This window comes from Balaenoptera physalus (genome assembly GCF_965194825.1).
Source record: "Balaenoptera physalus genome assembly, chromosome: 12".
NCBI classification, from domain to species: Eukaryota; Metazoa; Chordata; class Mammalia; order Artiodactyla; family Balaenopteridae; genus Balaenoptera; species Balaenoptera physalus.
Window position 1 is genome coordinate 23,056,309 of NC_138897.1, and position 72,089 is coordinate 23,128,397.

Below are 72,089 nucleotides of genomic sequence, written 5' to 3' on the forward strand. Positions count from 1 at the left end.
ATTAGTAGGACCCTGAGAAAGATTAGCAGCTAAAAAAATGCATCAGAAACCAACTTGAACACCTGGTTTAAGACTATTGCACAGCCCAACCCCAGCTGAGTAAGGCAAGAGATGATGCCAAGCTGAGAAATGGAGGAGCAACTGAAAGGACCAGAATTCTTTCTAAAATCTCACAAGGGTAAATTAGAAATGGAATAAATACCAGCATTTCGAAAGGTACCATTTTGGTAAATACTAAACAGAGCTCAACTGAAAGAACAATTCAGAAGGACATTAGAATTCGTGAGATGACTCCAGTCAAAATTTAAGGCAAAGTATAATTTCACTATGGGCATACATATAACAATTATTCCAGAATATGCAAAAGATGCTTCTTAAAATGTATTATTACCCTTGTTTCTAAACAGTTGCTTTCTCATGTCAAATTATGTTTCATTTTCTTAATCTTCAAAAACAGTTATACTTTGTAGAACCTGCTCAGAGGATATAGAAATACGTATTTATACAAATATACATATACTCATATCTAAATGTATATGCACAGATATATGCATATCATGACTAACATGATTTAAACATTTTGGTGATTCATATAATGTTTAATCAGGTAATTTTAAGTGATCTTCAAAAAATATAATAATCACTATCTCATTTGATCTCTTAAGGAAATTTTGGAAGAGGAGACAGACAATGACAATGTAAGATGATTCTCATCTTACAGAAGAGGAAATAGGCCCAGAGAGCTTAAGAAACTTAGTCAAGCTCTTAGAGTCAGTTAGAAGAGCTTGCAACACAGTTAGGTTAATAAAACACATCCAGGCACATAAAACATCCTAAGAATAATTAGAAGCTTGTGATTTTCTGAATCAAATTCCCAAGCTCAAAAGATGTCCTCCCACCTAAAAGGAGGTCCACGCAAGCAAATCATCCTGGTCTGCCTAAGAAATACAATTGGTTCTTTTTGGAGGGTGAAAAACAAACTTGCCTTCTTCAAGCTGGCAGATGAAGTAGAAATACTGGTGCAAGACTTTTACAGTTCATTAACTATCATCCAGAGCATGGAAGATTTGTGGCTTGCTGAAGGGACTGTTAGGCAGGACTATGACAAACATGCCAGTAGGTTTAACTCTTTAGCAGCCGGCCATGTCAACAGACCAGGAGGCCCCCAGCGCCCAAACAAAGGCAATGAGGAGGTCAGCCACCCTCAGTGTAGGTTTCTTTGAGTCCTCAAATTTAAAAAAAATTCTTCTATGTGTTTAGAAGATTTTTATATGCTTTCTGATAGTTTCCATTTTAAAATCAATATTTCTAAGCCACTTCTGGAACACTTATACTACAGAATACCACTTCTTGGTATTCTGCCCGTAACAGGCTGTTTACTCCGAAATAAATTTCAAAAGAATTGTCGGATTTGGACCAAATTTGTAACCCTGAAGGGCATAAAAAACAAAAACAAAACTCTGCAATTTGATTTGGGGGGTCAATCAGTCATCTTGAAAACAAATGGTTGACAGGGACTTTTCGAATGGGCTAATCTTTTCTAATTGTGCCAAATAACTTTCCCGGTGACAGAGCCAGTGGTTTGGGCCACTGTGTTTGCTGTTTATTTGGGTGAAATAAAGTCTTCTCTGTCCATTTAAATAATTAGTACCTGATATTAATTAATACTGTGTTAGACTTATTCAAAATTAAATCAGGAGAGCTTGCTTTTCACAGAAGGGGTAGAAACAGTTGATATTTGTCCACACTGAAAACTGCAACCAAGGCATACGCTGTTATTTATGGTAACAAACAATTATCCTTCACAATACAACTAAAAACAGAAATTGGATTCATGAATATGCTCTTATTATTCTCCCTTGCTGTGGACATTATAGTCGTTTTCAGCCTGAAACAGATTGAGAAAGTGTTGAGTACATGCACATGAGTGGGTGTGTGGGTGTGTACGTGTGTAAGTGTAAATAGTCAATAAAATGTAACTCCACTCATTCTTTTTTACTAAACACCAAATAATAGCATGTAGTGTTTGGCAAATGAGTAGGACAGATGTTCTGAAAATTTTAATCTAGAGCTAAGCTTATTACTGACATAATCTTTTTAGATAACTAATATAATTAATCTTTCAATGAGTGATACACAAATCATTATGGCAATCTTTTGAGACCATTAAGTATGTTGTCAATGATCAACTATTAGACAGCTATGCATCTTGTATTTGAACTAGTATATAGGATGCTTGTGTTACTTTCAATAATGTAAGTATTTATATTATACCATATTTCACAGGTATTGACACCTGTATTTCAAAAATGATTTACATCTCTGATCTTAAAATTAATGGTAGAACTGTCAACCAGGTGGAAGTGGTAATGTAGGTGCCATTGCCCATTCATTCCTGAACTTGGTCATAGATCTTCTACTATTATTACTTCAATTAAATTAAAAAATTTGTTTAGGCCTGAAACAAAGGGCATTGTAGCAGGAGACCCAAAATGCCATGCAGAACTTTTTCCTTTAATTTTTTTAAAATTTATTTTATTTTATTTTATTTATTTATTTTTGGCTGTGTTGGGTCTTCATTGCTGCACGCGGGCTTTCTCTAGTTGCAGTGAGCGGGGGCTACTCTTTGTTGTGGTGCGCAGGCTTCTCATTACAGTGGCTTCTCTTGTTGCGCAGCACAGGCTCTAGGCGTGCGGGCTCCAGTAGTTGTGGCTCGCTGGCTCCAGAGAGCAGCCTCAGTAGTTGTGGCACATGGGCTTTTTTGCTCCGTGGCATGTGGGATCTTCCAGGGCTCGAACCCATGTCCCCTGCATTGGCAGGTGGATTCTTAACCACTGCGCCACCAGGGAAGCTCCCTTTAATTTTTATGTGGTCCAATTAACCAAACTGTTTTAGGACTTCATGAATATTGGATTACGATTAGAAAGATCTTCCCCAAGATAAGATTTTAAATGTTCCAACATTTTATTTTATATTTTTATGATTTTATCTCATATCCTTTAATTTTTGATCCCATTGGAGTTTATCTTAGTATTCTGTCATTTCCCTGACATGTTGTATCCTCTGTTTCCTCCTATTCACTTTAAGCTTTTTCTAGTTTCTCAATTATTTTCCTCTGGCCCATTCAACAATTCACGCACTGATAACCTATTATTTTAATCATTGGGACTCTAAAATGTTTCAATACAGGGCAAAACTATTTACACTTCATTTATCTTCTTTCTTCAGAGTTTTTCTGGCTATACTTGGTTTTCAGTTTCCCATATGAGATTTAAAACACCTTGTTTCAAAAACCATTTGGAATGTGGATTACGTTAACTTTAAAAATGAACATGGAAGAATTGATGTTTTTATAAAATATAGCCCGCCTATTCAAGGATATGAGTGTGTCAAAGATGGCTAGCTGTTCACCAAAATAGTTCAAGGGTTGCTCCTGAAAAGTGGTTGCCTAGTTAAGGACTACAGTTTCCAGCCACCATTATATCTAGGTGTGGTAATGTGAAGGTGAACCAGTTTGTTGTGTCACTTCCAGGCCAGGGCATTTAGGAAAGGTGTGTCTTTGCCATGCTCTTTTCCCTTTCTGCAAATTGGGGGGCAGATGACCAGGTGGTTCTAGCAGATAAGAAATCAGTAAGATGGAGGGAATGTGTCTCTATTACTTTCTTGAAAGTATAGAGATTTTTCTCTAAGACTTAGTTTAGGGCCAATTTTTGTGACTATTTTCTAGGAATATGAAAAAAACATGTATTCTTTAATTTCAGGGTATAGAGTATGAACTATATCCATCTCATCAACCTGTGAATCATACCATTTTGTTTTTCTCAATGTTTTTGTTCACTTGATCTATCAAAGAGGGAAAGAGGTGAGCAAAGATCCCTTACTATTCATGTTTCTCCTTTTCTTGTTATCTCTTGTAATTTCTGCTTTATAAATTTCGATACCATGACATTTGATGTGTAGATAAGCATAATTGTTAAAAATTCATGAGTTGGGGGTAAAATCGTTAAAGACAAGCAAAAGCTAAGAGAATTCAGCACCGCCAAACCAGCTTTACAACAAATGCTAAAGGAACTTCTCTAGGAAGGAAGCACAAGAGAAGGAAAAGACCTACAATAACAAACCCCAAACAATTGAGAAAATGGTAATAGGAACATACATATCAATAACGACCTTAAATGTAAATGGATTAAATGCTCCAACCAAAATACATAGACTGGCTGAATAGATACAAAAACAAGACCTGTATTTATGCTGTGTACAAGAGACCCACTTCAGACCTAGGGACACATACAGACTGAAAGTGAGGGGATGGAAAAAGATATTCCATGCAAATGGAAATCAAAAGAAAGCTGGAGTAGCAATTCTCATATCAGACAAAATAGACTTTAAAATAAAGACAATTACAAGAGACAAAGAAGGACGCTACATAATGATCAAGGGATCAATCCAAGAAGAAGATATAAAACGTGTAAATATTTATGCACCCAGCATAGGAGCACCTCAATACATAAGGTAAATCTTAACAGCCATAAAAGGGGAAATCAACAGTAACACAATCAAAGTAGGGGACTTTAAAACCCCACTTTCACCAATGGACAGATCATCCAACATGAAAATAAACAAGGAAACACAAGTTTTAAGTGACACATTAAACAAGATGGAATTAATTGATATTTAAAGGACATTCCATTCAAAACCAACAGAATACACTTTCTTCTCAAGTGCTCATTGAACATTCTCCAGGATAGATCATATCTTGGGTCACAAATCAAGCCACAGTAAATTTAAGAAAATTGAAATCGAATCAAGTATCTTTTCCGACGACAATGCTATGAGACTAGATAGGAATTACAGGAAAAAAATACAAACACATGGAGGCTAAACAATATGCTACTAAATAACCAAGAGATCACTGAAGAAATCAAAGAGGAAATCAAAAAATACCTAGAAATGAATGACAATCAAAACATGAGGACCCAAAACCTATGGCATGCAGCAAAAGCAGTTCTAAGAGGGAAGTATACAGGAATATAATCCTACCTCAAGAAACAACAAACATCTCAAATAAACAACCTAACCTTACACCTAAAGCAATTACAGAAAGAAGAACCAAAAAAATGTCAAAGTTAGCAGAAGGAAAGAAATCATAAAGATCAGATCAGAAATAAATGAAAAAGAAATGAAGGAAACAATAGCAAAGATCTATAAAACTAAAAGTTGGTTCTTTGAGAAGATAAACAAAATTGATAAACCATTAGCCAGATTCATCAAGAAAAAAAGGGAGAAGACTCAAATCAACAGAATTAGATATGAAAAAGGAGGAGTAACAACTGACACTGCAGAAATAAAAAGGATCATGAGAGATTACTACAAGCAACTATATGCCAATAAAATGGACAACCTGGAAGAAATGGACAAATTCTTAGAAATGCACAACCTTCCGAGACTGAACCAGGAAGAAACAGAAAATATGAACAGACCAATCACAAGCACTGAAATTGAAACTGTGATTAAAAATCTTCCAACAAACAAAAGCCCAAGAGCAGATGGCTTCACAGACGAATTCTATCAAACATTTAGAGAAGAGCTAACACCTATCCTTCTCAAACTCTTCCAAAATGTAGCAGAGGGAGGAACACTCCCAAACCATTCTACGAGGCCACCATCACCCTGATACCAAAACCAGACAAAGATGTCACAAAGAAAGAAAACTACAGGCCAATATCCCTGATGAACATAGATACAAAAATCCTCAACAAAATACTAGCAAACAGAATCCAGCAGCACATTAAAAGGATCATACACCATGATCAAGTGGGGATTATCCCAGGGATGCAAGGATTCCTCAATATACGCAAATCAATCAATGTGAGAAACCATATTAACAAACTGAAGGAGGAAAACCATATGATCATCTCAATACATGCAGAAAAAGCTTCTGACAAAATTCAACACCCATTTATGATAAAAGCCCTCCAGAAAGTAGGCATAGAGGGAACTTTCCTCAACATAATAAAGGCCATATATGACAAAACCAGAGCTAATGGGTGTTCTCAATGTTGAAAAACTGAAACCATTTCTTCTAAGATCAGGAACAAGACAAAGTTGTCCACTTTCACCACTATTATTCAACATAGTTTTGGAAGTTTTAGCCACAGTAATCAGAGAAGAAAAAGAAATAAAAGGAATGCAAATCATAAAAGAAGAAGTAAAGCTGTCACTGTTTGCAGATGACATGATACTATACGTAGAGGATCCTAAAGATGCTACCAGAAAACTACTAGAGCTAATCAATGAATTTGGTAAAGTAGCAGGATACAAAATTAATGCACAGAAATCTCTTGCATTCCTATACACTAATGACGAAAAATCTGAAAGTGAAATTAAGAAAACACTCCCATTTACCATTGCAACAAAAAGAATAAAATATCTAGGAATAAACTTACCTATGGAGACAAAAGACCTGTATGCAAAAAACTATAAGACACGGATGAAAGAAATTAAAGATGATACAAACAGATGGAGAAATACACCATGTTCTTGGATTGGAAGAATCAACATTGTGAAAATGACTCTACTACCCAAAGCAATCTACAGATTCAATGCAATCCCTATCAAACTACCAATGGCATTTTTCACAGAACTAGAACAAAAAAGTTCACAATTTGTATGGAAACACAAAAGACCCTGAATAGCCAAAGCAATCTTGAGAAAGAAAACGGAGCTGGAGGAATCAGGCTCCCTGACTTCAGACTATACTACAAAGCTACAGTAATCAAGACAGTATGTTACTGGCACAAAAATAGAAATGTAGATCAATGGAACATGATAGAAAGCCCAGAGATAAACCCACACACATATGGTCATCTTATTTTTGATAAAGGAGTCAAGAATATACAATGGAGAAAAGACAGCCTCTTCAATAAGTGGTGCTGGGAAAACTGGACAGCTACATGTAACAGAATGAAATTAGAACACTCCCTGGACTTCCCTGCTGGCACAGTGGTTAACAATCTGCCTGCCAATGCAGGGGACACAGGTTCGAGCCCTGGTCCGGGAAGATCCCACATGCCGCGGAGCAACTAAGCCCGTGTGCCACAACTACTGAGCCTGTGCTCTGGAGCCTGCGAGCCACAACTACTGAAGCCCATGCACCACAACGAAGAGTAGCCCCCACCCACCGCAACTATAGAAAGCCCGCGCACAGCAATGAAGACCCAACGCAGCCAAAAATAAATAATAAATAAAAAATAAATAAATTAAAAAAAAAAAAGAACACTCCCTAACACCATATGCAAAAATAAACTCAAAATGGATAAAGACCTAAATGTAAGGCCCGATACTACAAAACTCTTAGAGGAAAACATAGGCAGAACACTCTATGACATAAATCACAGCAAGATCCTTTTTGACCCACCTCCTAGAAAAATGGAAATAAAAACAAAAATAAACAAATGGGACCTAATGAAATTCAAAAGCTTTTGCACAGCAAAGGAAAACACAAACAAGACACAAAGACAACCCTCAGAATGGGAGAAAATATTTGCAAATGAAGCAACTGACAAAGGATTAATCTCCAAAATTTACAAGAAGCTCATGCAGCTCAATATCAAAAAAACAAACAACCCTATCCAAAAATGGGCAGAAGACCTAAATAGACATTTCTCCAAAGATATACAGATTGCCAACAAACACATGAAAGGATGTTCAACATCACTAATCATTAGAGAAATGCAAATCAAAACTACAGTGAGGTATCACCTCACACCAGTCAGAATGGCCATCATCAAAAAATCTACAAACAATAAATGCTGGGGAAGGTGTGGAGAAAAGGGAACCCTCTTGCACTGTTGGTGGGAATGTAAATGGATACAGCCACTATGGAGAACAGTATGGAGGTTCCTTAAAAAACTAAAAGTAGAAATACCATATGACCCAGCAATCCCACTACTGGGCATATACCCTGAGAAAACCATAATTCAAAAAGAGACATGTACCACAGTGTTCACTGTAGCTCTATTTACAGTAGCCAGGACAGGGAAGCAACCTAAGTGTCCATCGACAGATGAATGGATAAAGAAGATGTGGCACATATATACAATGGAATATTACTCATCCATAAAAAGAAACAAAACTGGGGCTTCCCCGGTGGTGCAGTGGTTAGGAATCCGCCTGCCAATGCAGGGGACACGGGTTCGTGCCCCGGTCCGGGAAGATCCCACATGCCACGGAGCAGCTAGGCCCGTGAGCCACAACTACTGAGCCTGCGCGTCTGGAGCCTGTGCTCCGCAACGGGAGAGGCCGTGGCAGTGAGAGGCCCGCGCACGGCGATGAAGAGTGGGCCCTGCTCGCTGCAACTGGAGAAAGCTCTTGCACAGAAACGAAGACCCAACACAGCCAAAAATAAATAAATAAATAAATAAATTTATTAAAAAAAAAAAAAAAAAAGAAACAAAACTGAGTTATTTGTAGTGAGGTGGATGGACCTAGAGTCTGTCATACAGAGTGAAGTAAGTCAGAAAGAGAAAAACAAACACTGTATGCTAACACATATATATGGAATCTAAGAAAAAAAAATTGGTTCTGAAGAACCTAGGAGCAGGACAGGAACAAAGACTCAGACATAGATAATGGACTTGAGGACACAGGGAGGGGGAATGGTAAGCTGGGACGAAGTGAGAGAGTGGCATGGACATATATACACACTACCAAATGTAAAATAGCTAGTGGGAAGCAGCCACATAGAACAGGGAGATCAACTCGGTGCTTTGTGACCACCTAGAGGGGAGGGAAAGGTAGGATGGGAGAGAGACACAAGAGGGAGGAGATATGGGGATATATGTATATGTATAGCTGATTCACTTTGTTATAATGCAGAAACTAACACACCACTGTAAAACAATTATACTCCAATAAAGATACTAAAAAAAAAAAAAACTTATGAGTTGAACACTACAGGATAAATCTGGCTTTATCTTATTTATTTCTTTGTTTTTGCCTGAATTCTAGTTTCTAATATTAAGATCATGACTGTTGCTGTTTACTTCCTTTTTTTAAAAATTAAATTTATTTATTTATTGTTTTTATTTTTGGCTGTGTTGGGTCTTTGTTGCTATGCACAAAGCAACAAAGCAAAACTAGGCTTTCTCTAGTTGCAGCGAGCGGGGGCTACTGTTCATTGCAGTGCACGGGCTTCTCATTGTCATGGCTTCTCTTATTGCAGAGCACCGGCTCTAGGTGCGCAGGCTTCAGTAGCTGTGGCTCGCAGGCTCTAGAGCGCAAGCTCAGTAGTTGTGGTGCACGGGCTTAGTTGCTCCGCAGCATGTGGTATCTTCCTGGGCCAGGGATCAAACCCATGTTCCCTGCATTGGCAGGCAGATTCTTAACCACTGTCATACAGAGTGGAGTAAGTCAGAAAGAGAAAAACAAATACTGTATGCTAACACACATATATGGAATCTAAGAAAAAAAAATGGTTCTGAAGAACCTAGGGGCAGGACAGGAATAAAGACTGACACCAGGGAATCCCTATTTCCTTTCTTTTTTTGGTTTTGGATGGTTTGTTTTTTGTTATGGGGCGGAAGGGTTGCTTTTTGGGGTTTTTTGCATTTCTTTACTATACCTCTGCTCACCTCTTATTTTCAACTTTACTGAATTACTTTGTTTTTGTATGTTTCCTATACACCATACAGTTTGTTTTTTTCTGATCCAGTCTAAAATTCTTTTGGTAAGTGATTTGAGCCCATTTACATTAATATGAGAACTATATTTTACTTTAGATCTGCCATTTTATTTTGTGTTCTCTCTCTGTCTCTGTCTCTGTCTCTTTAACTATGTGATATATTTTCTTTGCTTGGATTTTTGGTCTTATTTATTCTGATATATAAAAATTTTATTTATAATTGTATATAATCCCTGTAGTCCTTTGTTTCTTTACAGTACATGTTAATTCCTTATTCTGAGAAATGATAAAATTAGCACATTTCCTTTTCCCTGACCATGTAATTTTAGCTAATAATCTTATCTTTCTTACCTTTGTACACTTAATTATGCCAATTTTCTAATAGGCAGCTTTAATAATAACTGTTGACTATTATTTAGTAAGACAATCAGCAAAACTATTCCACTGCCCACCTTCTTTCAAACTTCCTCTAAATATTTGTTAGTTGTAACACTTCTATGTTGCCAGAACATGAGACTCACGTTATGATTCATTGTGCTAGTCTACAAGTGTGTACTAGTGTTAATTCTAGAGTGAAATATATTCAATGTGTCCTGCCTTTTGTTGTAATTTTCCTAGTTATCTCTTAACTAAGGTAAGTTTATCTTATAGAAGTTTCTTCAAAAAGGGCTCATAATTATTATGCTCCCTTAGTTTTTGCATATTTATAATTTTGTACACAACCTTTATACTTCAAAGACAGTTTGGCTGTATAGAAAATTCTTTACTTATACTTTCTTCCTTGGAGGTTTTTTTAAGTGTTGCATCATTATACTTTGACATGGCATTTTGCTATAGTCGAATTTGAGACCTGCCTAAATTTTATTCCCTTTTATTTCTTTGATCTTTTTGCCTGGATGCTCAGAGAATGTTTTGAAATCTTTACATCTAACAAATGTACTTGACCCTGTCTCAATATTGACCATTCTAGGTCAATGTTTCTTATTGCATGCTGTAAACTTTTGACTTAGGTGTTTGTCTTCTTTTATTTAAATAAAATTTTATTAAATTATGTGCTTTAAATAATTTTTCCATTTTTTTACTTTCATCTCAGAGACTCCAATTATGCAAATGTTGAATCCCTTTTGCCATTCCTCTCTATTTATAATGCTGTGCCTAAACCTGCATCTATTTTTTCAAGTTGCATTCATTTTTGTGATTTTTCTCCTTTCTTCCTCTGCGTCCGTTATCACGTTCTCCATGGGGCATGTTCTTCATCATGCTTCTTACAATGTTGTCTTCATTGCTGTGACGGCTGTTTGTCTGTTTCCTACTTCTCTCCTGGGATCTGATCCCTCATGTTTTGTCTTCTCTTACTATCTGGTCATCTCTCTCCCAAGTTCTCACACTTCTATTGAATTTTTGTTTGTAGAGGTGATTGCTTTGTGTGGCTTCTTTTTCCTTTTTTCAGTTGTAGTAAAATATTTGGTCACAATTTTCTTCTACTCTGTGGAAACATTTTTCTGGTAAATGTTTGTCATTTGTTAGTAAGTTTTGATGCTCTTTTTTTTTTTTATTCTTACAGTACCTTTGTATTGATCTAGTACTTGCTCATCTTTTCCTTAGTCATCACTGAATCCCTGGGCCAGCTATTTGTAGGAAGTACCTTTATTGGAGGGAGGAATGCCCTTATGATAATGGGGAGGGCTAGTGGGTATTCACAATGCAATCTATGACACCACAGAGACGACACATCCTGCAAATATGGCTGTTGGTTCAGTCCTTTTTGTTTTTGTTTTTTTTTTGGCCGTGCCATGTGGCATGCGGAATCCCAGTTCCCCTGCGGTGGAAGCACAGAGTCCTAAGCACTGGACCACCAGGGAATTCCCGGTTCAGTTCTTTATGAAGCTCCCATCCTCTGATTCTCTCTACCAAATCCTTTTTGTGAGAGCCTCTGCTCACATCTCTGATTTACCCAGTTCCCACAGCCACTGCTGTAAACAAAGGATATAATTTCTACGCTCAGGATGTATCCGTCCCCCTGAAGTGCTGGCGCTTTCTGACATAGCTGTTATCTCACTCTTCCCCATGCCTTGTCTCTTCATTTCATGCATCATTTCTCTCTGTTCTCAGCTACTTTGGTGACCCTTAACACATATTTTGGGATCTGTAAATTATACATGCCTCCAAATTTTACCAAAAATAATCTCCAGGGTTTTGTTTCTTTAATTTGGTTTTTGTCATACTGATAATTTCCAGAACAATAAGAGTAAACGCCAATTTATGAAGTCATATTCCTTCCATAGCTGAGAAGCCCTTCATTTCGCTCCTCTCCCCTGGCTAGTTCATCTTATATGTTGGTGTCAGGTGCTAATCTTTTGAAACACAGGCCTTTTTAAAGATCAATTTATCCATCTGCTCAAAAATATACAGTAACTTCCTGTTGAGTTCATATTCTTTAACCTGCCATGCAAGGCTGACTGGTGCAGGGCCCTACCCTCTATGTGTGTCTCCATTTAGTTCTTTCTTTCCAACCTCTTTCTTTTGTGTATGTCATTTCCTTCATGAAAATTACCCTTCCCCTTCTCTCATCTTTACATGAACTTCCCCCACCACTGAGCCCACAGCTGAAAATCATTTTGATTTTATTCTTAACTCCTCTAACATTTTTCTATACTTACCTTTGAGACTTTGTCTTTCTGACATTATAGTTATTATATGCACATTTCTTGTCTTACCTCCTAGCAGGAAGTCTCCAGAGAAAACAATCCTGCCTGTTATATCTTGGTTTCCCACAAAACATCCCACACAATAAAAATACTCCACAAATATGTGTTGAATGAATGATGTCACCCTCAATACTTAATAAGACTAGGAATAAATGCTGCTTTAAAGATGAATAATTTTGCTAGTTTGGGGACGCCATCATTCCATGTGGTAAGGCATTGGGAATTTACTGTGTTTTGGTCTTTTCATAAAATAGAATTTTTAAAGGAACCACTTATCTTTGAAGGCGCTGACTAATTGAGATCTAGCTCTCTGTGGCTTTACAGGTCTACATCTGAGCATCTCTGCAAGATTCTTCCTGTTTCCCAGGTGATGCCCTCTCCCACCTCCTCTATCACCTTAATCCTATCAAGGCCCACCTAGGCTGATCCTTCCCTGAAACTTCCCCAACCTCCCAGGACTCAGGGATGGGCTTTATGAATTCCTACAGCAAATTTGTTGACATGAAGCTCTTAGCAGAGATTATCTTACTCCAATAATACTATTGAAATGGCTACATTTCTTATCTCCCTAGGTAGACTGGATTCTTTGAGGACAGGGACAATATCTTACATCTTTTGTCCTAAACTCTAATAACTGAATCTTGCCCAATAATATTAATAGAGGCTTCCAAGAAACTTAGTCAGTGCAGTCCTAGAGACTGCTTCTCCAGAGAGAATGGCCGGATGAAATCCAGTCACATCATTCAGACATACAATTCTAATGTCCTTTCTCAAAGGCAAGTCTACCATCATCTTTTTCTCTCTGGCCTTTGATCTTTAAGACTCAGGGGTGAGCATTTATTGGAGGCTTTGTATCCAAGCCTTAACCACCAAGAAATGGACACAAATACTGAAAAGGTAATCTTGTGCAGGGTTCTGTAAACCAAAGTGTGCCAGCTGGTCACACCATTCTGACCGTGGAGAGGAACAGGGAGGGGCAGAGGGGCAGGAGATAAGGAAAACTGGAAAGGAAAAAAACATGGCAGGATTTATCCCTAGAGCAGTTGTGGGGTGTGTGTGTCTGTGTGTGATGATGATGAAATGACCCTTCCCACTCAGGTTATAATAGCTACCCCCTTACAGTGACCTTTGCCAAGGTCCCAGAGGGAAAGGATAAATTATAATTGTACAGAAAACAAAACATGACAATTCATGAAATCAGTACATGAATTGTGAAGCATAAGTCATGTGCCCCTCCACATTAGGGCAACGTTTTCCAGGGATAGAAACAAAAATAAAGCTAAACACTGAGTGCCACCTGGTGGAGAGATCTACCACCGCGCTAGGATCCTCCAAGGTGAGAGGCCAGGTGGAATGCAGACTGGATGTGACCATCTGCTCCTGTCCCCACCCCCATCTCATGGAGATCTCATGCCACTTCCCTAGCACATGGGGAGCTGGGGGAAGTTGCCCCAGGCCCTGCTCTCTGAGGATTCTTGTTATGAGTAAGGCAGTGACACGAGGGAGAGGGTTCTTGAGAGGGATGGGGTGATGCCATTAGCTGGCACAGTATAAACATCCGTACATACGCACGTACGATCCTAAATGACACCTTTCACCATCGCCTGCAAAGGGGGAGACTTTACACTCTTCCTTCTTATGACTTCATTGCCTTCAGGATTTCCCCTTGTCCTTGCAGTTCATTGTAAATGAACTTTGTAAATCCTGGGGTGGGTGCCTGTAATGCTAAGGCAGGGGGAATCCAGTGTGCTCAATCCTGGCAACTTTCTAAAGATCTCCCTGGAAAAGTTGTATTAGTCATGCATTTTACTTTCTATCCTAGCCTGTGACAGGGACTTAAATTTGCCGTGCGAGTTTGCCTTGCTCATCAAGACTGCCAGAAAGGCTGGCACTGGACTCCTGGGTTCAATCTTCAAAGTATTTCCATCTAGCAGCTGCCGTTTCGGACAAGCTCCTTGATGAGGGAATCAGGAAGGCAGCATTGTTCTTCCTGACAGAACGGCCCCCTAAGAGGTTGTTTGTTTTTGAGCTGGCACCACAGCTGAGCAAGATAGGACTTAGAGCCTGGCCCTGCCTCAGTGACTTTGCAAAGGGACAGTTTCCTCACCATACTGACCAAACTGAGGTCACTGATGGGTCAGGAGCATTGGGGTTCCAGGTCCCAGGGCCAGACAGAGGTCTCAGCAGAGGCCAGACTTGACAAAGCTGCTCCTGTGAGCTGCTGCCCTCCATCTGTACAGCTAGACAAGCAGGTGCTTATGTCAAGTGCAGCATCCAAGTCAGACAGACCCGGGTGGGATCCTGGCTCAGCCACTAACCAGCCCTATTTTCTTTGTTCACTTAACCTCTCTGGGTCTCATCGTTTTCATCTATCACATGGGGATAATACTGCTTTCCTCATGGGATTATTATAAGAACTCATGAATGTCAGTGTCTAGTACAGGTAAATATATTTTTGCCATTGGTATATTCCTCATTTTCTACAAAGCAGTCTTTTGTCCCCCCTTAGTAATAGAAACATTTATTAAGCAGTTAAATGTGTTTTAGTGGTCTGTGTTTCATGTATTTTCTAAATTTAGTTTCCACATTTGAGCAGAATTCACTGCTTACGGATCCACCATCACAGTCAATACGGAACAGATACATCAACCCCCCAAATTCCTTCCTGCTGTCCCTTTGTTGTAATGCCTTCCTCACTCTCGACTCTTTGGCAACCACTGGTCTATTCTCCACCCCTGTAGTTGTGCCTTTTCCAGAATATCGTATTAATAGAATCCTATATTATGAATCCTTTGGGGGGGGTGGCTTCTTTCACTTAACCGCTGCACTCCATCCATGCTATTACATGCATTAATACTTCATTCCTCTTCACTGCTAAGTAGTCATCAGAACTATTTTAAGGGACACACCTGTCAGTTCTCCTGCACCTTCTTTCCTAGCTTCATAGAGTAATGCAAACTGTCTAACAGAATCCTAAAGACAGTTATTTCCAGGCATGCCACGCTGAGGATCTTCAGGAGACAGAAACAAAAGAAGACGGTCCTCAAGGAAGTTATCATCTCATTGATTGGCTAGCATCAAACCAGCTACGTCACTCAAATAAGGATGCCAGGCTGTTTGTCATGAGTGAGGCAATGGACACAATAGTCAAAAAGTAACATCGGGGTTTGGAAAAAAAAGGAAGATCACTGGAGTTGTCAAGGGCTTGTTCATGGAGGAAATGAGCTTGGAGTGAACTTTGACGTAAGGAAGAGTTGGGCAAGTGAAAAGGACTCAGGAGTGAACAGGGCAGGAACTCATGCTTGGGGCAATATGGGATTTGGAATCTAGGGAAAGAAGGTAGTTAGCGTGGCTAGAGCACAATTAGTAAGGGGAGACTGGTACTAAATGAAATGAGGAAAGTGACCAGAGACCAGATTAAGAGGGACACCAGGCCACTGCAAGGACGTTAGATTTACTGTGAGTGTGGTGGAAGCTGCAGGAGAGGATCGGAAGAGGGACTCCGTCACACTTAGATATTAATAGGATTATCCTGGCTCCTTGGCAGTGAACATTCTGTCGAGTCAGGCGTGGAAGCACAGGACCAAGTAGGAGGCTTTTATTAACAATCCAGGTGATAAATGATAATGACTTTTGCCAGAATGGTAGGGTAGAGGTGGTGACACGTAGTCAGGAGCTGGACATGTTTTGAAGGTAGAGCTAACAGGTTTGCTGAAATAAGCCACCAGAAGGATGGAATTGTCATTCCTTGAGATGGGAAGATTGCAGGAAGAGCAAGTTTGGGGTACAAAGACCAGTAGTTTGGTTTTGAATGTGTTAGGGCGATGATGTCTCTTAGATGGCCCTTGTGGTGATGTTGATCTAACGCCAGAGCATTAAATGTATGAATCAATGGGGAGGTTGGGGGCTGGGAAGGTTAGGGTGTCTTTCATGCATAGGTGAGCAAACAGGGGTACATATAAGATGGGTCTAAGTGGACAGGGAGTGATGGGGGCAAGGCCTCGGGGAAGCCCCACCGTGATCCAGGCAAACTATGATGGGGATCTGGGAGTGGAATTGAAGGAAGAGAGACCCTTCGAGACTGTTTAAAGGATGACTGTCTGGCCTTGGGGATGAAGACAAATATTCCCTGTTAAAATCTTGGATGACTTCAAGACTGGTATTACCTTACTAGAAATAATGATTAATGGACCTTGTTTACGTTCTATTGCAGAAACATTTTTTACAACTGATGAAGGCACACGCTTTATATCATCAAAAAAGAATGAGTTCAATTTTTTTGGCCTCAGTAGAAAGAACTCCAAACTTCTGTTTTGTGATATTTTATCATCAAATGGTGGTGTCCACTCAACTCCAGTGCTTAAAAAGCTCCAATTCCTCCTGCTTTCCTTGGAAACATCTTATCTTGAACAGTCCAAATCTGTAAACAGTTTCAAAGTGGGCAACATGCAGAGCCGGAATGAATTCAAATACCTGAGTTCACTCTCCTGCTTTAAAGAAAATAATTGAATCTTTCAGCTTTGATAATGACTCACAAGCTTTAAGGTCATCACCCTAAATATCACTGGTCTTTGTGCCCCGTGGAGAGAGACAATGTCTAAAATGTGCTACCCCACTGAGCCTAGAATTTGTACTCACCGTTGTGGGCTGACTGTTCATATCTTTAAAAATTTCCTTTTCTTAATACAAGCCAATTCTGTTTTGTAATAGTTCCCTGAGGAATGTATATTCTTTCTCCTAAAGGAAGGCCTTTCTCAAGTTCCTCATCTCAGGGATGGTCCACTAACCATCCAGTCACCACATGTGAAGCCTGAGAACCATCCTCTGTCTCCCCCCAATATCTCAATCATCCCCCAGTTTTCCCTCCTCAGTGACCCTCTGGTTCATCCCTTCCTTTCCACCCCCCTTTGTCACCATTTTTGCTGAGCCTTTCCCACTTGGATGGCTGTCACTGCATCAAAACCAGTCCCCTGATTCTCATCTCCTGTCCTCTAATCCAGCCTCCACTACTGTCACAGTGGTCTTACAAACCCATACGATCTTCCTTCAAATCTGCAGCAATTTCCCATCACTTTAAGGACAAGGTCCCCACTCCTCAATATGGCATGCCTGGAACCTCCTGGTGTCATCCAGTTTTCTTCTCTAACCTTTTCTCCTGCCAGAATCCCTGTACGCTTCAGACCTCCCAGCCGCAGAACCCACCCCAGTTTCCCTAAGCAGGCTCGTTCCCTCTTGCTTCTGTGCCTTTTTACAAATGTTTCATCCGCTTTGACCACTCTCTTTCGTCTCCCTACAGAGATCTTCATCATCCTTCAAGATCCAACTCAAGCATCAGTTGCTTTGGCTCGTCTCCCCAGCCGTGCCCCTCCAGCACGGAGCTGGGTGCTTTTATTCTCCTCGCCCCATAACACTCTCACCTTCCTTGCATCCTAGCCGTCCTCCCACTGAGCCATAACTGTTGGACTAATGCCCTGTTAACACGTGTGTGCATTTGTGTGTGGTGGGGGAGGAGTATACAAACACTTACACACAGTTTGCTTTATCCCTGCGCCTAGAACAGTGTTGGCACCGAGTAAACATTCACAACTTTTTATTCCATGAATGAATGAAAGAACCAAAAATTTTAGCTTTAGTGGGCTCTGACAATTTGAGATGTTACCTTGAGGAGCTAAATGCATACAAAAATATATTTCATCTTTAAATCTTTAAAGGAATCATTCATTTCCCGCCCCCCCCCCACTAAAGCCCTTCAGTTAAAACTTTCCACATAAGAATAAAGCCAGAACACATGGCAAAGGTGGTTGAACTATGCCCATCACCAACCAATGGCATAAGCAGCTGCTTTTATGACGTCACTTTGGTCTCTAGGAATAAATCAACCTCAGTAGTCTTTAGAATCCAACCTGCTCATAAGTAAAGAAGTTTGTCTAGTATATACCTATACGGAAGTCTCACAGAGTAAGTGTTTTCCAAAAACCCTAATTTACCCCTGGGGACTATTGACGCACATGGGATACTAGTGCAGAGGAAATGGAACCACAGGGTCTAGTTCACTTTGGCACAGAGCCTGTTCTACCTGGAGCAGGGGTTGCCTTCTCAAAGCTTAGAAGGGATCTAAATCATATATGCAATAGGATTTGGAGAGACTCTAGGAAAGCCATCTTACCCCCCAAATGTCTTCCCATCTGACAGTCACAACCCTTGATCTCCATCAACAGAAATATCCCAACTGGATACATTAGCCAAGGATTCCTAGGACAGGCAGTATGGTCAGCTTCTACAACCCATGGCATGGATCGCGTTCTCCAGTACAAGAGGACCTTGGAGCATGAAGGGAGCTTTCACCAGAGAGGACAGACTCAGAAAGGGAAGCAGGGCACCAAAGTTACACTTGTCTTCCCTTCGCAACCATGCCTGTCCCTTTTGCTATTCATGGGTGTCCCCACATCGGGGACATTCTCTACAATAGCCTTTCCATGTCCTGCTAAGCAAAATGATGGAAGATTTTTTTGGATAGCCACAACTCTCCCGTGACTTCTGAAAGGCCCTGGCCAAAGTCTGGGTCTGAATAAGTTTTCAAAACCATGAGTCAAACCTGGCTGAGGACTTCACCAGCCTGGCTGAAATACATGCATCAAATGGCAAATACAACGGCCACATGATCTCTTTCAAAAGCATGATTGTTCTTGGCAGTTGCATGAAACTTTTTCCCCCCACAAGGCAGAGCAAGCCTGCTTTTCAGGAAATGATACTATGCAATGTATAAGTAACCAGGATTCTGCTGCAGTCTCTGGGGTTCCCAATAAAGCTGATTTTCACACTGATCTCCAGTAGTGCCCATGAATAACACATGAATAACGCACATTTCAAACATGTCCTGAATAACAATTTAAATAGAAAGAGATGGTGGTATGTCCTGTCTTCCAAGGGAAGGGTTCAAAGTGCACAGAAAACAAATTAAACAGATGAAGAAAGCAGGGCGGGGGGATCCCATCAAAGAAACGGGGCTTTAATAAAGGGATGTGCTCAGTGGGAACAGACTCAAGGTAGCTGAGGCAGTGGTTTTGTGAAAGGTTTTGACAAGAATAGGGTACTAAATGCATCAGTGTGAGAATTGATAAAGCCCACAAATGAAACAGGCAGTTCTAGACAAGGCAGGATCTGGGGGAGAGGGGAGCCAGGGAGGAGAGTGGAAGGCATCTGCTATATCAGAAAGGATAAGAGATGACCCCCAGGTGACTTTTGAGTCCTAGGAAAAACCTGCCAAGGGCCTAGCACAGTGGGATTTCTACCGACTGCTTGTAGAAGAAATGAAGCCTGCTGGGTAGCTTGGATTATCAAAATTGGTCCATTTGCTCTCTCTGGATGCACAATCCCTGCTTCGGGTGCAAGAAAAGTATGTCGAATCATCAGAATCACTAATGCCGAGTACCGTTCCTTAAGTACAGGCATTTGCCCTGTCAGTCATTGCCGTGGCTTCCCGCAAGCCCACCTCCAGCCCCCACGAGGGTTCAGCCACCTCTGCCTCAGCACTGACTTTCTTAAATGCCCCCCAGATGCTGTGTAAGAAGAGCAAAAAGAATAGGCAAAAGAAAAAAGTAATTAAAAAAATAATAAAGCAGAGACCCAAGTAGATGACGTCACTTTCCCTTTGGTTTTCTATATTGGAGGGTCTAGTGTTAAATAGTCACATGCGATCAGACAAAGGAGACAGGGCTGGGTGTCGAGTAGACACTAAGGGTCTACGTGTAAGCAAGCAGCCTCAGCCAGGTGTAGGGATGATACTCACATGCTCCAGCCAGGTCTCCTTCCCAGGAGTCCAGCAAAACTGAAAGGGAGGAGAACATAGGCAAGTACAAGGGTCAGATGTGTATTTCAAGCAAGGAATAGCAGACGGTAGTAGATGCTAACATAAGCCTCCGAGGAACCACATTCCCCCAAACCCCTAATGAAGCAGTGGGACTCCCTGCCATATACCAGAGTTCTGACACAGACCCCAAGAGAAGGCTGACGGCTCTCCTCCCTACTTGAGCTCCCTGCTTGAGGTGTTTTGGGACTCCTAGACAAAGGCAGACCCAGCAGGGCTCAGAGCTGGTGACCAGGGCCAGGCAGAGAAGCCATCCTCTGGAGAGCTCACGCTGAACCAGGTAGCAAGGGTTTCTGCCACGTGCTGTGGGCCAGCACTCTGCTCAGGGCTGGGGATGAAGCACTGTCCCCTAAGGCTTAAAAATAAGTGAAGGAGACACGAAAAAATGACACCGAGGGCGGCATTGTCTTAGCTGGGCTACTTGTATGAGCACCTCGGTTAGCCAGTCAAGACACAAGAGTTTTATTGCACATCTACCAGCAAGAGCTGCAGTACTCACTAAACCCCCCTGAATGTGGGTCCTGAGAAAGCGTTGCCATGATAATGGGTATTTGGACATCTCGAATGATGGTTGGCTCCCACACTGTGCCAGACCTTATTCGCAAATGCGAGTGGGTTGGCTTCTTATGTTCTGGTCGGGAGAGAGAGTGAGGAAGTGACTGATTCGTGACCATTATTCTTCCCCTGTTCAGCTCCTTGTGACGGTGCTGACCAACTGAAAAATATTATTTTCACTACCTCCTAATGATGTCACCCGCGTTTTATGTCACTGAATTTTTACAGCCCACTTATCTTGTTATGGCTGAGGTTTTAGTCAATTCTGCCTGAGGAGGTATCTCGCTACTCATACGTAAGACAAGAATAAGAGAAATTTAATAACATTCCAATAACATATATTAAATGTGGACACCGTTGGGCACAGCGCTAGGTATAGTCAGTTGTGAGCAAGACAGGTAATTGCTGACTGCTTGGAATTCACAGTCCAGAGGGAAAGGCAAGCGTGAAACAAGTCATATGAGTACAAGTGCTATGGAAGGAAAGCACAAGATGTATAGGTAGCATTTTGAATGATAAATAATATTAATCTATCTTTTGTCCCTTTTTTACCAGAAGAAAAAGAATAAAAGAAGGGAGTTGAAAGGAAGAGAAGAGGAAGGGAAGGAGGGAAGCAGGGAGGGAGGAAGGAAGAAAGGAAGAAGGAAAGAAGGAAAGAAAGAAAAAAGAAAGGAAGGAAGAAAAGAAAGAAGGAGAAAATAGAAATAAGCATAAGGGTAAGTGGCAGCTGGGACCCGGCCTTAGGAACAGGGAGGCAATAGGGAGTGGTGAGGACTGCAGTAAACTAGAGCTCACCCAGATCTACAGGCGATTGCCCAGATCTCCAGCTAACTGCTCCCAAGTGTAATTGCAAGGCCATTGTTTCCAAAGCTTCCACTTTTTAAAGTAAAGCAACAATTCTAATTTTTTTTAGGTGAACTGTCCTGATTTTTAAATGTTGACTCATATAAAAAACTAATAAATTCCAAACAGGCCAAATCAAACACCTCGGCAGGTGGGATTCAACCCTTGAGGAGCCAGTTTGCAGCCTCAGCCTTAAATGGTGTCATGGAAGGTTAAAGATCTCAGAGGGCAGGGCCAGACAGATCCCATTATACCAGACCCTGGGCTTCTTCTACAGCATGGCAAACGCCTCACAGCAATTTCACATTCCTTATATGTTTCTGCCTTATAAACTGACATAGCATTTTTACCTCCGTTTTTGCTAAGCTGAAGAGTTATCTTTTAAGGACATTGGACTAGGTGACTTCAAAGGTCGCTTCTGAATCTAATTGACAGCCCCCATCTTGAAATTATGAGACTAATAACAGCATGACAATGATGAAGGCAATGACGCATTAAATACTTCATTTCCCGTGAGTTCATCTGTGTTATCTGGTTTAAATTACTCAAAGTATTCAATCATCTCATTTAGGTAGGAAAAGTTATCACTGAATTACACACTATGGGTAAAATATAAGCCTGACCTGCTTATCTTTCCATCCATTTTTTGGGATGCTTGTGCTGGAGATTATAGACATGCCTAATAACTAGTGGCATTTTGCTTTACTGGCCATAAATGTTACCTTCAGGGCGAGCAGATGCAGAATGAGACAGGCTGTATGAAAAGATCACCATTTCTACTCTGTTTCACCAGATTAACTCAGGGTGGCTCTGAAGTGAGCATAGTTTCTCTAGAAACTGACAGTCTAGCCAGAGAGAGAAAGGATCTTTGCAATATTAGCGGTAAAGCAAGAGCTAATTTAGGGACAAATTCACAGGAAAAGAGATGAGAGGTGCCAGGGAGCTCGACTCTTTTTTGTAGCAGAGATGGATGGAGTCGGGCCCCTGGTGAGGTGAGTCATATTAGAAAATGCGGGCAGGAGGACAGAGGGTGAAAGTTCAATTCCCATCTTCGGGTTTCCAGGTTTTACCTCCATTTGGCAGCCTGGGACGTGTGTGGGGAAGACCATGAGGGGGCTGGGAGGGTAACCAGGACAACCCCGGTCTCTGACTTGTCTTCCGTCCCCACGTGGCCCTGGCACATTTTGCCTCCGGCCCAAACCACCGTGGCCAGCGTGCCAACCGCACAGTACCAGGCTGGCACATGGCAGTGTTCCGCGCACAGCACTAAGCGCCTCTGCTCTTTGTGTTGGTTTCCGCCGGATCCCATTTCTCAAAGAACAGCAGGTCGAGAGCAGGGCTTTGAAGACTCCCGCTCAGGGCACTGTCTGCAAGCCAGCCTGCTGGGCGCACTTGGCCGTAGGCAGGTCCAGGAGAGGAGGGGGAGTAGGCGGGGAGACCCCTCTTCCCATGTGCCTGAAGGTTTGAAACTCTCCTTTCTAAACCAATTCAGGCAAAACAATTCAAGTTGCCTGCAGGCAAGGAAGCGCTGTGGGGAGCCGAGAGTCCTGATGGGGAGGCAGGCGGGGTGGGAAGGAAGGGAAAGAGGGCGGGAGGGAGACCCCATTTGGAAAGAAGGAGAAGGCTTTGAACTTGCAGATCTCTCCAGCTGAGCCAAAATCCACACTAAAGCAGCCCCAGCTGGGTGCGCATGGGTCCATGAATAAGTGTTAGGGGGTGAGTGAGATGACAGTTCCCCGACCTTAATGCATTCACCCCAAGGTGCTGGCGGGCATCTGCTCCATAATTAACTCTAGGCTCTCCCCTCTATGCCTCCTCCTTCCCCGTGGTTGCTGAGACATTTGCCATAATTACTCCCCGCGTCTCTAGGAAGGAGTGTGCCCTTGGCTCGTTTGCTTCCTCCATCACTCCCATTCTGGGCTGGGGGACAGCCGTCTCTGGCTAGCTGGGGGCTGGGAGCTCCCGATTTCCAGGGGCCACTGTAGTATCCCGTCCTCCCCACCGCGGTTCATCCACACAACATCTGTTCTCCCGCCAGGAGACTCACTGGGGCATCAAGGATGGAGGAGCATCACAGGGTACCTGAAGGGACATTTTCCACCAACAGATCGACAATCTATATCATGTCTAATGGCGTGATCTGATGTGCCCGTGGGCTGAAAATCACTGCAGTAATGAAAACTGATGAGGCTACGTGGCACACAGAAAAGGTTGAGAACGTCTCTCCAACAATTATATCAATATTATTAATATTAATAATAGCAATAATAATATCATTTATTCTAGATGAAAGAACAAGGGAAGGTGTCCATCTGGCTTCTTATTTATTCTCAGAATCTGTCCCCATGTGTTGCACCTACCAGGCAGACAATATATATTTTTTGAAGAGACAGATCACTGCTTTGTCACATACTTTACAAAAGTTGTCTCCAAATATCACAGCACTCATGAGACGTAAGTACTATCATCTCTATTTTAAGGTGAAGAAAATTGAGGCACAGAGAGGTTGAGCAACTTGCCTAATGCCACACAGCAAGTAAGATTCAAAGTTGGGATTTGAATACAGACCTATGATGCCAAGACTGTGGTCCTTCTGTTTTGCCATGTTGCTGGGTCACTTCCCTGCATGAAACACTTTAGTAGCTCCCTGAAAGTGAGTTTCTTGTTCTTTCTGTTTATAATGTCCAATTTGACTCTCACTCATTGCTTGAGCTTAAAGACTCAGTGACAATGCCCATTAATTTGTGAATCTTTTATTAGCGTGAATCATATTTTCTTTAACTCTGTATCACTACTGCATTTCACAAATACCTAGCACAAGGTAGATATTCGATAAATATTTGTTGAATTTCTATTTTACAAAGAACAATCCTGAGATTCAGAGATGGAACTCTCTCACTAGAGGCTATATAGCCAGGAAATATAAGAACCACAATTTGAATTAGAGCTCTACTGTGAGTTCAGGGACCTTTCCACTAACCCATGTACCACTGAGCTCCATGGACATCATTTCATATTATACAACAACTGAAGTTCTATAATTGTGGTTATTTCCATTTTTTCTGACAGCATCTTAATATATATCACCAACTAATAATCCTAAACTTGAGTTATTTCAGTTTTTATTATAATGAGAGTAAAGCAAGCTTATTATGGAATATTAGAAGAAAACAAAGAAAAGAAATTAAATCAATAATCCCAAAACATTTAAAGTAAATATTTTCTTCCAATATGTTTATGCCTTTTTACATAATTTAGATTACAGTCTTTACATAACTTGGGATTCTAATTTTTTTAGCTTAATATTGTAATATAAACATTTCCCTGCTTACTTCAGTAATTTCAATAATTTCTCTTTACCATTTAAGTGACTTAAAATTATCATTTAATATGCTCAATAATCATTTTCAATGACTAAAAAATATCCATTGTATGGAGTACAGACTATCAATTAAACATTCTGCCCAATCCTAGATAATTTTTCACTATTAAAAATAATAGTACAGTGAACATCTTTTTTTAATTCTTTCTGAATTTCAGAACACTTTTTAGAGTAATTTTCTAGGAGACAAATTATCAAGTCCGTGGGTATGAACATTTTCAAGGCTCTTGACATAGATTGCAAACTGCTTTCCAAATGAGTTGTGCTATTTTTTTTTTCCCACTAACAGTGATTTGGATTTTACCATCCTTTTAAATTTGACAATTTCTTGAAAATATGCACATACAACCATCATGTTTTGAATTGTAATAGGAAAACAATGTTAGAGATGGGAGGCCCCCTTCCCCCTCTTATACATTAGGAAACTGAGGTCTGGCCAGTTCCAATGGCCTGCCCAAGGTCACAGCCATTTGAGGAGAATGAGCTGGGCTAGAGCCAGGTCCGCTGACCTCCACTTCCCCACAATGTCTCCCAGGGATCTAAAAACAATTTTACAATCTATTTATCTGTTCCACGGCAGTGTTGCACAGTTGCCATTACTTGACATCTTAATTTTGACTATGCCTTCAAGGGAAGCAGCTTTTGAAATATCTGGACCTGGCAAGTAACAAATTCTCTTCTATGGTGAGAAAAGGGTATTTCCTGATAACACTCTTCTACCTGCCAGGCTTCTGCAGGGAACCTTGTATCTACTTATCACTTCCTTCTCTTGGCTCAGGCTTCTGGAGTCCTGTGAGTATCTGCGGGTATTGAGGACTCTGTGAGTCCTGCTTGACACGCAGCTTGGCAACTTTCACTACCTCCTTCCCGTGGGCCTCTGCTTTCCTGTCCCTGCTCAGCACAAAGGCAGCCTACCTCATTTTCAACCTCAGGCCAAGCACACTGTAGCTCCTGCCCATCTGCCACATTGGCCAAATTTCCCTGATTGCTAAGTGATTCCAGGCTCTTCCCAGCAGGGCTGAGTGAGCTGCAGGTTAAGCCTCCCCTCCAAGGCTCTGCCTTGTTCGCAGACGCTGTAGGATCTGCAGTGGAGTCTTCAGATGCACTCTCTCCACCAGGGCCTGGACGGCACAACACTGGGCCCATTGCTCACTCAGTGGGTGGCCTGTACTCTGCCGCAGGGCAGAAAGTACCTCCCCAACAAAGTCTCCCAGGTGACATTTCAACACCCAGCCTCTTCCCTCCAGTTCATGTTACATACCGTGGCGATGCAAAGTGGTCTACAATACACCTCAACTTACCTCTCTGCTCAGAAACCTTCCTATGACCACAAGCTGAAAGCGGTTGGCTTGGCTTTCAAGCCCCTCCCTATATTATAACACCTGCCTTCCACCAGTTACTCAAGTTCATTGTATACCAGCCTAGCTAGGAGAGGCTTACAAAGGAAGGGGTGCAGAAGAAGGAGGCAAGTGAGTTAAGGGTAGAGTGAGTGATATGATTGAGATTGGGTGTAGAAAAAAAGCATGTCTGGGCTAGTAAGGGGCTTGTACTGTCTACTCTACTAGAATGTTCTTTCCTATTTTCTCCCTGATAGACCACTCATCCTTCATAGTCCATTCATAAGCCATGACCTGCCTTGCCTCTAAACTTTAATCTCTTTTCTCACTACTCCTAAGACACTTGGTCCACACCCCTACAATGCCATTTTTCACACTGAACTGACATATTTTTTAAATGTCTGACTCCCCACAACTAAATATCTATGCTGTTTTTCAAAAGGGCCTGTGTCTGTTCGTCTTTTTTATCTTCATTATCTAATACTTCTCGTGTACTTAGTGCATGACCAAAATCATGCAAGATTGAATACAAGGTGTAAGACAGAATTAAAGCTGGATAGAAGAACACATGAATGAATGAATCATGAACACGTAAGTGGAAAAGAGTTGTGTCATACCCTAGATGGCACAGATACACATTTGTAATACAAATTGGCACCTTTAACATAAGGATGTGGGCATGAAGTCATCTGATTGGGAGTTTTGCAGGACATTGAACACGGGAAATTATCAACAAATATTGATCAATAAATGAGCTTGATAGTTTTTCACAGAAGAGCCCCAGGACTAAAACTGTAAAAAGTAAGCTCTGTAGTCAGAATAATCCATGTACCCTTGGCCAGCCAGAATTCTACTCTTTTTTCCACAACAAAGCATACATCATGAGCCATAGTGGTCACTGCTAGGCACCTATGACATCCCCCTAACCGGTCTCATATCTATTAAGCAGAGGAAGGCTTGGGTGCCCAGCTAATCCATTTAGTAGACAAGAGGAAATTCAAAGCCTAAGATTCCACACATCTCTTGATCACCAACTAATACGTCAGCACTAAAAATATCCATGGAAGCATTATGTCTGGTTGGGCGTTTGAAGAAGACTTTGTGCTCTCTAATTTGAGGATATTGGGGGAAATGTGACCATGTCATTTACCTGCACTTCTTAAATAGGTGGGACGTTCTTGCCAAGTAGCCTAAGAGCTGCTGGTGGAACATGTCACTTTTTCTTTACCCTCCTCTTCTTCTACATGCATGTCTATCCTCTGTAATTGAATCTAAATATGGCTTTGGGGTATCTTTAAAATCTAGAGATTACAAATACGTATTGGAAGAGGCTGGTTTAGGGGTTGGGGGCTTGGCACCGGCAGCAGCTGTGGGGCTTGGAGACAATGGCAGGAGGAAGGCTGCCCAGAAGCAGAGGGAGTGTGGAAAAGGCCAGGTTTGGCTTAAGAGCCTTAGCATCAGCTGCTGTAACCTGGCAAATGGATAAGTAATTTTTTCACAGCCAGCAGTAAAATGAAACTTATGGAAACAATAATGTAAATGTTCTGCCTAGCCAGTGAGTTAAATTAGAGAAGAGGAGATGTTTCCAACCAGGCCTGAAAATCAGTGCAGTTTGGTGGTCTAAGGATAGCCAGGAAGTTAATGGTATTTCAAGTTTTGAGTCAATGATATACATCAGAGGTCAGTGAACTATGGCCCACGGCCCAAATCCAGCCCATTGCCTGTTTTTTAGGCTCACCAGAGAAGAATGGGCTTTACATTTGTAAATGGATGGGGAGAAAAATAATCAAAAGAAGACTATATCATGACACATGAAAATCATATGAAATGTGAATTTCAGTACCCATAAGTAAAGTTTTATTGGAACATAGCCACAAGTATTCATTGACATAGTGTCTACGGCTGCTTTCTTGCTACAGTGACAGAACAGAGTAGTTGCAAAAGAGACCACATAGCCTGCAAAGCCCAAAATATTTATTTGCTATCTATCACTTTCCAGAAATTTGTCAACCTCTAATATACATGGTCAGAGAAGATTAGTTCAGGGTCCATCCCTTATGAAGCAAGGCAACAAACATGTAACACAGTACAAGGCACAAGCTTGAAGTTCAAAGAGAATTTGGAAGACTCCTGGTCCAGCTTCCCACTCTGTAGAAAGTCCTGCAGGAGCTACCCAGGAGTGAGGACTCACAACTTCCAAAAAGCCCAACCCTTCATCAAACACTTCAACTCTACCTACTATGATTCTGATATTGAACTAAAGCCATCCTCACCCCCACCCATCTTATACAGATAAGTTATAAGCTTTCTTATCTATAAACTATTTCTACACTGAGAGAGCATTAACAAAAATCCTTTTTGATCAAAGAGGGGACTCCTACCACCTTCCATGGGTTAGCACTTTGTGCGTATTAAGGGGCTTTCACATACAATGTCCCATTTTGCCTTCATAACATCTCGCAGGGAATAGGCCCTCATGATTATTCCTGTTACAGGTGAGGAATCCAAGGTTTAAGGTTACGGACTGAATTGTGCCCCCCCCCCCCCAACTCCCTGCCAAAAGCATATGTTGAAGCCCTAACCCTCAGTGTGATTGTTTTTGGAGACAGGGCCTTTAGGGAGGTAATGAAGATTAAATGAGGTCATAAGGGTGGGGTCCTAACCCAAAAGGACTGGTATCCTTATAAGAGGAGAAAAAGACACCAGCGATCTCTCTCTCTATATATACACACAAAGAAAAGGCCATATGAGGACACAGCAAGAAGGTGGCCATCTGCATGCCAGGAAGAGAGCCCTCATCAGAAACCAACCCTGACTGCACCTTGATCTTAGACATCCAGCCTCCAGAACTATGAGAAAATAAATGTCTGTTGTTTAAGCCCCCTAGCCGGTAGTACTTTGTTATGGCAGCCCAAGGAGACTAGTTAATATGGTTAAATGACATGGTCAAAATGAGGCAGCTCACCAGGGTCAGAGCAGGGACCCATCACTCATTGTGCAAATATTTATTTAATTTTAAACACCTACTAAGTATAAGGATTCTTATGGAGGAGACAGGTTTTAGGCAAAAAGTCACACCAAAACAAATAAAACTATGACTATAATAAGTGCTACCACACAGATTATGTACTATGAGATGTAAATAAGATGAGCTAACTTACTCAAGGTGGTCAAAGGAGGCTACCTGGGGACACAGTTGGACTGACAGCTAAAAGGCAAAGAAGTGAAGGAGGAGACGGAAGATCCAGAGAGACAGCATGTACAAAGGCCCTGTGGTAACAGGAAGCATGTGATGATCAAGGAAATCAGAGAAGGCCAATCTGTCTGGACCAGAAAGAAAGGGGGAGTAACATGAGAGGAGGCTGAAGAGTCAAGAATTGGTCAGATTTCTCATGACCTTGTCAGCCATTTTAAGGAAGTGTGGCTTTATTTTAAGAGAATTTAAGAGCATTCACATGCTTTCAACATGAGAATGACTTTTAAAGGTTTCTAATTAGAAAGGATTACTCTGGCTGCAGGGTGCTAAACACTGGAGAAAGTCAAGGGAGCTGCAGGAAGCCTAGCTGAGAGATTGTTGCAGAAGACAAAATGAGAGCAGCTTGTTCCTATGCCCACAGAGGTTGCTTTGAAAACGTAGAGAAGGAACTGGTTAAGAGAGCTGTTGATGAGGTAAAATCATCAGCTTTTGTGATTGATGCAGTATGAGGTTGAGAGGGGGATGTCAAGTACGTCTTCATGATTCCTGTACATTTAATAGAATGAAGGAGACGAGGATGACATTGACTGAGATGTGAACTATTACAAGAGGATGTCGATGCTCTCCAGCCCCCAGAAACATACCTGCAATTGAACAAAGTTGGGTGTGCTAACTAACAAGGGAGAATGCACGACAGGGAATTGCAGAGCACCTCAGTGAGAGGGTGTTAGAGGGGACATATTATAGAATCTGGGCTTCTCTTAGCTCATTTGGGGATTATACAAGGAAATGGGGCTTTGCTCTGCCTTGGGTGCTGTTGGGAAGCGGAGGTGATTCTATGATTGTGTAACTTCATAATTCTTACCTAGAAGGCCATCAGGATGGAGTGATTGATAAAGCTGTGATTGATAAAGACAAATCAGGCTTATATTATCCGGGGTAAGTGATGTTTGATCATTTTTGTGGTAGGGACATTGTTTATCTTTTTGTCTGTGTTCAGTCATGATTATGGAATGATCTTGCTTTTGTCTTGTCTGAGTGGCCTTGCCTGATGCTGGTGTTCTTTGAACTTGTTTATGTCAAGCAGGAGAACACCACAGCTTAGCTATAAAGGACAGGAAGCTCCCAGCAACGCCACAGCCTCCCTGATGGTGCCAGGTGAGTTCCCGCTGGCGGAGCTGCTTTCTTTTCTCAGTCACCCCTTTTGGTCAAGGACAGATAAAGTCGGACTGCAGGACACTCATCTAAGATATTCCCATTGTCACCACTGCTGAGCTTTTACTGATTAGGAGGTTGAAGAGGATGTAGTCTGTAGTGGGACTAGGGTTTGTCACTGCATTTCCCTTTGTGGCAGGACAAGTTGCTTAACATCTGACAAGACAATGGCCGCACAGTAGCATTTATAACTCTGGACAGGATACATCAGCCCACTGCAACACAGATAATTACCAGAAACAGAAACAAAAACGGTAGTTAGTTCACACAATAGACCCTGAAGACAGGGACCTAGATTACCAAACCCAGGCAATGAAAACATGTCCCAAGTTCCAAATAGTGTCCTCTTGAGATCCAAATGGAGCCTAATTATAGATTTCTATTTAGGTGCAACAGAAAGTGTTTGCTGCAACATAAATTTAGCCAGCTAAGAAGAAATTAAGGGCGATGTGATTAGCCAACAAAATGTAGCTAATGAATTTAAATTTAAACTGGTTTGTTGGATCAGATCAGAATTTGTATCATTTATGATATCTGATAAGGTCAGAGATAAGTTTCAGACCACCTTTTCCACCTGTATTATCCCTACTCTGATTGTAGCTTGCATAGCTATGCAAGAAGAGGCAGTCATTTCTTCCTCTTGGGAGTTCTTCCAAGTAGCCTGTATTTGCCTCTTTGGGGAGGTGTCTGGGTATTCTTTTCAGGGAATCTCATAAATCCATTGCCTGGCACCACGTTTCCTTTGGCTGAGAAGGAGAACAGAGTGAGTGCAAGAAGGTAATTATCGGTGCCAAGAAGAGCAGTGACCCTCTTGTTGATGAAGGTCTGACTGAAGTTGTTTCAGTTTGGGGTGAATTTTGCTAAAATTATCTCCTTTGAAATTATATATTCGAGTTTAATGTTTCAAACTCCTGATTGATTGCTCAAGTTAGAGCTGTGATAACAGTGGTTGGTGTTCTTCAAGAGGCTGAAAATGCCAGCTCTTGGGAAAATGACAGTTCTCTGAGAAATAATCAGGTTCACTGCACATCTGTCTTCAACGGAAAGGTTATCACTGAGTGCACAAAACTAACTATGATGGTCTTTCCCCCCAGCACTGAAGGTCCTTTATTACTAACTAAAGATCCTATGAAAAAAGAGGAGACATTTCATTTTAACTTCCTGTTGATGTCCATTTTCCTTTCACTAGCCATCTCATCACACACACAAAATATTTTGCTTGAAAATAAAGTCCTTCTGTGTGGTTTGAACATTTCTTTTCTGAAAAGCAGAGGATGGAGTAGATGACATCCCTGTGCCCCCTGGCGTCATTGGAATTCTATGATTCCAGGATTCCTGGACTGGACATAGTGAAAAATATGTAATGTGATACAATTTCTGCCATATAGGAAATTAATCAATATCGATGATTAATAACCATACAGCAGGACTTCCCTGGTGGCGCAGTGGTTAAGAATATGCCTGCCAGGCTTCCCTGGTGGCTCAGTGGTTGGGAATCTGCCTGCCAATGCAGGGGACACGGGTTCGAGCCCTGGTCTGGGAAGATCCCACATGCCGCAGAGCAACTAGGCCCGTGAGCCACAATTGCTGAGCCTGCGCGTCTGAAGCCTGCGCTCCGCAACAAGAGAGGCCACGATGGTGAGAGGCCCGTGCACCACGATGAAGAGTGGCCCCCACTTGCCGCAACTAGAGAAAGCCCTGGCACAGAAGTGAAGACCCAACACAGCCATAAATAAATAAATAAATAAATAAATAAATAAATAAAAAAGAATACGCCTGCCAATGCAGGGGACACGGGTTTGAGCCCTGGTCCGGGAAGATCCCACATGCCGCGGAGCAACTAAGCCCGTGCGCCACAACTACTGAGCCTGTGCCACAACTACTGAAGCCTACACGCCTAGAGCTCATGCTCCGCAATGAGAAGCCACCGCAATGAGAAGCCCACGCACTGCAATGAAGAGTAGCCCCCGCTCGCTGCAACTAGAGAAAGCACACGTGCAGCAACGAAGACCCAGCGCAGCCAAAAATTAATTAATTAATTAATAATTTAAAAAATAACCATACAGCAGGATGGTGATGGCGATCATGAGGACACAGTTGCTGCTAACAGTGATTGTGAAGACTTCTACTTTGGTTGGGGGTGGGTAGAGGGTATAAGAATCATTTGAGTTAAATTTCCAAAGAATTTGATGAACTTTCCTCTTATTGGAAGTTGGAAATGAAACTCACAGATTCACAGAGGGAGGGAGCAGAGATGGCTTAACATAAAGGTGTCGGGGTTCAGTAGTTGTAAAATAAGGATTAGACCCAGGACCTCTAGGCCTAAGATAAGGATAATGTATTTGAAATCAGTTAAAGGATTGATAATTTTCAGTCTCCCCAAAGGTTCACCTTATCTTTAAGAAAATGATTTGCAGGAGCCTAAAAGCTCAGAAACATACCATTTTCCGTAGGAGAAGGTGAGCATTCACTTCCCCCAAATACAAGGGCTACATCCACGTAACTGAGTTGACAATTACACATGGGACCATCTGGCTATATTTATAATTGGTATAATGAACAGCTCCTTGTTTCAGATATTAAAAGCAAGATGATTTAGCACATGCTAAGTGAGCATGAAGATAGACCCTATCTAGTCAAATGACGGAAATGAATTTAAGAATAAAAACCCACCAGGAGAAGCAACTGCTCATGTGAATTTCAAGGAAACTCTTCCTGCTATCTGCTGTTGCTAGCATTTTATATCACCATATTTACCTGCTCTCTTCCAGAACCCAGTGCTGCTAAGCCCTTTGTACAGAATAAGTTACTAGGCAGGAGAACAGAGTGATTGAAGGGATGGGAGTGAATACAAAAGGCCCTTCACCATCTCCAGACTCAGTGTGCTATTTTTACCAGCCAGGTAGACACTAGCAGTATAGGAATCAATGCTGGAATTCTCCAGGAAAGCTTTCCTAATGAAGGACAAAAAGGGACTAAAGAAGTGGTGACTTGGGTGGGCTCAGAGATCACCAGGGCCATCAGGTAGAGCTGCTTGGCCACACCAGTATCCCGTTGCCCCCCTCCATGTCCCTCCTCCCCAGTACCCTGCAACATGAAACCCAGATGTAATCAGGTCTAAAGACTGCAACAAAGAAGATCTGCCCAGAGGAAGGACACGTGCCTGCAGGCGTTGTCAGCAAACACCCTGGAGCCACTTATAGATGTCCCAAAGCCTGGGACAGTGTAGGAGGTCAGTAGAAGGGAAACAGGACTCTCATAAATGGAGAATCAGGCATTGGTAGTGGTGGTGGTGGTGGTGGAGGGATGATATTGATATTTCTCTCTCAAGAGAAGAGCTTAGGAGACAAGGTACTTAAGTAATCATGGGTCCAGGTTGGTCCCACCTCACAAGCTTACAGCAGAGAAAGCAGAATTTAGGGGACTGTGAGTACAGGCAACAAGCAAGCTCTCCAACCACCCCCCAGGGATCCGATTTGTTTGCACTGTGTTCCCTGGTAAAGAGAAAGGGAAATCTTACCTTGATTTAAGCCCAGTGCCCGAGGGAGCTGCAGTGTGGCCAGATTCCCCAGAGAGAGAATAACCATGCCAACAGGGGGGCTCAGCCCTTCCCCAGGGTAGACGGCTTAGACTCCTGTGGAGATACTTTATGCATTTCTTGTGAAAAACAGAACACCTGACAGTGGACCTTGGCAAACAACTTTCAACCCAGAGAAGACCTGATAGACCGCCATCTTTGGGCACCTTGTAGGGTCCATACAGAAACCATAGCAGGGTTTCTCGAGACGTGCGCTCAGCAGGGGCACAAACTGATTGGAGAACAGCTGAAGAGAAGCCAGATAAGCCACATCTGCATGCTCTGCTCCTGTCTATGGCATGCAGCTGTGCCTGGCGAGGAAGAACCACCTGTTGGCAATAAAAACCAATGAGATTCTGGGGTGAGATCAGTCCCTGAGGGGATAACTAGTTGTTGACACGGCTCTATCAGGTTGGTTATTGGAGAAAGACCCTGAAGACTGGAGTGGAAAATAGCCTGGAGCTTGGAGATATAGTTCTTAACTTTTCTGTTTTGGTTTGGTTTGGTTTGGTTTTGGTGGGAGGGGGCAGTGGGAGAAAGGGTTCAAGAACATATGTAAAATGAAAGCTATAGGTCAAACTTCTCCCCCAAAGAAATGCATATACACATGACTTGACTTCAAATTCAGGGAACCCACAGGGTCGCTGAAGCCCAAGTATGCACCCAAGGTTAAGAACCCCTGCTTAGGAGGCATTTTTGAACAGAACAGGTGAGGAGTTTGTTTATAAGATATAATAACCTCACTGGCAATTTCTCAAAGTATGTTTCCTACAGCAGTTCCATCACAGTCACCTGGTGCCATCACCTAGTTCTTGCTGAAAATGCAGATTCCTGAGCCCTTTCTCAGAATTAAATAATCAGGATTGTTCACAATAGGGTTTTGGAGTTTGCATTTTTTAAAGCACTCAGGTAGTATTTATATATTATATAGATTAAGAACTCCTGAGAGTTAAGAATGACCCTATAAAAGGTCTTCGGGGTCCAACCAAAGACCAAGGCTGATACAATAAGATATCAGAAACTGATCACTAATTGACTGCCAATTGATTAAGGACCAAGAGGGTGGGTGGAGCTCAGATCGTCTGATAGAGAGGAGGGGGTCCACCAATACTAATTATGAGCCAACATTTGTCTAGCATCTGCTTTAGTCCAGACACTTGAGCATGTGGTTTATGCCATTTAATTCCTCTCAATCATTCTCATATTATAGATGAAATCAAGGTTCAGAGAGTTGAAAAAAATTACATTGGGTCATGGAGCAGAATAAAGGGAGGAGCCAGGCCTTAACACAGGCAACCTGACTCAATGTTTGTGTATTTAAAAAAATTACACCAAACAGTCTGCCTTTTATATGCCAAATTTGGAGGACACAAGAGAAAAATACTGAGCATACAGTGTCTCCAGTGATCAGGCAATACACTTCAGAGCAAAAGATTTAGTCAGATAAAACGGGAGAGAGAAATACAAAATCTGATGTAAATCCATTGGCAACAGATGAAGTCTGGGCCACACGTGCAGTTGGCAACAAGAAATGGGACTCACCCTACAATTCAGAGTCACTGGAGGGGCTGCTAGAGAAATAGTGCTTTGAATCAGCTCTAAAGAGTCCATATAATTTTGAATTCATTCCACCTTATGTAGAGCCTGAGTTTAAACAGACCAGAATCTCCCAAAAATCCACCTCATATATTCCTTTAGATAAACAAGAATATTTATGGGAGACAGAGAGAGGAATTCCTGAACAAAGATAAGTTTCTCGGTTTGTAATCCCCAATTCCTCGATAGACCTCAAAGGATAAAGCGAACTTTGCTGAGTGCTTACCGTGTGCCAGTCATGGTATTAACTCATTTAATCCTTATCCAAATATTTTAGGTGAGGTATTATTATTACTGTGCCCAGTTTTAAAACGACATAAGCTTGGCCAAGATGTAACAGGTAGGAAATAGTAGAGACAGGATTTAGACCCTGACAGTCCAGGGACAGCAAGCTCTCTCTAACCATCAGCTACACTGATCAGCTAGCCTAGGTGGAGATTTAGGGAATTTGTTGAGCCCATTACATTGGAAGAGAAAAGTTAGAAAGACCATATGTGACAAAAGACTTGGTATTCATTTGGGTGCATACATGACCATGTTTTGAAAGTAAACGGCATTAGGTTATCAGTTTTTGAGTCAACCTCCTGAGTAACTATGAGATTGAGGGAAGAGGGACAACTGTTTATCTGTCTCCCTCTGTCTGGCAAACAACCCCATTCCCTGAAGAGAGTTTCTCATACTTGAAAACATGTTTATTCCAACTCTGAGCAATGTTTTGTTCCCTTAGAGTCTAGGGAATAGTTCTGAAGGTCACTGACCTTGCTTTAAGTGCCTCTCCTCTTTGCAACTCTCCCTGATTTTAATCTCACAATATGAGGACCCATATTTTAAAAGCTGGATGGACTGACTGCCAAAAAACAAAAAGGGAGAGAAGGATTTATAGAGATGTATAACTGCCCACCCATGTGTCCACTGACAACCCATCAGGGAGAATGATTCACACCTCCAGTTTCCTAAGAGGGCAGGGGGCACTTGTAGAGCCCACTAGGATGAGGGCTCTAGTGATTCAGCAAGATACCTCCCAAAATTAATGTTCAAGTTTCAGCTGCCCTTACAAGCTAATCTCTTACAGCCTCATGACTCAGAAAACATTTCCTGCAAAAGTGTCCATATGTTTGCCAATGGAATGACATCAATCTCAGCTTTCTGTCAACATTTTTCAGTAACTTCCTTGTGTTCATTTCTGTAAACTTGTTGATCTCTAAGGGTTTCTCAGTTTTGCTTCAGATACTCTGGTTGACACAGGAATGCTGGTGCTTCTGGCTCTGTGTCCATCCAATGCCATCCTCAGTGTGATAATAATAAGACCTAACATTATTAAGTGCTGGCTATGTGCCAGGTGATGTTCTAAGCAATTACGTCTACTTACTCATTTAAATCTTTTTTAGTAAGTGCATGAATTAGAGCTGTTTTGTAGATAAAGAAATGAAAACACAGAATGTTCCAGCCATTTGCTCAAGATCACAAAGCTAATATGTGGCACAGCAGGACTCTGAGTCAGTTTGGCTTCAGAACCTGAGTGCTCAACCAGTATGCTATTTGTCACCAATATGTCTATACCTCAACCCTAATGTTACCTACTATAATTTTAACTTATTCACGCCACACTACAAACTCACATGCATATATTAGCACATATGCTGGAGCAAGAAAGATTACCAGAAGATCAAAAACATTATTCAGGCAGTAATAACAATGGCTAATGGCATTGTGCATTCTTTATGATTTTAAAAGCATCCTTGCAAAGCTGTATAATTGACCCAGCTTTTTAACCATCTGAATCAGACAAGTCAGGTAGATTGTTCAAGATCATCAGCAGGTCTCTGGACTTTTGAACTCAGATCTACCAAATTCAGAGGTCCCTGCCCTTTCAACTATGACATACAGCCTTCTTACTAACCGCTAGGCACAACCAACCTAGCATAGTGAAATGAACACTTGGATAAAGTGACTGTCATCATGGTAGAACTATTAACAGCCAAAGAAGGAAGGAAGCATTGGCCATAATTAGACATAAATTCTAGGCTTTAGGGAAAAAATCATTTGTAAAAGTTCAGAGAAAAGGTAGGTATGACTCCTTGGTGACACTATAAAAGTTAAAATGGCTAAAAGAGGAAAGGTTCACATAAAAGAATTCTATCAGAACAATCACTAACGTCTTAGTTTGTTTGAGCTGCTGTAACAAAGTACCATAGACTGGGTGGCTTATAAATGACAGAAACTTATTTCTCACAGTTCTGGAAGTCAGAGGTCTGGAAGTCATGGTCGGGTTCTGGTGAGAACCCTCATCAGAGTTGCTGACTGCCAACTTCTCATTGTATCCTCAAATGGCACAAAGAAGGTCATCTAGCTCCCTGACCTCTTCCTATAAGGGCACGAATCCCATTCATGAGGGCTCCACCCTCGGGACTTAGTCACCCCTTAAGAGCTCCATCTCCTAATACCATCACATTAAGAATTAGATTTCAGTATATGAGTTTTAGGGGACATAAATATTCAGTCCATAACAAAAAATGACATTGATCAAGAAGAAAAAGAAAAGTGTCTTTAAAAAAAGCAAACAAACAAAAACTATGAAGAGAGCTCTTGATCTCAGATTTTAAAAGAAATGCCTGAAATATGAAAAGAAGCACTTATAACCAAGGAATACTAACCAGTCTTAATGATATCCAGGAAAAACAGAGTTGAAATTGCCCTGAGGCTTAAAAAGACAGTGTCAGGGCACTGAAAGGGGGCTTTGAGATGAGTTCAGAGCAGGAAGAAGAAAGAGGAATGGAAGGGCCCCATGCTCAGGGGCAGATGGTGTCATGTTGAAAGCTAACAGAGAAAAACAGGACAGTTCAGCTTCTATCTTGCTTTCTCTATCGAGGAAAGTGATCTTCAAACTGGGAAGGCTTGAACAAATATGGTTTGTAGGAAACTGAAACCTGAGGTAGGCAAGGAGACAATAAGAAAACACCAAGCCCCTCAAATGAGTTCAAGTCCACAGGCCCAGCTGCAGTGAGTGCTGGAGAGTTTGGGAGGATTTAGAGAACAGATACATGCTCCAATTTTCAGAAACAAGCAACGGATGGATTACAGAAAGATGAAAAGTATCAAGACCTGGAAATATTTTTTACGGATATATAGACTTTTATCAGGGCAAGCATTTCCACAAGCATAAAGATCTCTTTAAGACAAATAGATGGCCCAAGTATCTTTGTTAAGTAGTGATCAAAAATGAAGTAAAATTTAGCAAAATTAATTCTAAATAAACACATTCAGCATATAAACCAAGTCTTTTGAAGTTCTTTAACACCAAGACCTAATCACATTGTTTTCCAAGTTAGAGCGACTGAAAATTAATGTGAAAACCATACTTAATAAGATGACACATATGATACTGTGCTTTTCCAAAGTGAAGAAATATATTTGATATAATATTTTTATGAATCACATTTGATATCACAAAATAAACTTTACTGGACAAAAAAAATTGTTAAAAAATCTCAGAAAAAACCAGACATAATGAAAAGATAGACATCGTGTACAAATAATGTTAAAATATTGTCACAGGTATGGAAATGTATCATTTGACTATAAAAAATGTTATAAAGCAAAAGGTTGTCAAAATACAGGAGAGTTATTTTGAAACATACGCAAAACCAAGATCATGAAGTAGTGGCAACTATTTCTAATGTATAACAGATACTGAAATGCCGTGGGGGAAATGAACAGAAGTATCTCCTGAAGTGGTAGTGACAAAGTACAGAGGTGGTTTTCAGAAGTTCAAGGGACATAGCTAATTAATTTACCACCTCCTTCAAATAAAAGTGAGACTCTCTTGGGAGAATCTAAGCCCATTAGCAGACACATCTTAGAGCAGTTAGTGAAACGCTTCATATTTCAGCAGAAAAAGTTTTCAACAGTGAAAGTGACATAGGAATCAGAAGCATACTTTGCTGTGGCACTTGGTAGTTGACATTTTCCCAGTGACCGCAAGTGTGAGATCTTCATGAGACTGATGTTCCCCAGCTGCATGAATATCTGCACTCTCATTCCACCAAAGAACATGAACTCTGCTGGGTGCTCTGTATTCTGGGTGGAGAACTCCAACCAATTCTGTGTCGCCTAAATCAACATGGGCATCCACCACCGTTTTAAGCTCATCACCCCACAGAGCTGGCCCAGCAGGCTTCATCTGGAAAATAACTGGCTCATAGACTCCTTTGGGTTTTTTTTTTTTCTATTTTGCACTATGGTACCCCATAAATAATCTCAAACTCTTGCTTGTCAATGAGAGCCAAATCTGGAATAAGAAATTGTTCTTGGCATTCCTTACTCTTGGCCGAGCCTGTCTGAACTTCAGCTCAAGGAGCAAAACTATCATACTTCCAAACGTGAAACACTTTATCCATTACGCCTCCAAATTCTGCACTCCAGAATCCAACCAAATCAGAGTGAGCTGTCTAAAGATGAATGGGTTTCCTAATATTTTCCAGAAACTCATTTATCTTTGAGGGTTTAAGGCAATAACTATGAAATTCATAGAATGTTCCATCATACTGTTGGGGGGCCCCCATAGCAAAAGATGAACGGATCTGAGGGGCAGGTGACCACGTGGCCAGAGCCCTAGTCAGGCCACCTTGGAGGACAAGCGTGGCAGGGCTTTGGGTGCTGAGAAGGGTAGCCGGTCAGTGGTCCTCCTGGGACTCCGCCTTTTACGGCTTCCCTAATGGAAATCAAGACCAGGCCAATTTTTAAAAGAGTAAATATCTTTTAATACTTAAAAGATCATAATTAAACATAATTACGTGTGTCAATATCATTCTTATAAGGCAAGCTTTACCAAAGGTATCTTGTTTCTGTGTTGAGAGGCTATGAAGGTAAGTCAACACTTTCCTGGGTCAAGATTTCAAGACGCCATTGTCAGGCTATCCCTATGGACAATATAGATAAACTTGGACTGACTGTCGGTTAAGTAAGGAAGTTTCCTAACTAGCTGAATGACTGAAAGTATACGCTGTTGATGAACTCAATTCTGTCTGAAGAAATGTACTGTGTGGTAAGGGGGGCTGGGGTATGCTTTTCTTGCATAAACCATATATTTGGCACATTTTTAATGACTCATATACAGAAATCAGCTACATATTTTGATGCAATCTGTTTTGAAGATATTTTGACAGCACAGTGAAACAAGTTAATTTTAAAGAATTTTTCTCAAGTGCCAATTAACATAATTACATACACACTCACTTCCTGATCTTCATCCCACTTCTGAGTGAATTTTAGAGGGGCAATAAGGTCAGATTCAGGGGTGAGATGAGGCTTTGCGACATTCATTATTCACGTTGCTAGGGCATGAAAAAAGATGTGTTTATATTTTGATGCACCCATTTCGATATGACCAAATCAAAGTAGTCACATCAAAATCCTTTTCCAGATCTGATTTCCGTACATTTATCTGCATCACAGATGTTGGAACTCTGTAGCACTAAGGATCTACCTCTTCAATACCCCGTGAGACATTTACTTTCCAGGTTGGCAATTATTCATTGTGCTTCTAATATATTTGAAGACAGAAAGATGGAGGCTGGTGTTAGAGTTAATATTTGCTAGATCTCCACCAAGTCAGATGTCATCTTCTTGCCTTTGGGAATACAGGTAAAGATGGCATATCATTCCAGGTTCTTTGTAAGTAATAGAAATAGACCCTGGCTGACAAAGCCAGAAAGGACTTTATAGGAAGGCTACTGGGTAGGACTTTCAGTAGCAGAAAAGTCAAACAACCAGGTCTTGGGAAGGCCCACGGTCAGAGTAGCTCCAGGGAGCTCAGTAGAGAACCCAGACACAGCTTCTGTAGGAAGTACCATCAATCGCTTCAGTTCCACTGGTCATCTGTCCCTCTGTGTCTCTGCCCAAGTTTCAAATCTTGTCTCATTGCCCCCTGTCCTGTGATTGGGACTATTGGGGTCATGTGGATGGAGGAGAGCAATTTCCCCAACGGAAAAGGAAGGGCACAGTTATCAGAAGAAAGGGGCAGTGTGCAGGAAAAGAAAGAAAAAAATAGACCCATCAAAGCCGTGAACTTCAGTCAAACACTCATTTTCAAAAATACAGGTTTGGCCTCACCTGCTTTATGTAAATGAGGGGTTTAGTTGGCTGCAAGCACAATAAGAGTGCTAAAACAGCCTTGGCGGTCCCAGCATCAGTAAGACGGCGCCCTTTCAGAGGTTCCAGCACAGCCATGGGACCTTCGCCATGGCCCCCCTGGGTGGCCCTCCTCTGTGATTCTGGTCTCTGGGACACAGCCTCTCATTCATTCTCCACCGCTAGGAATGGTAGCTGCTTCCTGTAATTACGAATGTCTGGGTTATCTCACATTTATTTTTTTGCCCTCTTTGTCCTTCTGTAGCTATGTAAAAAGCTCCTATGTTAATTTCCCTCTACTGGAAATGTTGAGAGTATTTCTATCTTCCTTTCTGGAGTCTGACTGATGCAAATGCTGAAAACCCAGATGATGTCCACAGTAGGATGTTTGGTGAGGGAGGTTGATACCATGTGGTACTTGGAATGCATGTCTTGTTCAAAGGAAGACTTAGGGAATGTGACCACCAGCTTCAACTATCTGAAGAGCTTTCATCTGAAAAAGGGATTATATTTATCCCCTGTAGTTCCGGAGGGCAGAACTAGGATTAGTGAGCAGAATTTTCAAGGAAGCAGGTTTCAGCTCAAAATAAGGAACTGTCCTCTAAGCCCTTGAACTGCCCCCAATGGAATGCACTGGGCAACTTTTACCGGGGGTTAGTCAAGCAGAGGATTGGTTTTCATCCCTCTGAGACACTGGAGAGGTGCCCACCAGAGTGACATGCTGGGCCAGATCAACTCTTGAGGCCCAAAAATCCTCCTACAGAATCTGTAGGCTTTAATTAAAGATTTAGTCATTTTCTATTGGAGCTCGAGGACAAAGCTGGGGTGCTTGGTGACCTGCAGAAAACAGTATCAATTATCCTCTAAGATTTATCTAGGCTCCAGGGTACTTTAAAACAATCACTCTTACTCTAAGACTGAAAAATTCAACTTCCCACCATTGTACACCCAGCTGAAAGCGGACACCCATTAGTAGGAAGATTCCCTTCATTTGCTCCCCTCTCTGCTTCTACTGGGTTCACTCTGTGTCCCTGTGATTTATGCCCAGAGGTCCTTTGGAGGAGCCAAAGGTGACTACAGCCCACAACTAATGGAATCAAAGGATTCGAAGGTTCTGGAAAGACTTGCTCACCCTTGTGAATCTCCTTTGATGGATCCAAATCCCTGAGGCTGAGGCTTCCCATATCAGCCCTGGATTCACAAGGATGGGCAGACAGTTATGAGGGAACCAGACAAGTCTTCAAAACCTTTATGAGATTATCTTCCTGCCAGCTTGAAAATCCCACCACCTTTCCAATTCTGGCTACAGCTGTCAATAACTTGTGCACCTCTGTACAGCCTGCCCTTCTGCTGTTCGGGACACACGAGTCTCAAAACAGCCCTTCTCCATACACCAGTTTCCCTTTCCTGGAGCAAAACACCCTTCAATCGCATTGTGGCAGTTTGGGGGGTAGGTGGGGGGAAAGCCATTCCCCTTTGAGTCCTGTTAAACCAAACATAGAAACGTAACATTCTAACCTCTAATATGCTCAGAAAATGGTAACTTCTAGCACACTAAGAGAAGTGTTCTCTTCCATTTTCCAATGGGAACACTGGAGGAGAGAGGAAACACAATGAGTAACCCATGGTCAAAACCCCAGATATAACAGTACCAGAAATTAAACTTCATTTTGACCTAGTCCAGGGATGTCCCCTCACTCACACAATCTTATTGCTTCAAACAATCCTACATTATAAGAGAGAAATCCATTGAATTGAGAGTTTTGGTGGCTCAGCCCAGCTTTCCAGCGAGCACGGGTTCAAACTGACAGCAGGCCATCGGTGACCGGGAGGTTGCCCCTTTTGCCAACACAACCCTTCGCGGATCATTTTACTTTCCATCTGCTTCCCCTAAATTTGTCCCAATATTTTTGTCATTTTGACATTTGTCATACGTGTTACATTATTAATGCCTGGCTTGCATGTCAGCAACTGCCCAACTCTCCGGACTCCTGCCATGGTTTAGGGAGCCCAGGGTGCAAAGTATCTTAAAACGCAGACACACCTGTATGCCTAAAAGTCCAACACGAGCAAAGAATAATTTTGAGTTTAACAATATCCTCTTCCCACAGCCTGTCCCCAAAAGTAGGGCTGTAAGGCCATGTTCTCCTAGTGAAAAACTGTTGGTTAGAGCCTGGTGCTGAGGGCAGTAGAGGGCAGGAAGAGAGAATATCATGGTGTGGTGGGAGGTGGGATGGAGAATAGGGGGACAGGGGATTCTCTCATGGATGGGCCCCCCTATGGACCAGCTCTCTTGCTGCAAGTCAGGTCAGCTCGTCTTCCAGCACAAGAGAGTTGAATTGCGATGCTCATCTAATGCTCTCTGTTTCTTCTCCCTCCGACCCCTCTCTGACCACCCCTCATATTGTCCCCCTCCCTGTCCCTTTGTGTTCCTTGGCCCTCTCTCTGCCCATCCCCTCCAGTCTGAGGCAGCCACCTGGGGACCCTGCTATCCAATCATTAGCCAGGGCAGCTGCTCTACCAAGCAAGTTCCAGAGATCTGCAGCTGGGAGAATGGAGTCCTGCGTGGAGGAGGGGAGCCGGGGAAGGCCCACCGAACCTTCTCAGGTGGCCAGATGATGCCTAATTAGGCCCCCTGCTCTGGAGGCCTCACCAGATGGGCAAATGCCTGGCAGCCTTAGGGAGCCAGCAAGACGCTGTGGGAAGTCCCAGCGCACGGTTTCCTTTCCAGCTGCCTCTGGAGCTGTGCGGAAGGATGGTTAAAATAGTAATTGGCGCCTGGGGTCAAGGGGCCTCGCTTTTCCCTGCCAGGAGGGGAGGTGCTCTGCTTCTCAGTGGTGCAAGCCCCGCCACTCCCCCGCCCCAAGGATCCCCTCCACCAGCCCGGAGTCTGAGTTGCTGATGCTGTTGATTGAAACTGATTTTTTTTTTTTTTTTTTGCACGCACACCAGAAGAGCTGGCACTGGGAACATTTTTCTAAACCTAAACAATGCACACTATGAATTCATGAAAGGTAGAATTAAACTAGAAGGGAAACATGAAGAAAATGCATGGGTTTCATTCTTTCTGTCTCCCCAGCCTACAAATGTGAGCTACAAAGGGCGTGGCAGAGGGAGGGTGAGGCAGCCGAGGACTTAATTTTGACAAATTGCTGTTTCTGGGCAAGGGAGAGGTCGGGAGCCAGTGAGGGAGGCGGGGTGTAGGGGTCCACTCTGGAGGTGCAGATATTTTATATTTCAAGGCATGTCCCTGGCCTGCAAAAGAGAACTGCCCTGTGGTCCTCCTAACCCACCCGGCCACTGCGCCTCTCACTGCCCCTCAGCATGGCCATTTCTACAAGAAAAACATGTCATGGGGGACAGGCAGTGAAGCAGAACCTTGGACCCCCTCCTGCCCCCAAATTCTGCTATTCAGATGGAGTTCGCCTTTCAGTGGAAAGACATCAATGGAAATAATGAAGTTTACAAACATTAAAGGGAAAAAATGCAGGAAACAGAGCTAAAAATGGGCCAAACAACTTCTTTGCCTTTCCCTCTTCCTGCCTTCCCTAGCTCCTTGTGTGACGAAGAACATCTTTGCCTTTGATGAAGAAGTGATAGCAGCAGTGCTTAAGTCCTTGACTCAGAGGGCCTTTTTATAGAAAAGGAAAAGTCAGGAAAATACAAGAAATCTTTTCTGCCTGCCATCACAGCCCTCGCGCCCCCATTTGGGATACCCTATAAGCGTCCATATGGATTCAGGGGAAAAACCCACGTATCTCATTTGGTGGTTTTCTTTTTTAAGCTGTTGGAAAGTGAACTCTCCCAGTGGCAATTGTTTTCTAGCTATTATATGCAGGGAAAAGTTCCAAAATAAAATGTAATAAGGCTAAGAAAACAAGCATACAAATCATTTATTATAATATTCCTTATTTACCCTTGTTATTAATGTCCCTTGTTTGTGGGACCAATTTGTGGACGGGACAGGCTGTGTATGATTACATTCTCGGCCAGCAGAGAACCAGGTTGGCAGCAGCACGTCTCTGAGCAATCTCAGCTCTCTGCAGTTTCTGGAGTGTAACATATTTTCTGCGGGCTCAGGCTGATACAGTGGACATTAATTGTTAATTCTCCAACAGCCCTCTGCTAAAGCGTAGACTCCCTGGAAATCTGGGGAAACAGCGCCACCTAGCAGCCCTAGCGCTAAATGCTTCAAAGCTGGGTTTGTTGTTGGCTGGGTTGGTGGAAAAGGCAGACCGTTCTTTTGAGGTTGACCAAATTGGAAAGATGGTCTCTCCAAATCCACCTCCGCTACCAATGAGCACAATGAGCTGGCGACACCTCGGAGTCCATTTTGCTTCGGAAAAGCAGTTCAGCTTAACATTCTGGTTGGATAAGCAAGGTTTCATCAAATTTCATTACCATAGGTCATTTCACCTGTAAGACACTTTGGAGCTACACATTTAAAAAATGAGAAGATGGAGGCCCAAGGAGAAAATGGTGCTTCTTCAAGGTCACACGGCTATTTTATGGTTGAGCCAGGCTCAAAAACTAGAACCAATCCTGCTATTCATGGAATGGGAGCCCTTTTTATAGGCTGGGCAGAGATGAAGGTAGAAATAAGACACAGAAGTGAGAGTATCCATCACTAAGCCAAGGTCTGGGTCTCTGTCTGAATCTAGATATTGACAACTGGGATAAGGCAAGGTGCACAGGAAACACAACGACAGATTTTGGCCCATGTCTAGGACACAGGCAAACACCATGGACAAATCTTTGAGCAGCCCTGCAAAATGTCACTGAAATGGCTGAAACAAACATTTGGGCTATTCTCCAGCCCAACCTCTCTGTGGTCTCGTCAGTCACATGTCTCCCTAAGAGGAGAAATATTGCAGATTTTAATCCGGGAAATAGGGGTTTTCAGACTCTCCTCCTCTAAAGGCCCTTTGGAGCTTTGACTTCAAATGTGTCAGATGCTCTGTCTCTCTCTCAGGCAGGAACACTGTGGAGACTCAACCTGTCAGAGCGGGAAGGGACCTCAGGGGTGACTCATCCCATGGGGCTCATCCTGAGTGCACATTGGAATTTCCAGAGAAGATGTTAAAAATGTCAGTGCTAGGGCCCCACCCCAGACCAATTAAATAAAATTCTCTAGTGTGGGACTAGGTACGGTAGTCCCCCCTTATCTGCGATTTCGCTTTCTGCGGTTTCAGTTACCCACAGTTAACTACAGTTCAAAAATATTAAATGGAAAATTCCAGAAACAAACTACTCATAGGCTTTAAATTGTATGCTGTTCTCAGTAGTGTGATGAAATCTCACACCATACAGCACAGGGTACCCAACCATCGACATCATCATGGCTCAATCCAGGATCACCTGCTCCAGGTGACCTGCTTCTGACATGTGATCTGAAGGTCCACAGCCTAATGTTATGTCACAATGCCTACGTCATTCACCTCACTTCATCTCATCACGGAGATATTTTATCACCTCACATCATCACAAGAAGAAGGTTGAGTTCAGTAGTACAACAAGATATTTTGAGAGAGAAATAGAAAGACTATACTCCCAAACTTGTATTATAGTATATTATTATAATTGATCTATTTTATTATTAGTTATTGTGAATCACTGACTGTGCCTAATTTATAAATTAAACTTTATCATAGGTATGTATTGGGTGGGCCAAAAAGTGCCTTCAGCTTTTTAAGCAAAAATAAAAGACACATTTTTCATTTTGACCAAGAACTTTATTGAACAACATATTCAGCCTTTTGTTCCACTACTTTCCACCAGTTTTCAGGCAACTTCATAATTCCATCTTTCCAAAACTTTTTACCTTTTTGAGCAAAGAACAGTTCCAGGTGCCTTTTACAGTCTTCCAGGGAATTGAAATCTTTTTTTCCATTAAGAGAATTTTGTAAAGACCAAAATAAACGGAAATCCAAAGGTGCAATGTCTGGTGATGGCAGATGAATCAGAACTTCCCAGCCAAGCTGTAACAGTTTTTGCCTGGTCATGAAAGAAACATGCAGTCTCGCATTATCCTGATGGAAGATTATGCGTTTTCTGTTGACTCATTCTGGACGCTTTTCATCGAGTGCCACTTTCAGTTGGTCTAATTGGGAGCAGTACTTGTTGGAATTAATCGTTTGGTTTTCTGGAAGGAGCTCATAATAGAGGACTCCCTTCCAATCCCACCATATACACAACATCACCATCTTTGGATGAAGACCGGCCTTTGGTGTGGTTGGCGGTGGATCATCTCCCTTGCCCCACGATCTCTTCCATTCCACATTATTGTACAGTATCCACTTTTCATCGCCATCACAATTTGTTTTTAAAAAGGAACATTTTCATTACGTTTCAGTAGAGAATAGCATGTGGAAATATGGTCAAGAAGGTTTTTTTCGCTTAACTTATGTGGAACCCAAACATCAAAGCGATTCATGTAACCAAGCTGGTGCAAATAATTTTCAGTTCTTGATTTGGATATTTTAAGTATGTCGGTTATCTCCCGCGTGGTATAACATTGATTGTTCTCAATTAATGTCTCGATTTTATCGCTATCACCTTCAACTGGTCTACCCGACCATGGAGCAACGTCCAGCGAGAAATCTCCAGCACGAAACTTTGCAAACCACTTTTGACACGTTCGATCAGTCACAGCACCTTCTCCATACACTGCACAAATCTTTTTTTGCATTTCAGTTGTGTTTTTACCTTTCTTGAAATAATAAAGCATAATAGGCCGAAAACGTTGCTTGTTTTTCTTCCATCTTCAATATTAAAATGGCTACACAAAAATTCACCGATTTCGATAACTCTTCTTTTAAGTACACGCTGATATGACAGCTGTCACATACAATCTAACAAAATTGTTTCGAATGAAGTTAAAGACAATAAGTGCTACTAGAGCCATCTTACAGAAAAAAACGAACGAAACTTTTGGCCCACCCAATATGTATAGGAAAAAACATAGTATATCTAGGATTCAGGACTAGCCCTGGTTTTAGGCACCCACTGGGGGTCTTAGAACATACCTTGCGCAGATAATAAGGCACTATTGTATTAGTATGTATGAGGGATTCCAATATGCTACCAAGGTTAAGAATTGCTGGCTTCTGGCCCAAACTTTCCTCTTAAAGATGAGAAAACGGAGGCGCAGAAAGGCAGAGTGGTCTGTCCAGCCACACACAGGGAGCTAATGGCAGAACCGGGACCAGTTTTCCCTTCCTTGTCCTTAGCAGCTTGCTACAGTCCGTTACATCATGCTCGGCTTCAACCAGCCAGATAGCCAGAGTGGTCACAGCCTGCAGACACAGCCCCAAGACAGCCGTCTGTGCACGGGAAGGGCTCTGACCACGGGGCAAACTCAGCATTTAGGAACCTTGAAAGAAGAGATGTTGAAGGATCCTAACCAATGTGAGGGCACTTGGTCATATTTTTTTTCAACTATGATTTTTGGAACTGGAGAAATAACCACAGAATGGGTCTAGGGCCCCCCCGGGCCCATGGTGAGATGGAGCAGAGCCAGACGCCCTTGATCACCTGATTGGTGGTACTTCGGGTCTCCAGCGTCCACTCGTCCCCGACAGTCTGATTACACCCGTTGCCCCCATGCGCAATCACCTTAGTACGCAGCCACAGGTCCCTTTAGTGAAGGTCAGAAGGAAGATTCACAGTGTAAACTGTTGGCTGTGCAGCAGTATTTCCAAGGAGACTTGTCCTCCTCTTCATTCAAGAGGCTCTGTGTCTATGAAATGACTCAAGTCTGAGAATTAGTTGAGGGATTTTTTACTTTCTATTGTGGTGATTCTATTCACCAGATCTAGAGCTTTCCCGTTATGCAAATCAAGTAAGGCTTTAATAGCCTGCCCGTGTATTTCTGCTCAAGGAACATAGTGATCAACTAGCCAATTCAATGGCTCTACAGGGCATTCTATTCTGATTACTACTTGGGTTCTGCAAACCCTTACAGTAAACACACCCATCTTGTCTTTAGCAATTAAACACCACCTCTTGGTGCTGGGTTTCATCATCCCCACTGAAGTCAGGGGGTCCTGTTTGATGGCAGCTGTCCACACCATCACTTCTGGCCCACAGAGAAGAGCCAGCACAGAGAACATGGGGGCTCCCTCACAAATGCATCTCCCCCAGCCTTGGTAAAGGGAGTGCCCTCTGGACCCTCTGAGGGGACACAGTTAGGAGGTGGGTGAGCTGATCTCATATAATACATCTGCTCCAGCTTCCCCATCACCCAAAGCTCTGTATACATTCCTCTGTCTCATTGCCCCATCCTGCCCCATATCTCTTGTCAGGAAGGTCTGGCCCAGGACTCATTACCTTACTGTCTTCATGACAATTCAAGACCCCACAGATTCTAGCTTCAACATTATGCAACCAAACCACATCTCCCAGGCTGCTTCTCAAACTTTAAAAGAGCCCCAAAATCCCATTAAACAGAGTGCCCCAGGTTTTAAAGAAATCGCTGATCATGAGCTATGAAATGAAGAATTGCATCAATACCAAAAGTTTAGAAGAGAAGAATGATTCAGACAATGTTAGCCTAAGATTCTCCAGGATGAGGCTGGCTATGACCAGGAATCTGCGAGCAGGGCATCAGCATGAATGTTCCAGGCTGGGCTTCCCTGTCCCACTCGCAGTTCCACCTTTCAATCAGGGATGCAGAAAGGAGGGTGGAGGGGAGACAAAGCTTGACCTTGTGAGGCCAAGATGGCTCGAGGGCTCATACCCTTTTGCCCTTGGCTTTGGCCTTTAGCATTGCTGAGAGGAAACACAGAAGCTTTATAGGATGGTAGGTATTGGCCACATGGATAGGGTTTTGCATGGGGCTCCCCACTGTACCCAGGGATGATGCAGCCTGCAAGCCCTCTATTTGAATTTGGATGTTGTAAACAAAATAACACAGGCTGTCAAAGAATTCATTTCAGGAGTCCTTTTATACTGTCAACTTATCATGTGGCTCCACCGTGAAACCCTGGGTTGGCTTGGTGTTTCACTCAGAATAGAGCCCAAGGATCCTTCCACGGGGCCCAGGCGCTAAGTGATCGGCGCCCCCCTTCCCCTCCGGCTCATCCCCTATTCCACTCCCTTGCTCACTGTGGTCCAGATGCGCTGGCTTTCTTGCTTCTCTTCAAACATGCATAGAACTTCCCCCGGCCATTCCCTCTGCTTAGCACACCCCTCCACCAGCTCTGCCCCTGACCGTCTTTGATCTTTGTCCAAATGTCACCCGACAGCTTCCCTGACAACCTCCTTCTACACTGCGTCCTCCACCCTGCTCCTCTGCCTTTTTTCCATTACGGGTCACCTTCTGACATACTGTATACTTCATTTATTTTGATATTGTCTGTCTTCCCCACTAGAATGGCAGCTCCCTGTGGGCAGACATGCTTGTCACTTTTGCCACTGCTGAATCCCCAACCCCTAGAAAAATGCTCGGCATGTGGAAGGGGATCAGTGAATATTTTGTGAGTAAATGAATGAAACTACTATGTGATTGGCTCTGTGGTTGAGCCAATCACAGCTTAATAAATGGGATCCACTAAGAGCTAGAGGCAGCCAGTTTGCCTGCCTTTCCTCTCTACCAAAGTGGAACAATCTCACAGCAATCAATCCAATCAGTAAGGAATTGCCCAAGTCTGATAAGACACACAGACACTGCAATTAACATTTCTACGGCATTTCTTTTTTAAGTTCTTTAATTAAAACTACACATGGATGGTTAAAGCAAAATGTTTTCACTCTACCTAAGCTTGCCATATGTCTGTGGTTTAAAAAGTGAATCTTGTCCCACTAATAACGTCCTTCATCATTTTGCTTAGAGGAGGAGGCTTCAAGGAAAAGGACAGTTATGACTGTGACTCCTTTTACACTAGACTAATAATAACTTTAGAAAAACAGCCCATGTTCAGCTCCACAGATGCGCCTTGAGGGGGACCCTAAAACACCTGAGGTTAAAGAGCGTCCATTCACAAGAGGAGGCCAGCCACACTTGTTGGGCCCATCTGAGTATTATTCCTTTCGGCCAAATGAAAGCTTCAGCCAACGAGTTGCTTAGTTATTATAGGTTATTCTGAATTCAGACAGCTGTCTTGTGTCTGGAAATTGATTACAAAGTAGATGCATCCATCAACTGGGGAATTTCTGATATAAAATTCATTCTTTTATTTGTCAAACATTGACTTTGAGCCTCATAGGTGTGTTGAATATACCAAGCAAAACACTTGCAGACACTATGTGGATAGTAAGGAGAAAGGGACCTTACTTGATACTGGGAGAGAGGGGTGCCAGGAAGGCCTCAGGCATTATATATCCTTTGGACAAGCCCCGAATGAGGTGAGGAAGAAGCCATGCAGATTTAGGAGGGAGAGCATTCCAGGGAGATCACGTGCAAAGGCCCTGAGGTGGAAATGAGCTCGACATGTCAGGGCACAGGAGGTTCCTTCGACTTATCTCCTTTCTCTCCTTGGCTAGAATCCCAAATCCTCGTCCTATCCCAGAAGCCAGCCTCCTCCTCTCTGGTACATCCAGGGCCTTCCCAGCCCTCAGTCTGAACTAGACACCGCAGAGTAGCCCTGCCCCCAAAATTTCTGTTGCCAGGGCTCTAAGACTAGTTCTTCCAGGCAAACAAACTCCCTTTGTCCTGCAGACTCCTGGCCTTTTAACATGGGCTTTCCATTGCTGACAAACTCCATAATCGAGGGGAGGTGTTAGCAAAACTCCTCCCGTTCCTTAGCAGAACGCCTCCCACCCCACACCCCACCCTCCCACAAAGGAGCTCGAAATGTGAAGGGTAAGGGAGAGCTGAGCTGCGGGGAGGACAGGCTGGGGGTGCTCGTTGGGGCCCCTTCTCATAGGCCTGACGAGCGAGCTGGACTCCCCACCCCCGCCGTCACCCTCCAGGGAGGGAGTGGGGCGTGCATGGGCCGGGTAAGCAGTGAGGAAGAGGAGGAGGAGGAAGAGGAGGGAAACCACCTCCCCCTGAGCCAGGCTGGGATTGCAGATTAGGGACCGCAGTCCAGGTCAGACCCAGCTCCTGCAGGCTCACTCACCCTGGAGGGAAGTCACAGTGGGGAGCAGGGAGAGAGGAACCTCGCCGTGGGGTTCTGCAGCCTCTCCAGCCTCAGAGTGTTGGTCCTGTGAACAGTGTCCAGACCACAGTTTCTGCTGAAATGGGTCCCAGTGTATGAATGTATTCATGTTTTCACTACTGTTTTTCATTTGTCTCAGCTTCATTTCCCACAGTTCCCAGTTCCGTGCTTGTCAACAAGACTGGCCATTTATTTGAAAAGAAATGACATCAAGAGTGAATTTAAAGGCTGCTAGAAAGGCAAAGGGGGCTTAAATACCGCTGAGTCATCCGTCACCTGCTCACTACAGTCTTTTCTACTCTGACGTTAAGTACCTTCTAGACATTATTTAACTGTCGTGTAAACAACGTGAGGTGGGTCTCAGTGTTTCCGTGCTGTGGACAAAATAACTGAGGCTCAGAAAGGTAGAGACACCTGCCCAAGCTCACACAGCTAGAAAAGAGCCAGAATTGGACACACGTGTGCATGGTTCTAGAATCTTCTTGCCACTCAGTGCAAAGACACATAGAGGAGGAATAACTATATGCTGAACACCTGCAGACTGGTTAAATTTTCTACTTCACTCTCTTGGAATGAGAAACTGGTCATCAGGATCCCATTCAGTTACAGGTAGGAGGAGCGGAAATGGGGGAGGAAGGTGCAGAAAAGATGCCAACCCAGAAGAGAGCACTGCTGACTTCCTATGTTTGTTTGCCTGGGGCGGCTTTTCTTCTTTGTAGGATAAGGAGAGAGACGCCTACATTAGTCAGCACCTTCGCACAGCCCAGCTTCCTACCCTGCCTGGCAACAGGCTAGGTTGATGCATAAACAAAGGAAGGAGCTGCCGCAGCAGTGCAGGAAGGGAGCCATCAGGCCAGCCCTTGAAATTCTCCCACCCCGTTCCAGCCTGAAATTTCCCCTCATTTCACAAATGCAAACACAGAGAAACAGAGAGTGGACAAACCTGGCCCAGAAGGCGTTGCCAGTCAGGGCAGAATCAGGACCGGAAAGAAATGAGCTATTCACTCACAGTTCATTCATTCATTCATTCATTTGGATTCATTAAAACGGCCAAGTCTCTGTCCTCATGGAGCTGATGTTCAAGTGAGGAAGACAGATGATAAATGGATAGATACACAATACAGTGTAAAGAACAATATAAAGGAGTGTAGGGGAAGTCCTCCCTGGGGTGACTCGGAACAGAGACCGATTTCCCACCCAACTGAAGTGAGAAAATAAGGGCAAGGTTACTGAGAAGGGAATAACTTGCTGTGTGGGACAACAAGGAGACCAGAATATTCTGATGGGATTGAATGAGGGTAGAACTTACATTGAGAGGTAACTGGTGTTAGATCATAAAGCTCTATACGAGGAACAGGACTTTGGATTATTTTTTTAATAGTGACGCAAAGCCATGGAAGAGCTGAAAACAGGCGAACATCGTGATTTCCTTCAGGTTTTTAAAAATCACTCTTGCTCCATGTAGAAAAGAACCCACAGAGAAGGAAAAGTGGGAGATAATGATGGCTTTCCTTTGAGATGAGCTCGAAGGAAAGAAAGAAGGAGCATAAGAAGGGGTTGGACCCAGGGGGTGGAGCAAAAGTGATTTGCTGATGTGTTGCATATAGTATGTGTGATGGCTTTCAAGGAATACTACTTGGTTTTCATCCTGAGCATGTGTTCGAACTGTGGCACCATTGTACAAATTGGAATCCTGTAGATGTCAGAATGTGGATGAGATTAAGTTTTGTATCTCTAGCCTCCAGAATAGTGGATCCCACATTGGAGTTTAATAAACTTAAATGATCAGATAAATGCAATGATTACTACATGTACATACACACAAACACAAATATTTAACTACCCTGCTTCCCTTTGTCTTTTGCTATAGTTTTTCAATTATTTTAGTTTTTTTTCAAAAGAAATCTTAATTGAAATACCAATATATAAAACAAACACATTGCAAACGTTTATTCATGAACATTTATATTTGAGTTCAATTATGACATTTGCTTATGATAAAGTCAATCAATGAGGCCAAACAGTTCTGATACATACAGATATTTGAAATCAGATGATACGGATGTTAACTGCTATTTTCTATATGTTCTAACTTCCATTTGATTCTGTTTTGTCTGGTTGCACCTTATGAAGAAGTAGTTACAGACGGCATAAGTGTTAAATGTGTTGTGTGCCAGTTAGTAATGCCTTTGGCCACATGTAAGAAAAGAGTTAAATGTCAGGGTCTTAACCATAAGGAAGTTTACTTTTGATTAACAAAAGTCAGTAATATAAAGAAGTGTACAGTTAGAAATAGTGGCTTAAAAGACTTGAACAAATAATCCAAAGGTAGGCGCTACAGAACTAATTAAATAGTTTAACAGTGTCCTAAGGGCCCCGGTCTTTCCATCCTTCCATCCTGCCATTCCTAGGCTGTCATTTCATCCCTGGGAAATTACTTTATGGTCATGGGCCATCAAAAAACCATCAGAAAACTAGATCAAAGAGTGGCCAGGACAGAAAGAGACCTTTCTTCGTGACTACCTTCTCCCTATACCAGGGAAACATCTTTTCCAGAATCCTCCAACAGAGTTCTTTTGTGTCTAACTTGCCAGACCACATGCTCACTCTTGGACCTTCACTAAGCTACAGTACATTCTGCCTAATAGCTGAGCAAGACCAAGGAATAATTTCAAGAAACTTTTCAATAATTAACTTGGAAGCTTGAAAGACTAGTGGCAGAAATAGTTTGCATAATGACATAAGTGATCATACATATATAGAACTGGGCCACTTCCTGCTGTTCTCAGTGGCCAAAGATAACTTCGACTGGATCTTTTCTGAAGATTTCAGAAAGTGGAAATAAATTGACACAAAGAAAAAAAGTGCTAAAAATTATGCTTTCCTATTTATCTCTTCGGAGCCCCATTCAGCTGCTGTTTTCCCAGAATCTTTCTCTTTCCTGCAAACCCTCTTTAAGAACTTCATCCTCTCTAAACTCCTCCCTTCCCATCTTTCTTCATCCCATCTCCCTGCAATTACTGGCCCAATCGCCTGATTTCTCCATTTGCACTACCCCGACATTACCCTGATGAGTGCAAAAAGTCATTCAGACAAGCTTACTTCCCTGAAAGTAAAGAAGGGAAAAGGCCATAGTACCCCTGCTTCAGTATGTTTACCTTTGTCACATGATCATATTGAACAACAGTTCCCATCTCCTTTCACAGATATTGGAGTTAGATCAGAAGTGCCCCAAATTTACAATAAGGGCCAAAAAGTTACTTATCATTCAACATTATCAATATGCAGCATAAGATAATTTATCATTCTACTAATGACTCAGCAACATGATATGAGCAAGGAACCACAACTCGAGCCAGTGGAAGACCCCATTCCCCACCATGCACAGGCTATTTTGAAAAAGGTGTTTCCTGGGATTGTGGTTGTATACCTCGAGGGCAACTACTTCAGTATGAGTATCTACTTCAGTATGACCTTCATAAAATTTAGGGCGGAACACTTTTGTACAATTTTCTGTGATTCATTAGATGCAGGCCTGAATTTTTTGTAAAGATGATAGTAATTTTTTTCAACATAAAAGACATGCTCATAGATGGTAGAAAAAGCTTTATCCTGAGGGCCATACTCTACACACACACACACACACACACACGCACAGTAAGCCTGACGACACAAAGATAGTAATCTCCACTGCTAAATTTAAAATGGAAAATATTGGTGTGAGGTTTTTTTCTTTAGTCTATAGTTTTTAGATGAACTAAAGATACATTATTAAAAAAAAAAAAAACTCAATTCATCCCATAGTAGGGTAAACACGAGTTGTAAACAAATAGTTTTTCACATTATTTTTCCAGAGACCCCTGCAAATATATAAATGTATTAACCAAGAAAAGTATCATATTAATGTGTTAAAAAGAAAGCAGGTCTCCCAATAAGCTCCCAACCCTGCCTGTGTACAGTGGTTAGAAGAAACCCAGGCAATTCAGTCTGTGGACTTTATGCTGCCATCTCCTCTATAACAGGGATGTTAACCCCTTCCCATTGGAAGAATTTTTAAAATGTAGAAATTCAGCAAAAAAAAAAAAAAAAAGGACACTGCTTGAAATGGAAGGAACCACAACTCGAGCCAGTGGAAGACCCCATTCCCCACCATGCACAGGCTATTTTGAAAATGGTGTTTCCTGGGATTGTGGTTGTATACCTCGAGGGCAAGGACTGAGTCTCTCGTTCTCCTCCAACATGGACGAGTTAACTTACTAATAATAATCATGCCAATAAGGTAGCAGTGGTTGAACTACATAAGAGTCTCCTTTTCAGTTCAATTTTCAGCATCAGAAATTCAAATTATGAGCATTCCCTCCAATGAAATTGAAAACTGAAAGACTGATTTCACACCAACCAGAATTGAAATTCTCTGCCTTGAAAACTCTTCAGGAATTCTTTACGCACTTCTGACTTGAAATAATGACTTTATTTCAAAATAAAGCAGCTATAGATCTTGAGGTTGGCTTGCTTTTTTAATAACTGTGGGTTTTCTCAACCCAAGGCTGGAACACTAGTCTGGCATTAATCATTGAATCAAAGGAGGTAACCAAGGTCATAGTCACGATCCCACCCAATTCGTTATATGGATAACTAATAGGAAAAGTTCTTTGCAATGGCGACTCCGAGTCCCAATCTGCTGCAGCCCTCAAGCCCCTCCTACACAAAAACTCAGGAGCTCTATGTCTGGTCTTGCCTTGCCCTCAGCCTTAGCTGAACTAGAGGCCTTACTCAAGTCTCTGCAGTCCAGGGGTTCTTTAGGCAGGGGACATATGTGACTGTGAACTTCATCTCAAAATCTACAGTTGGTTTTGCTTCTCCTGCTCCCAACATTCTACTCAACTCATCTACAGTTACCTGAGTCATGAGTAGCCATATCCCCAAACATAGCAATATCAAGTTCATCCAATTATTTTCATACTTTATAAAGGTAACTGTTCCCCCCTTTTAGAATCACATATTCTGATGACTAAAATTCATTAATAAATTATGTCTTTGCTCATACTTTGGTTCTTAATCTAATGCCTCGTTCATTTAATTTTCCCAGTAGTTCTTAGCACATCAAAGAGCTGCTAAAATCCAATGTGGTTTTAACAGATAGCATGCTTTAGAGAGCAAATGAAAGAAAACCTAACTCAAATGATTTGGACAATGAACAAAAAATTTTTAATCCCATAACTAGAGGAATGGGGATAGCTTAAGACATTATTTTTAGCTCCCTCATTTCTTTGAGGACTCAGATTTCTTCCTTCTTTCCACTCTGCTTAATTCAGCAAGTCAGCTTGTAGCTCTCTTCATGGTAACAAGATGGCTGCAACAGTTCCAGGTATCACCAGCTGACATCACAACATCCAGCAACAACAGCAGCAGGTGAGAAACTGTTACCTTGTTCACAATCCCCAGTTCATTTTTAACAGCCAGAAAATCTTTCACAGGAGCTTCAGAGCTCATCCCCAAAACCCTCTCATTGCCTAGAATTGTACCACCTTCCCACATCTCAATCCATCACTAACAAAAGAGAAATGAGACCACCTAGTTATTTTAAGATCAACCTTTATTTTTCCTGGGCTGAGATTATAGCATACCTTCCTTTAAAAAAAAAAGCAAAAACAAACAAAAAACAGAAGAAAGTGAAGCATTAAATAACAACAACAAAGAAGAAAAGAGAAAAGGGGAATATTTGAGGCAACTAAGTCTTTTAAAATTGATTTTGGGGTCCAAAATGTAAATAAAAGTACATTTATCCATTACTATATCCCCAAAGCCACTATTTAATATGGTCAGATATACTAAGACCCATCCTCACAGTAAGGGCAGAAATATCAACAGAGCCATAAGAAATTCACTTACTACCCTTGATAAACAGGATAAACAGTAGTATAATTTTTACTGAGTAGCATAGACACCTCTATGTTTTAAGGTACACTGCCTGAAATGTTTTTGAAATCAGAGTGATTATTTGTCATCTGACATAAAATCAGGTTACCATATAGGACACTGGATGCAGCCTATCTCCATTGTAAAGAGGTCCATAAATGCACTGGTATTACCTAATTATAAAAATCAATACATAAATACTCATTCTATGATTTCAATACTTATTCTACAGCTACAGTAATGAAAACTGTGTGTTATGAGCATTAGGGTAAGTAAAGAGATCAATGGAACTGAACAGAAAGTCCTGAATAGATCTATACATATATGGCTCGTTGATTTTCAGCAGACAATGCAAAGTAATCAAAAGGAGAAAGAAAAGGTTTCTTTTCAACAAATGGGGCTTGAACAACTGGATAAAAATGAACCTTGATCCTCACCTCGCACTATACATAAAAATTAATTTGAGATAGATCATAGACACAAACATCAAGGAAAAAAAATAAAGCATCTAAAAGAAAACATAGGAAACTACTTTATGACCTGGGAAAAAGAAAAGATTTCTTAGGACACACATTCCAAGAAAAACTTGAACAAAAATGTTGATAGCAGTTTTATTCATCAGTAACTCCAAACTGGAAATAAGCCAAATATCCAACAACAGGGAAATGAAGAAATAATTTATAGTATATTAATAAAATAAAAAATTATCCACCATGCACTCAACAATTTGGATGAATATCAAAAACATAATGCTAAGTGAAGAAGCCAGACACAAGAGTATATATGCTGCATTATTCTATTTAGAAGACGTTGAAGGACAAGCATACTAACCCAATGTGCTACAATTAAGAACAGTCTGTACACACTACTACTGCATATAAAATAGATAAACAACAAGGACATGCTGTAATAACCTATAATGAAAGAGAATCTGAAAAAGAATATATATATATGTATAACTGAATCAATTTGCTGTACAACTGAAACACTATAAATCAATTGTATTTCAATAATTAAAAAAAAAGAAGACTAGTTGGTTTTCTCTGGGGAGAGGAGGTGGGCTATTGACTGGGAAGAAGCACAAGTGTTGATGGAAATGTTCTAGATCTTCACTGGGGTTGTAATTAGTTGAATGTATACATGTATCAAAACTCACTGAATTGTACACTTAATATCTGTGCGTGTTTTTTTTTTTTGGTAAAGTATTCCTCAATAAAAAAAACAATGTACAAATGCATGAATACATGAGTACTGAATTATAAGTTGCATTTTTATTTTGTCTCTATTTTAGGATCTCTAAAATTGTGATATGTCTTTTAATTATGGCCTAAAGAAACTTTCCAGCCATCTGGCAGTGAATATTTAAAAACTAATGTCAATATCTATTTATTTAGCAAACTTTTTACTGAAGTGTAAAATATATGCAGAGATCTTAAATGTACAGCTTGATAATTTTTAATAAAATAAATACCCCTGTATAACTACTTCTGAAATCAAAATATCAAACATCACCAGCACCATGGAATCTTCCTACCTCCCCCTCATTGCTGTATAGTGTTCCAATGTATGAATACACCACAGTTGATTCTGATACCAGCTTCTGGTGGTTTTAAATAAAGCTGCCAGGAACATCCTTGTACATTTTTGGAGTACATATGCATTTATTTATGGGTCATAAGGTAGGCATATATTCAGCTTTCCTAGGTACTATCTAATAGTTTTCCAAAATGGTGGTGCCAATTTGCATTTCACCAGCAGTGTATAAGAATGCCTGTTGTTCTACATCCTTGCCAAAGTTTGATATTGTCAGATTTGTGTTTGTTTTTTTGTTGGTTGGTTGTTTGGTTTTCGTTGCATGTGTGTTGAGGGCAGGGCAGGGGTGTGGGGAGGGGAAGCAATGCTGGTTGTTTGGTTGGTGTTTTTTTTTTTTTAACATTCTGTTGGTATCTTATTATGGTTTTAACCTGCAGTTCAATTTTAACTTAAGCTTGGATCATTAATTATTGCGTTCATGTCTTCCAAAAGATTACATGATAAAGTAATTTTATATGTTAGAAAGCAAAGAAACAGAGTAGCAGGAAATGTGGAAATGTCACAATTCAGTGTTCTTCTTATAAAGCAACAACCCAACAACTGAGTGCCATAAATGACCTATGAAAGAGTCCATGAAGCTGCATTTGGCATTGAAACACACAAGGGGGAAAGATATTAGGGAAAGATTGTTAGGCACAACTCCAGATGATGCAACTAAAAGCAGTAGGATTTGCCAAGTCTTCATGGTAACCACATGAAATAGATATCACTATCCCTATTTTATAGATGAGGAAACTGAGTAATTAGCAAAACCAGAATTCATACTCAGGTAGGTCACTCTTTCCATATAAGTAAAGCAGATATAAAAGAAGCGAAGAAAAAAGCCATGACCCTTGTCCATATTAGTCGTCATAATATGTAATTTTCAAACCCATTATCTTAGTAGAACGCTCCCCAGCCCAACATTTTGTGTATCCAAGCAAGGCAGAGATAAATCCCCACTTTACTGTGAGAAAACTGAGAGGCTGATGGGTCCCTGTGGTTACAGAACTGGTTTGAGAAGCAGAGCCAGGGACAAGATCAGAACCCCCTGCTTCCCAGGACAGATCACTATGCTTCACTGTCATAGGAGAAATTAGCCAAGCACACCTATCTTCCATCATCTGTCTCCCCTCATGCCTGAGCTACAAAGTGTGGGTGGGAGATGCAAGGATTTCTTGGTCTCCTCTCCACCCCTTACTACATACTGCATTTTCTTTTTCTCAAACAGCTAGCATCAAATGACTTGGAAGAGAACATTCACTCTCAGGATTTGGTGTTTTAATTGGTTCCTTCTCCCCTAAAGAGTCACCAAGGATATCAAATTCTACTTAATGAGGGACTGAAGAAATATTTTAGGAGTGATAGTCTTCTAGGGGTACATAAACCAACATATTGGTTAGGTCTAGAGATTAAAATATCTAGCAACTGGGTAGGAACTACCTTGCACTGAAAGGGCATCTCCATTTAGAGCTGAGAGTCTCTTTGAACTACATCACTCATGATAAGGATAAAGACTTCCCAGTCCATTGACTAACAAAGATAAGTGTTTAAGTAGCCTAATTACGCCTGAAGTGGCAAATCACCTTTACAAGAAAGCTAATGTTTTTCGCCAATGTATCAACGATCCAACTGTTCCTTTGTCTTCATAACGATTGGGTTGACAAGGCAGGAAACACCTTTAAAATGAAGTTTGTGTACATCTTGATCCATAGTAGCTGTCTGAAGTAGAAAACATTTTTTCAACCAAGGGGGGAAAGTCCCAGCAACTTGGACAGCTGGCAAAATAGAGTATATATTTCAGATTCATGATTTAAAAATGATATCCAAAGATTTGTTTCCAATGGGTGATGGTAATCTCTGCAAATAAATAAATGAGTCTCTAAGCCACAAGCAACACTGGGAAAATAAATAATGAGGTTCTGGCTGGAGCCTGCCTGCCATTAAACAGTGGTCCCCAGCTGGTGGGAAAGCCCTCCTTGACCAGTAGGGCATCTTGGGGGTAGGCCACTGGCCCTGTGAGAGAGGAATGTGCCGTTTCTAAGGCTAGATAGGCTAAATCAACCCTATTGGTGGGGTAAACAGAGGCATCTAAGAAAGTATTTTTGAAGGTTAAGAATACTTACAGGTAATAGATGGTGAACTTAGAGACAATTGTGAGAGAAACTGTGAGACCACTGAATTTCCTTCAGTGTCTCCAACTCTCTTTTTTTTAAAAAAAGACTCTGGGAGGAATCATTTTGTAAAGTAAAGAATTCTCCTGTTATATGAATAGCTCTCCTCTCATCTGTGATGCTTTATATGTTTGGATTTTCATATATTGATTATTTTTATATATTGACTTTTTACATTATATGGAGGTGGGAGAGTCAATAAAAGTCAAGGAAACGTGCATCAAATTATTCAGAAGCACTCTCTTTGATAATTTCCTTTTTGATGTTTGATCAGAGACAATATTCTCTCCCTTGAGAGGAGTAGCAGGTTCCTATTGTAAAACAGTGAAATACAGAATGGCTTCCCAGAGAATGTGGATCTTCATTGGGTTTAACAGACATTCAACCCTTCTTCTAAAATGCTTAGTGCAATCTTCTACTTTGGGATTTATAAAACTGAAAGAACTTTTGTGAACACTAATATCATAGGATGCTCCTCAAAAAATTATTTTCAAAATAAATTTGGTGAAAGTTTAATTTTAACTCCCTGTTAGAGAGTCAAAACATATCTGCGTAGTAGATACTAGGAGAAATTCTGTAGTAAAGAAACCTGTTTACATCATTTTATGCACCATTTCCCAAACATTTATCCATGGAACTCACTTTTCTTATAATACCTAACAACTCATCAAGTGTAACACTCTTTGGAAAATGTGGTTCTAGTTAGGAAAATGTTGAAATAGTCCAACTTCCTCATTTATTGATACTTGGTGGGTGGGAAAAAAACAACCACAGTGGAGAAAAGACACTCTTTTCAATAAGTGGTGCTCGGAAAACTCAACAGCTACATGTAAAAGAATGAAATTAGAACATTCTCTAACACCATATACAAAAATAAACTCAAAATTGATTAAAGACCTAAATGTAAGACCTGAAACCATAAAGCTCCTAGAAGAAAACATAAGCAGAACACTCTTTGACATAACTCATAACAATATTTTTTGAATCTGTCTCCTAAAGCAAGGGAAATAAAAGCAAAAATAAACAAATGTGACCTAATTAAACTTAAAAGGTTTTGCACAGCAAAGAAAATCATCGACAAAATGAAAAGACAACCAACTGAATGGGAGAAAATATTTGCAAATCATATGATAAATAAGGGGTTAATATCCAAAACGTATAAACAGGTCATCAACTCAATATCAAAAAACAATCCAGTGAAAAAATGGCAGAAGACTTGAATAGACATTTTTCCAAAGAAGACATACAGATGGCCAACAGGCACACGAAAGGATGCTCAACATTGTTAATCATCAGAGAAATGCAAATTAAAACCACAATGAAGTACCACCTCACACCTGTCAGAATGGCTATCATTAAAAAGAACACAAATAACAAATGTTGGCGAGGATGTGGAAAAAAGGGAACACTTGTATACTGCTGGTGGGAATGTAAATCGGTGCAGCCACTGTGGAAAACAGTATGGAGGTTTCTCAAAAAGCTAAAAATAAAACTACCATATGACCTAGCAATTCCATTCCTGGGGATATATTTGAAAAAAAATAAAAACACTAATTTGAAAAGATACATGCACCCAATGTTCATAGCAACATTATTTACAATTGCCAAGATATGGAAGCAACCTAAGTATCTGCCGACAGATGAGTGGATAAAGAAGATATGGAATATTACTCAGCCATAAAAAAAATAAATTTTGCCATTTGAAACAACATGGATGGAACTGGAGGGTATTATGCTAAGTGAAATAAGTCAAACAGATAAAGACAAATACTATATGATATCACTTAGATGTGGAATCCAAAAAATAAAACAAAGTAGTGAATAATAAAAAAAGAAAGAAACAGACTCACATATATAGAAAACAAACTAGTGGTTACCAATGGAAGGAAGGGGGGAGGGGCAAGATAGAGGTAGGGGATTAAGAGGTACAAACTACTTGCATAAAATAAATCAGCTACAAGGATATATTGTATACCACAGGGAATATAATAACTATAAATGGAGTATAACCTTTAAAAATTGTGAATCACTCTGCTGTATACCTGAAATTTATATAGTATTGTACATCAACTATACCTCAATTTAAAAAAAAAGTAAATCTGACGACCAAAAAATTTTAAAAAAAGTACCACCTTGGGCCCAGGCATGGGAAGGGAGTTTTTCAAGTTGATCTATCAATTAGGACCCGGCACCTGATTTAACTTCTACCCACATTCTCTCTCCTCCAAATGATCCTGAGGACCACACTCATCAAGAGCTCTTACCTGGCTTTTTGTCATTGGTAAATGGTAATATGGAAGCATATAGGGCAATGTTTTGTCCTCTGGGAGGGGTACATGTCACTAAGCTAATCTGCTGATTTATCTTCCAATATGGTACACCTCCTCTGGAAAGAATCACTCTGGTCCCATTCCAGTGTCATCATGGGTTAAATCAGTGAATGGGAAAGAATGGCAGGTGTCTGGCTATTCCGACCCTTAGTATCACAAGAGCCAGTTGGGGTATATAGTGGTTTGGATGAGAGAATGAGCCCTGGGCCATCCGACTGCTTGAAGAAAGCCCTAAGCAGCTAATGACTCCATTGTTCCACCTCAATTCACATGGCAAAGCATCATACCTGATCATGTACTATTCAGGTCAAAAGTCATGGGAAATCAAAAGGACATACCCTAGCTAAGAGGTTTTGTTCAACTGAAATTAAATTAATGGATTAAATACAACTAAGTATTTCTCAACTTTAAATTAAATTAAATGTAAAGCCTTTTCAAAATTTATGTCATCTTAAATCCAAAGTAAAAGAAATTGTCCAGATTTCTAGTAAGTGAGAAGAGAAGGGGTTCCTATGATCTCATAATCCAGCTACATCATTTCACAAAGCAGTAAAGACTCAGATAAAATGGTCACACAACTGATTATGAAGATGACAACTAACAGACTTACAGTTCAGAGGTTTTTTTCTCTATAAGTATCACCTCCTAAGAGTCACTTAGATTTGAAATACACCCTAGCATCAGGATCCATATTAGTGATCTTGTATTTATCATGTTGCTGTCCCTTTTTGTTCCTTCTTTTTTTTCTTTTGATCCCTAGCGCGTTTACTTCTTCCTTGAAACTAAGCTTTCAGAGGTTCAAATTTTGTCTGAAAAAAAAAATAGCTTAAGACATTATACTGAAAAAATAGGTATGGATTATTTCTGTTAGTGAATATTTTTAATCTCTGAGTTTGAAAACAAAAAATTTTGGAGACTCATAAAATTGGTACAAATGATGTTTAAAAATAGAATGTAATGTCTGCCAAGAAGTTAAACAAAAAATGGCATACGAGTAATTTTTCTGCTTCCATAATACTTATTGTAGAATTTAAGTATTAACCAAGGCTATGGTGGTTTTCTCTCTGGCAGCACAAGAGAGAAGCTTCTTGGTCCAGGGCCAGAAAAGTACCAATATCCCTTCCCATCATCATCTCCACCTCTCCAATTCACTCTTAAGCCCCAAGCACTCATCATAGCTATCAGCCAACAGGAAGCTTAGTCCTGTTCCTCTCACATGTCCCAATCCCACCCACCCCCACCCCCAGTCTATAATCTATGGAATCTCTGACTTTCCTTATGGAATAAGTCTTGGTCGTGGTTGATCAGGAAATGAATGGGACAGGAACGTGACTGAAAATTCTGAATAAGCCTAGCATCACCAATGCCATCTAGGGTCTGGGTGGAAACACATTATCCCATAGGTGTTCTCCAAAACAGAGTTTTCTTCCTATTCCCAGAAGGCTAAGGCTTTCGCAAAGGGAACTGGGTACAGAGAGTGATGGGGTTTTGCCCACAGGATTTAGAACTCCTGATATCTTCATGGGCTGGGCAGCTTAGAGCCTGTGTTCTGGTTTGTCTGAGCCTCTCACTACTGGCATCTCTCCTTGCACATCCCCCTGGGAGGCGAGGCTGTGGGTCTCCTAGAGCAGAGCCAGCCTCAGATATTCACAGGAAATGCTCAACATAAAAACCATGATCTATCAAAATCCACTAGACCTACAAAATAGTTTGAGCTGCAGGAATCTAAGTAAAAGCAATGCCTTGCTAGAAATCTTATTCCCAGGCTGAGTTGCTAGAGAGAAATTCACTTCTTCATCACCCACTGTCATGAATTAGCAAGGGGAAAAGCAATCTGAGCCCACTAAGGGAGAGAAAGAAGTACCAGAGCTATGTCAATAATATCTGGGGAGTCCATGCAATTGTACATTCCTGATACACTAGCAGATTAAAGACATCACGATCACCTGTGAAGACACTATCAAGAAGGTGGCCATCAGATTTAATGCCCCTTCGTCCTTTATGTGTCACTGTCCTCTCCCTCTTCCTCAAACCCACTGTAAATAAAGGATAAACTATATTAATTCACACTGGCGAGTATGTGATCATTATGATTTACTAACCCTCCCAAAATTATCTGGGATATTTGTTAATTACTACTGTGAGAAGTGGTGGTCTCTTTTGGTAGCACTCTTTTTGATTTAACTAAAGTTTAAACCAAACTTGGAACCCAACAGAGCTGAGATCTAGTCCAGTTTGGTAATTTACTTTCTGTATAGAATTAAGGAATAAGAAGGATAATTTATATTTTCACAATTATTATTCAAAAAGAGTACCTGCCTGCCAAAACATCTGTCAGACTGAACAACTGTGGAATCATAGACTGATCAATCACAGCCTGGGGGAACTAGACTATAAAATGAATCTTGAATTATGACAAGAGTTTGATCTAAAATAGAAAAAAAATATTTTTAACTTCTTTTAGAATAATTTTGTTGCTCAGAGATGGTAATGTTTGGATTCCCAGATAAATTTTCTTCCACCATAGCTCTGGGTGTTTCGGTAATTTTTTAAATTTTAGCACTAAATTGTTGGGAACTTTTAGGTTCCAAAGGAGTCCTTGTGTATAAGAAGTGTAACATCAAAATGTGGAGGCCATTCACTTCTTTAATCTCAACAGATTTGACAGTACATAGGGAAAGGGAACTGCTCCTTAGTAAGACAAATTCCTAGTGGGTCACGTAGCCCTAGAAAAACAACAGTGGTGGGGGTTCTCTCTGCTTCCTTGATTGTGAGGTTAGGGGCACAGGATGCATTACCAGACCTGTGCACCATTTTACAGAGTCATGAATGTGGAGGAAAACAGCCTTGGAGGCTAGACTGTAATGAACTCTGTTTCCTAGGGCAGGATTGAGGAGGTGAAAAAAGCTGTGAGCCTTAAAGTGAGCTAGAAAATGTAATTTCAGAAACATCTCTGTATGTCCCTGTTTGTTTCATTTGTAAATGAATGGTCCATTTTGAAAACTGACTTACCTCAGTTGTGATAAAAGAAACAGGAGGAATGAGATTCCTCTCTGTTCTGACTACAATTCTAAAGATATGCTGCCCACTTTCCAGAGGCCAACGAGAAAAGGGAAACAGTAATGATGGAAGAGTATTCCAAAGGGAAGTTGAAACTCAGGACAAAAAGAGCTAGGAGAAAGACTTCATCTCCATAAAGCCTTCAGCAAGATGGCCTAGCTAAGGATCACCAATAGTAAGTAGAGCCCAGGGGTATGAGGCCTGGCCCCTGGAGAAGGGCCGTGGGGATGTACCACTCTCTGGGTATAAAATGGACATATTTCTGTGGGAGGGTTCCTGTCAATCTCACTTAGAGACCTCATCTATTCTGGACCAGAGGGGTTTCTCCAACCAGGAAAGGAAGGATCTAGGGAGCCACTCTTGAGGTCCCAGAGCTCTCTTGGCTATTGATTGCCTGTATCCTGGAAATGAATTAGTAAACCAGATACTCAGCAAGATCTCCAATTGACGTGAGTCTGATTTGATAATTCTATCCTGTGTGTCAGCTCACAGGCCATGGGCATCCATGGGGGCCCTATAATGTACAAAGTTTGTGATTAATTTTGCCTAGATCCGGAGGGCAGAGGCCTAGGCTAGCACCTGGGCTATTTTATTAGAGATGCATTGTAGAGCCTTGAACTGAGTATGAACATGAGAAAAGGTACATTTTAAGAAGGTGAATCTAAGAGTTTTACTCCAAGGGAGAATTATTTCTTCCTGGAATCCTACCATCTTTTCTTTCAAAGAAGCTAGAAAAGCACTACTGTGCTTTCTCAGACACTAAGCCCATGCCATGACCTGTGTAGTGGACACTTTCAGTCTCCAACGATGAAGATACACTAAGTGTCATCACCAGATGCAACTGATGTTTAGGAGATGTGCTCTAGAATGGAAGACCTAAAAGGGGGTGAGGTGGGGGGGGGGGTGACCGAGAGGTTGACCAGTTCTCCCTAGAGAAAGCTCTACACACATAGACTCATAAATTCCAAATTGCAGGGGCTGTAACTTTTTAAACTGAGTTTTAAAGCACCTCCCACCCACAGCAGAAAAAGCCTGAAAATACGTTATCTCTATCTTCACAGCTCATGTTATTGCCTCCCAGATTAATGGTATCTCTGAATAAAAATCAGAAATTTCTTGTGTTGAATTAAATGTCACTCACACACAAAGGATTTGTGGGATGTATCCCTCTACTCCACACCTAAGTTAATCATCCCTGCCCCAGCAACCCATATTAACTAGTGTCAACAGGCCATTTTTTCTCCTTTCTTCAAATAATTCAAGTCAGATCCGTGACATTTTTAGGGCCAAAGGAGAAAGGAAAAAACTGAATGGGGGGCTTCCCTGGTGGTGCAGTGGTTGAGAATCTGCCTGCCAATGCAGGGGACACGGGTTCGAGCCCTGGTCTGGGAAGATCCCACATGCCGCGGAGCAACTAGGCCCGTGAGCCACAACTACTGAGCCTGCACGTCTGGAGCCTGTGCTCCGCAACAAGAGAGGTCGCGAGAGTGAGAGGCCCGCGCACCGTGATGAAGAGTGGCCCCCGCTCGCCGCAACTAGAGAAAGCCCTTGCACAGAAACGAAGACCCAACACAGTCATAAATAAATAAATTTTAAAAAACTGAACGGGAAGCAATGTGTGGCAAAGAAGTGAAAGTTTCCCCAGAACGATATGAAAGAAAATAGAGATGGAAATCTGCATAGGTTTAAATTCCCAAAGAAACCGAGGGAGAGCTGATGAATATCTTCTTTTTAGAAGCTCTTTCCCAATACACTGAAAAATCCATTCTCTTTAACTTGATCGCAGAAGGGAAACAAAACTGAGGCCACTTTCAACAGATGGAAACACTCCACTTGCCTCAAGGATATACTACAGCCTAAATACTACTGTTTCTCGTGTGTCTTGTTAATGTTTTCTGTACACTAAAGTCCTATGCAATTATACAGTGTATTTCCTTCTGGGAGCTTAAGGCCCTTGATGAAGTGCTTAATGCTTTAAAAAGCTATTTCCTGGCTTCCTCCCTGAAGTTCGGGTGTTGAAGGAGCTGTCAGATCTAAACAGGCCTATTCTTGTTCTCCTCTCCTGGATCAGACATCTCTTGTCACATTCTTTTGGCCCTCCTTCTACCCTAGCCATTGCTGGAAACCAGCATCCTGGGAGTGTTCATGGACGGGCCTTGCCTCAGCTGCACTGAAGACCTCTTGCTTTCCACCATGGGCTCCTCTGACAGGTGGTGAGGGACACCCTAGTGCATGAGCGACCTTAAAGTAGAAGAAGTTAAGCCCATGCGGTTTGGCCACTGGGGGATGTGAGCTGATTAATGAATGCTCTCTGTGTGGGGCAAACCACTGATTCTCAAATGTGAGCATGCATAAGTATCACCTGAAGAGTTTGTTAAAATACTATACCCTGGTCGTCCCCCCCACCCCAAGACCAGACATTCTGATTCAGGACATCAGGGTGGGGCCCATGAATTTGCATGTATAATACAGTCAAGGTGATGTCAGTGCAGCTCATTCGAGGACCACACTTGGAGAGCAAGTCTGCCCTGTAGTCTGTACAGATCCTCAGAGACTCCCAGCGCAATCAAGGGCCAAGCAATCCACAGGAATGACCAACACTTAATGTGCTTTTGCATTGCCTTTCCCAGTCCCTCACTCCTGTTTCCTGGGATCACTTCCCAAATACCTTTCTAAAATGTCCTTGTCTCAGGATCGACTTTCAGAGCCCAGACAAAGGCATGGACCTTTAACCCCACTTGCCTTCAACACTCCTATCGGACCTTATCTGGCCTTGTTCCCCTGGAAAATGTAGGTACGAATCCTGCCTTCCTATTGCAGCAATAATATGTGATCAGAACTAACAACCTGATTCAGCTCTTCAAGCCAGTAGGGCTTCTCTGAGATCAGACATTCAAGGAAAGTTTGTGCTGCTGTTGCTGTTTTACTCATTGAAGTAAAATGATTTGGTTTTCTAACTTTTTTTATGATACCTCTGTGATGTCCACAAGCTTACCAAGACTTCTCAAAACTTTCCAAAGAATCCCTCATTGCATCAGGGAGTAACATATAGCTTTGGGGGTTTTAATGTTGCCATGTTAGGTGCCTACCCAGCAGTCATTCGTCTCTTCTAAGTAATAGCACCTGTGCTCACGCCAAGTGCCCAGCCCCTGGGCATGAATCATGATTGCCTGATGCAGTCATGACTATATATACCACTAGTCACAACCAGTATATAGAACATTGTCTAAAGCTCATGTCCCAGCCCTCCTTTGCTGGTGTGTGTGGCCAATCAGAAATCAAAGGAAGTTTTGGAGCACTTCTGAGAAATAATGTTTATCTCCCTTGAAAGAAGGAGAAATCATACAAAGACCTTTTCATGTTGCCTCCCTGCTTCTGGGCTTTGAATGCAGCCTAGCACCTGAAGCAGTGGCAACCATCTTGTAGTCATAAGGTCACAAGCACAAACGTGAAAAGCCAAACTGCCAAGGAGTGCAGATCCACTTAGTAATCCATGGACTGCCTGGCGCTGGACTCTTTGTTTTATTAGATAATTGACATTGTAACTGCTTAAGTCACCACTAGTTAAGTTCTTTATTTGCATTCAGAAGTATTCCTGGCTTATATGTGACAAAGGATTTGCATCCAGAATATATAAAGAACTGCTACAAATCAGTAATAATGAGACACCCAACCCAATACAAATAGGCAAAAGATTTTAACAGGCACTTCACAGAAGAAGATACACAAACGGCCAGTAAACCTACAAAAAAAAGTGCTCAATATGATTGCTCATCAGGGAAATGCAAATTAAAACCACAGTAAGAGATCACTACATATCTACCGGAATGCCTAAAAATTATAAAGAC

General features: G+C 41.7%; 1 pseudogene across 1 annotated transcript; it reads right to left on the reverse strand.

Moving 5' to 3' along the window:
• Nucleotides 1-29,180: 29,180 nt before the first annotated feature.
• LOC309639422 (protein NipSnap homolog 3A pseudogene) lies at nucleotides 29,181-44,022 on the reverse strand (annotated as a pseudogene). The gene has a single exon. The product of its transcript is annotated as a protein NipSnap homolog 3A pseudogene (transcript).
• Between the last annotated feature and the right edge of the window lie 28,067 nt (nucleotides 44,023-72,089).